The sequence below is a fragment of the Epinephelus lanceolatus genome, chromosome 19, assembly GCF_041903045.1.
Source record: "Epinephelus lanceolatus isolate andai-2023 chromosome 19, ASM4190304v1, whole genome shotgun sequence".
Lineage (NCBI taxonomy): Eukaryota > Metazoa > Chordata > Actinopteri > Perciformes > Serranidae > Epinephelus > Epinephelus lanceolatus.
Window position 1 is genome coordinate 35315309 of NC_135752.1, and position 63042 is coordinate 35378350.

Sequence of the window (63042 nt, forward strand, 5' to 3'; positions counted from 1 at the left end):
ATCTTTCACATTGGACTTTTAAGAAACTGAAGTCTGAGACTTTTCCTACTGATTTTGAACAGAGTAAGTTTCTGTGTCAAAACAACAACAACCTAAATCATAAAATAGAGAGGACCAAATGGCAAGCCATGATGATGTGACTAACATCATGTTTAAACTCCACAGACTGAGACATCATGATTCTTAAATGAAGTACAACAGTGGAGCATGAGAACATGATTCCTGCTGGGTGCTTCACTGCACTGCACTTAAATTAGACAAAGTGACAGTAGAGTCATCTGACTAAAATGTGACTGCATGAATTTACATGAAATTGGGATCAGTGTGCTCAGTAAGCGCACACACACCCGTCAGTGTGAGGAGGGGCGGGGTTTGCAGAGTATAAACACAGAGAGCCCGTCTGACTCCTCTCCATCCATCACTGTCCATCCCCGGACCTGAACACACACCTATACATGTGAAGGCTCTGCAGAGGAAACATTACACTTGTTTATTATTAATAGTGATCATTATTAGCAGCCATGGCTATCGATAAAGCCAAAGTGGCTATTGGATGTGTAGTGGCAGGGGCTGTGACGGTGCTGTCTGGAGTTATCCTGCTGTGTGTGGGACCCGCCATCATGAACGACCAAATCACAAAGGTAAGAAACCACGTGATTCAAAGAGTTTCTTTATGTTTGATCGATAAGGCAGTGTTAAAGTTCGGTTTTTGTTGCGCAAAAAGAACTGATTTTACACTGAACAGTTTCCATGAACATTCAAACAGACTCATATTTGCCTGTTTATCAGTCTGCGCGCATCTCATAATTTGAATAAACCTTTGTGCGTGCTGCAGTTTCCCTGTCTCCCAGAGTCATGTATTCCCTGCAGACATGGCGCTGACTGCTGCTGCACCTTTGACAGATATTATGGGGCCTTTAATGTCAGACTGTGCCTCTGATTTACACACACAGTGTATAAAATCTATGCAGGTGGCACAGCTGGTGGGTTTCAGGCACAGACCAAATGCAACTCGGAGTTCACTGCAAACTTTGATCTAGCTTATGAAGCTGGAACAGTGACGGTAAGTTTTAGCATTAGAAATAAAATTTGGCTTTGAAGGAAAGACTGGCGCTGAAAGAAGGTGTACTGAAATAAAATACAGGTGTTTATTTTTTTTTAATTAATTTTTAATGTTTCTTTTGCATTCTGATTTTTTTTTCAATAAGGCCTATAGTCCGATTTAAAAACAACAACAAAAAATACATGTCACCCCTGACGAACTAACTGGAGGTCTCGAGGAGATGTATTCTCTCTGTATGCAGATTATATGTAAATTAAACTGGCCTTGCTCCTCCCCTTAGACGCCTCCTATCCCTGCAAAAACGGCGACAGTATGTCAAATAAAAAAATAAAAAATAAAATTAAAATAAATTAAATAAAGTGTGGAAAAATGTACTCTGAGAAAATAATGACATGAAGAAAACATGAAAAAAAACTAAAAAAAAATCCAAACAAAGTAAAATAATTTTTATGCCTCTGTTTTATTTTTCAGTGTAACTGTTTTTCACTGCCAATCATTCATTTCAATGCCAAATTTTATTTTCAGTATGAAAACCTACTGTCTTCGGAAGCATATTGCATTCACTTGACACACAAAAAAAATCTGTTTTATTGAGTATTTTTTTCTGTTTTTCTGTGTAATTTTTTTATTTTTCTGTTTTTCTGTGTAATTTTTTTATTGTTCTGTTTTTGGAGTATTTTTTTATTTTTCTGTGTCTCTGAGTATTTTTTTTATTTTTCTGTTTTTCTGTGTAATTTTTTTATTGTTCTGTTTTTGGAGGTTTTTTTTATTGTTCTGTTTTTCCTGGTAATTTTGTTTCTGTTTTTCATGGTTTTTCTTTTTTTTCGGGGTAATTTTCTCTGTTTTTCTGAGTATTTTTTTCTGAGTTAAGAGAGCAATAAAACAACAGATGCTTTCATTCCTTTCTTGAGAGCTCGATATGATGGAAGCAAACATGATTGTTTAGTTTAATCCAGTTTTACTTTGTTTTGGGTTTGAGACACTGGGAGATACTCTTGTCTTTAAGTCATATAGATGGTGTTATCATTAGTTTGTCGACTTTACGCAGGCACCGGTCACTTGCAGGTGCCAGGTGGGAGCTTCTCGCGAGATATCTCATATCTAGTATCTCGTCTCCTCATTCAGGAAAAAAAATTACCACGAAAAACAGAAAAAAATTACCACGAAAAACAGGGAAAAAATTATACCAAAAAACAGAAAAATAAATGAATTACAGAAAAAAATTCTCAGAAAAACAGGGCTTTTTTTATTTGTCAAGTGAATGCAATACGCTTCCGTAACTGTCAGTGTTCGGCTACATCAGTGTGCAGATCATATGTAACCTATACGCTGTCCTTGCCCCTCCCCTCAAGCACCTCCTTTCCATGTGAAAGTCAGAGGATATCCTTCTGTTCATCAGCGCAATCAAAAGGAGTAAAACTTGGCAACACTTAAAAACAAAGGCAATTTATTCAGATTTATAGTCATCTATTTTGAAATTTTAAACAAAATAAGGCTACTGTGACTTCAGACTCAATGCTCTCAGTATTTTCCTGCAATAACTGTTATAATTTACAGTCTTGTGCTGAAAGACTTCAAATTGGAACCATTCACAGGCTGTTTTATGTCCAAAAAACCTTCCACTCCACTACATTTTTGAGGGAAATATTATTATTTCTTTCTCCACTATATTTCTTTGACAGCTAAAGTGTATTGGCAGATAAAGATTTTATATTATAAACACGTGCTTGTGGAATAAAACACAGTGTTAAACATTAAACCAGTGATTCACACCCCATTGGCCTGTGATCCGTTACATCACAACAGTGTCTGGTTTGGGTCCTTTGCCCTGTTTCAGATGTCTAGAGAGACGTTTTGTTTGTCCTTTTAATGATATTTGCTAGAATAAGTCTGTGGCTGAACGAAAGCAACCAATCAGAGCAGAGCGGTCTCTAACACAGCTGTCAATCATTGCTTGTGAACTGCAGTCAAACTAAGTAATCAGATCAAGTATGCATTCACACCTACGGGTAATTTAGAGTCACTAAGTGATCTAACCTGCATGTCTCTGGACTCTATACATTATGTTATAGTCCACATATAAGCTTTCTACTGAAATTAATATATTCAGATGTAACCCTTTGGTAATCATCAACATGTTGATTAGTTACTGTTATTTGATTACATTTGTTTGTCAGTAACTCTAACTGATTACAGTTACATTTATTTTGTAATTTTATTTACACAACTCCATTACATGTAACTAGTTACTCTCCAACACTGTATATGAAGTAGTGCACACTAGCTCCACCTGGAGCAGCTACATCAGCAACATGCTGCACTAACACTGACGCTTTAGATTAACACAGAATAGAATAGAAAGCCTTTATTGTCACTGTACAAAGACTAAACAACGAGATTAGGAGTGCAACACCTGATCAAGTGCATAGTCATTAAAGGGATAGTGCACCCAAAAATGAAAATTCAGCCATTATCTACTCACCTATATGCCAATGGAGGCTCAGGTGAAGTTTTAGAGTCCTCACAACACTTGCGGAGATCCAAGGGGAGAGGGGGTAGCAACACAACTCCACCTAATGGAGGCTGACGGTGCCCCAGATTCAAACGTCCAAAAACACATAATTGAAACAATAGAATATCTCCATACTGCTTGTCCGTAGTGATCCAAGGCTCAATCCCAATTCCACCCCTTAGCCCTACCCCTTAGTTTTGCGCGTTCACGTGAGGGGAAGGGGTATCCAAATTCTCCTGTGGATCGAGAGCGAGTGCCAAGGGCTAGGGCCAAATAGCCCTTAAAACGAAGATTTTCCCGGACCACACTAGCAACAAAGGGGTACATGGAATTTTCCCACAGTTAAGTGCGAACACTGGCAAAATGGCGCAACGAGCAGCCAAAGCGAGCTATAAATGTATACACGAATGTTTACACATGTTTAGGTAAGCTCGTTAGCTAACGTTAGCGTTGATTAGCTCGGTTAACGTTAAATACAACAAAACATCTATTTACAGCCAATCCATACATACCAAAAACTGGTCCATCAGCACTTGTATGTTGAAGATATCTTCTCCTCCTTTGATTTCTGTGACTTGTGGACAGCCGCAGAAATAACACTAAAACCCAAGCAATGGACATTACAACGTTTGCAGACGGCATTTTGAATGTTTGTGATAAACACTTGTCGCCTCTGCTGACGTAGCAGCCAGCTAGCGATAGCGTTTGATGACGTAGCGGTAATCGAGTGCTGTCCCATTTCTTAGGGGAATATCTTCACCCCTAGCCCTTGGCACTCCATTTTGAGGGGCAAGGGCTAGACGAAGGGGTAGGGGTAAAAATGAGAATTAGGATTGAGCCAATGTGTCCTGAAGCCCCGACATAAAAAGTTGTTTGGAAAAACGTCATTTGAACTCTGTTTTTAGCCTCGTTGTAATCTGTAGCTCTAATTGCCTCTCTGTGCACTGTGCTGACATGTGTTCACGTGCTTTCGCTGGTCTCTGTTTTTCCAAACAACTTTTTATGTCGGGGCTTCAGGACACTTGGATCAATACAGACGAGCAGTATGGAAATATTTTGTGGTTTCAATTACGTGTTTTTGGATGTTTGAATCTGGGGCGCCGTCAGCCTCCATTAGGTGGAGTTGTGTTGCTACCTCCTCTCCCCTTGGATCTCCGCAAGGGATGTGAGGACTCTAAAACTTCACCTGAGCCTCCATTGGCATATGGGTGAGTAGATAATGGCTGAATTTTCATTTTTGGGTGCACTATCCCTTTAAAACAAACAAGTAAGAAAAACAGACAACATAATTGTTCATAAAACAGGAAGTAAACAGTGTATAAAAAAGGCTGTATCAAGATGAATAGCAGGTTGCAATAGAGCAGTGGTTCCCAAATGGTGCAGCCACAAGGTCCAGATTTCTGCTTCGTCATTAGCTTTTGGTCCCACAGTTTCACATTCAGTGTCATACTTGCATTTGGTCATGTCGTTGAGCTGGATTGCTGGTCAGTCACTCAGTCTACAGCAGAAAACGCCACTTCAAAATAAAAGCTCTGTGCTGGAACTGTGCTACCTACTTTTGGATAGTCTGGGGCCGTTAGTGGCTGTTTTGGTAAGGAAACGGAACCAGGGCGAGTGAGACAGGATCCAGAATTCAATGGATGCGCCTTTCCGTAAAAATAAAAGCACCAAGCTAATAAAAATGCGGTGAAACTTTTAATTTAAAGAATATAATTTACAAGAAAAGCCCCAAGCCATTAAGTTAATCGATTTTCTTGCACCCCTCATCACCCCAAATTGATGGTGCGCCAGAATTTAAAGTTTTACTATGGTGAACACTTTTAGTTTGGTGAATTTGGTGAATACCGCATCCACTCCCTAGACCGGAACCAGAATCCAGACAAATTCAGAGTGACTAGACACCAGGCTCTTCGCTTTAAGAGCCTGGTGACGCGAGGCTAACTTTTGGACTACGACCCACCAGTTGGGAACCACTGCACCAATTAGTAGTGGATTGCACTTGAAGAGCAAGATTATTTTATATTTGATGTATTTGATGGCACACGGGTAAAAACTGTAGTATATTTAGGGTGTAACAGAATCAGATATCAGTCACAGGAGACAGTATATTATGTTCATATTTCTGTTACTTGTGTTTCAGTAGGATTTAACGCATGTTTTTATACTTGTAACTTTTTATTTTTCAGGATTGTGTCGCTGCTTTCACTTATATAAACAGCCTTCTTTCACCTCTGTGATATAATGGGGTAAAGTCTGTGTGTTAAAGTGTGTAATGACCTGGAACTACACCTCCCAGAATGCTCGGCTCGCGGCGGGGGGCGTGACCAACAGACTATAAATACAGCGACAATAGGAGCAGGTCAACTACATCGATCAGAGAGATTAAAAAGCCGGCTGGAGCGGAGGCTGACATTTATAAACGACACAGCTGAGTGTTTAATGTTCACACGCTGCTGTACTCATTCACAGTTTGCTTACTTTGTGTAGCCGTTTGGCAGTTTGGCTCGTCAACAACGTAAACAAGCTCCAAACACTTGGCTGTCAGCTATCAATAACCAGCCATGGCTATCGATAAATCCAAAGTGGCTATCGGGTTCATAGTGGCGGGGGTCCTCACGGTGTTCTTTGGGACGCTGCTGACTTTTGTGGGACCCATAATCATCGATGATCAGATAGTGAAGGTAAGCAGCGAGCTGACACAGATGTTTGTCTTGTGTTTTAATTTGCTGAGTCAAGTTTATTTTAATCACAGCCGAAAGTCTCAAAGGGCTTCACACTGCCACGTGAGGACAACACGACATGATAAAAGGCGCGCGCACGCAAACAAACCTATAATAAGCAATAATGTCAATGGACTTCTGTTGCTGTCAATTAAAGATGTAGAATTAAAAGGGGTTTGTTGCATTCACAGAGCAGTATGTGCAGTGAAATGTAATGATGGAGTGCTCCCATAAGGCTGTGCTAAAGTAAAGCATGAATATGTGTGTATGTATCAGAGCTGGAATATAATTTCTTATACCCACATACTGCTTTGCCCCACTTGTACTTTGAGTACTTCCATTTTATGCACACTAATACTTCACTTTATCCCAGAGAAAAATATATCTTTTATTCCAATACATTTATTTGACACTTGTACGTATTTTAAAAAAAATATAAAATGTTTGATTTGCTTCTTTAATATGATGCAGAACTATAATATATCCAGTAGTATAGGCTGCAAAGTGTCTAAAATTGGCTCCAAACTGACCAACTACAACATTAAAATGATCTTAAAAACAGAAAAAAAATAGATAAAATAAAATGAAAAATATGATTAATAATAATCAAAACTAAATATCTAAAATAAATGTATATAAAACATCTTTATACAATTTTATAATGCAATATGTATACATGTTTTTTTATACATTTTTTTCTGCAAATACTTATGTACTTTTTCTCGAGTAGCATTTTGAATTCAGGACTTTATAGACCACTTTACTTATTTTATGTAATTATATACTGCTTTGTATTTTTTCCACTAAAGATTCCTGCTTAAAATATGTCTACTATAACCTACCCAGTAGTATAGGCTACAAAGTATATAAAAGTTGGCTCCAAACTGACTAACTTCAACATTAAAATGCTCCTAAAAACAGAAAAAAAAGAAAAACAATAAATAAAATTAGATAAAAAAATAAATTAAATAACATAATAAATAAAACAATAAAATATAATAATACAAAACGAAAATTATAAATATATAAAAACATATAAATATAGAAAATATACAAAAAATGTATAATGCAATATGTTTACCTGGTTTTTTAATACATTTCTTCTCTTTAAAACAGAAAAAAATATGATTTTATTTTATTTTCATAATGAGTACCTTTGCTTTTACTTCAAGTACATTTTAACTGGAAATACTTTAGTAGTTTTTCCTCAAGTCACATTTTAAAATCAGGACTTTAGACCATGGTATACTGTACAATATCTGTACTTCTATCTGTCAGTAATGTGAAATCAGACATCCAGTCTGTCTCTTTATTATATTCTGCTTCCTTATTATATTGCTTTGTGTCTTTATACTGTTTGCTTATTATATGGCTCTTTGTTTTTGTATAGGTAACTTATTTTATGTACTAAAGTATTGCGTTGTATTTTTTTTCTACTAAAGCTTCTTGTTTGCACTCTGTCCCTCTGCTGCTGTAATGTTGCACATTTCCCCACTGTGGAACCAATTAAGGATTATCTTATCTTATCTTATCTTATCTTCTATTTTAAGTTAAGCAGAGAATCTCAGTACTTCTTCCACCTCTGATATGCATGCATGCAGTATATGTGGGGCGTGTCATATACTTGTTGTGTATCCTAACGTCAGATATTCCTGCTTTCACTCAGCTTAATATATTTTAGTTACGCTGTAGCTTTTAACTAGTTTTTAGATTTTTTAAAAGGGCAGAAATAACACTGCTGTTATGGCCCAACAAAATTTTCATACATTAAAATCTTGAGTAGCATCACTCAATTGAAAAAGGATTACTTTAATGGCGTGTATTCATATTGAAATGTTTAATATTATGTCACATTAACACCTTTTACAGAGGCAATTTGTGACTAGCTTGTAAAAAAAGAGCTACTTTTGTACTCAAGTACTTGAGTAACTAAGTCAGCCTGCTATCTATAGTTATATAGATTTGCTGCTTTTCTCTGTTTTATATAATTTAATATTTGATATTTTCAAGTTTTAGACTGTTGGTTAGACAATAAAAGTGGAGCTGCATGTAGGACGATAATGGTATTCATCTTATCTTACCGCAGTGAAAAGGCAATGTATCCCTGTGAAGGGATGTAGTGGTGTACTGTGAAACTGGGGTGTAAAAATTGACATTGATCATACCATGTACATTTGCTTATCCCCAGTGTTTTTGGTTGGTTAACTTACGTCATTTCTTCCTCTGCCACCTTATGTTTGACACACCGCTGCTCTGTCACTGGAGCAGCGCTAGTCTCCGTTTTTTGGCGCAGCTGCCTTCAGTGTTCATAGGGTACTACTAGTGAGTAGGTCCCCAATACTTGTTACTAACATCATGTAACATCACGTGACATACATCATTAGCGTAGTGTGCTACACATACGTTACATACTAAAAAAAACTCGACTGACTTTAGGTTTCACATGAGACACAAACAGCGGTCTCCTGAGTGAAAGTCCTAGGTTTGGTTGACCCACCTCCCCTCCTGCCCATCCTATGTGAACCCTCTAGCTGTTTATACTACGGAAGATGCACTGAACATCAAAAAATACCAACTCCAGATGCGTGTCATACCCCTGCTAAGGGGTGCCTTGGTGCGTCAGTATCTGACGCTGACAGGCTACTGACAAAGCGTCTCAATTTGACGAGTTGGGATTGAGACCAGGTTGAATTAAACCACGTGAAGGGAGATTAACTCGAATATTAAAGCAAAGGTCATGGACACAGTGTTTGTAATAAATCTCAAGGACTTGTCTGGCATGATCATGTAATCCAGGTGTGCATGTTAACTACAGTACAGAATATATGTGACATTGTTTGGGACAGGATAAGATAAACTTGACTAATCCCCAAAGGGGAAACTGGTTTCCCAACTGGGACAAACAATGTACACAATACGTGATCTACACAATAGGTAACACCAGGCGGAGTCACTGAAGGTCTCTAAGTGGGGAAACACCTGAAATGATGTTTAAAAAATCATGTTAATGTCAGTCTGCTCAGGTGGATAAGTCATTCAAAAACAATTAATCATTTCATTTTTTTAACCAAAGGCACCAAACACCTGCTGGTTCTTAAATGTGAAGATTTCATGCTTTTCTTTGACATGCATGATAGTAAACTTAATTTAATTGTGGGCTGTGGACCGCTGGTGGTAGAGCTGTCAGTTGTGGTCCAGTCCAAAGACATGCAGGTTAACTGGTGACTCTAAATTGCCCATAAGTGTGAATGGTTGTCTGTCTCCATGCGTCAGTCCTGTGATAGTTTGGGGACCTGTCCAGGGTGTACCCCTCCCCTCGCCCCATGTCAGCTGGGATAGACTCCAGCAATAAGTAAAGTAATAAAAAAAGTACCCCAGGAATGAGTCCTAAAACCTGAAAATGAGCTAGCATTTTACCACTCCTGGTTTTCTCATCTCAAAGTCGATGGGTTTTTGATTAGATCCCTGAAATAAGGTCTAAGATTAACATGCTCATGAGACTTTCACGTTTTGTTCTATGACATAAAATACACCCAGTAAATACCCCACTCGTGAACTTTGAAGCTTTTTATGTGTCTTACAAAAGGCAGTTGCCAAGAAGTTGCTAAATAAGACTACAGAATGTCATCATGCCAAACACAGCTTTACAGTCTTGTTATGGAGGTGATGTTGAAGTCAGGCGACCGTGGTGTAGTTTGTTTATAGCCTAGCGTTAGCTTTTTACTTCTGGCGATTGCATTGAGGTCTTAATAATTATAAAAGTTGTGTTCATTTGTGAAGATTATCTTGCTGGACAAAACGTGTAAGTATCATTAAGGTTTGTTTGCCACAGAGCTTATTTTCGGCAATAATCCAAAATCCAATGGAAAAATCCCATAGGCTTGTTGCCGAGGAAACTAGTGTGATGCTAACGTCTGCAACGGCATACAGAAAAACCTCATCAATGGAAATATCTGCACGGGAAAGTCCCACCAGTAAAAAGTCAACATGTACAGTATGCAAGGCTTTAGTTTCGATAATTTGTTAATTTCATATTTTCTTTGGTATTTTTTGTTATGTACAGATATGCAATGTTGATTGCAGTGTAATAAGTATATTGATGTTATCCAATGTCTGGTCTCTGACCATGTGACGAGACGATATGGGCATGATAGCGTGCTCTGGGGGCCCGTTGTAACTACCTTACACCACTGACCTGAACCATGCCATACAACATATAGTGCTATCATTTAACATCCATATAGGGTTGGTAGGAGAGAGTTGTTAAGAAATATTCAATGCAGTGGTATTGGATTGGTACTCAGTGTCAGCTGAAATGCAAGTTCGGGTATCGGGAAGGGATAAATGGTATTGGAACATCTTGAGTTGTTGGGACAGAACAATCAATTTGAAGACGAAGATTTAAATTTTTCTATATCTTCTGGCATTTTGTGAGAAAACGTACCCATAAAACAACAAATGCCACATCAACCGATAATGAAAATAATATATTTCCTTTTCCCCTCTCTGTCTCATGTCAGAACACAGTGATTGACCCGAAGAACAAGATGTCCTACACCATGTGGAAGGACGTCCCTGTGCCATTCTACATGTCTGTCTATTTCTTCAACGTCCTCAACCCTAAAGAGATACTGAAGGGAGAGAAGCCCATGGTGGAACAGAAAGGACCCTACGTGTACAGGTACACACTCTAAATCAACATGTTATTCCCCCCTGAGAGCACATGCTGACCCATAATCCATGCGTACATGTCTGCTGGCTTGCATTTGCCCATCAGGACACCTTGACCTGCAACATGTTGCAAGATTCAGTCCCAGGTCACTGTCTCTGCTTTGGTGACATAATTTGTCGAATAGGACTAATTGTCTTCAATTTTTAAATTATCTTGATGTAATCTGAGGCTATCTGTCTCCAGTTTTGTTGCATAATATAAAATTGCTGCCAGACAGACTGACACTACTGATTTAATAACGTGCAGCTGTGTCTTTACATCCAACTGGCTCACTTTTGGGAACACTATGTACACTACATACAAGATGTAGGTCATTCTGCAAGTGTGTGTAATTGAACTTTTCCAGCAAAATGGAGGGATGCAGTCCAAACACTGTTATGTAACTATTCCATGTGTACAACTTCAGGGGGAGTGCAGGGGGTTGAACCTAAAAAGGACATGCCAGCATGCATGCATTGACCTAGTTTTTGGTGTAATAACAGAGTGATGTAAAGAAGTCCTAGCAGGGGCACAGCGATTTCATAATGCCAGTGATTCTTGCTTACTTGTCACTTTCTGCACCCATGCTCACCTCTGAGTAATTTAGAGCTGAGATTATTTCCTGTGATCAAAGGAACAAAGCCGCAAATAAGTGTGTTGTTTATGGCTCCTGTCTGTGGCTCTCAGCTCTGAGTCTAGCGGTTCATGCTGGAGATGTAAACCTTTAAAAACACCTCACAACAGCAGGAAATAGTACAGTTGTTGGGGACTATTTTCAGCAGCGTACTAATCCACATTGTTTCTGGGATTAAGTCAAAATCAAGTACAGTTTTTGGACAACAGTGGTGCTCTATGGCGCAGAGGAAGACAATACACACAAAGCGCTTGTTAGTGGTTACATTCACAGTTGTTTTTGCCGTCTAATTGACAATTACAGATAAGTAGAATATCTTATCTTTTAGAAAATTGGTAAATCAGAAAAAATGTTAAGAGTTCAGAGGTCAAATAAATGTCTTCACATTTTGTGTTCAGAACACTTATCTAATCTTTTAAGGTCAGTGGTGTCTTTCGTAATGTGTGCTGTAATAGCCTCTTAATAAGGTCAGAGACGTCCGTCATGTTTATGTGATGAAGACTCTTTTTGAAATTTATTGTTTTTCATTCAAACCTTTATTTAAGACTCAGGAAATTAATTAAGGGAGACCCTCATTTTCAATGATGCAGAGTTTGAACAAAGACATTTTAAACAATCAGTAAGCAAACAAACAACCATCATAAGATCTTAAGATATAAAAATTTAAATAAGAACCAAATAAAATTTATATCGTCACTGTGCTGAGGCTTAAAACCACTGGTGGGTGAAGTGAATAACATTGATCATCTTAGAATGTAATGTTCTGTTGGGTAACCTTGGGTCCTGGCATTCATGCGGATAGTACTTGATGTGCACCACGCACCCCAACACAGTTGCAGACCAAGTAAACCCCCTCATGGCAACGGGACAGGTCGATAGCCGTGGCTCCCCCAGCAGGACAATGCACCATGCCACACCACAAGAACTGCTCAGGAATGACCCCAGGAATGGGACAAAGAGCTCAAGGTGTTGACTTGGCCTCCAAATACCCCAGATCCCATTCTGATTGAACATCTGAGGGATGTGCTGGTACCCCACAGGTACCCTTGATCCATGGTGGGTCCTTCTTGGACCGGACTTGGCTCTGAGTAGTCATGGCATGGACACAGGACCTCTGGAGGGTGTCCCTTGGTGTCTGGCTGCAGGGTGTTACTTTCAGATCTTTTGAGTCCCGTGGGTTGTGAGGTGGGGTACCAGCACATCTTACAGATGTTTGATCAGATCGGGATCCAAGGAATTTGGAGGCCAGGTTGACGCCTTGAGCTTTTGGTCTCGTTCCTCGGACCATTCCTAAGCCGTTTTTGTGGTGTGGCATGGCGTATTGTTCTGTTGGCGTGGTAGTACCTGCACTGGTGTTTAAGTGGGTGGAGCGTGTCAGGTGGCATCCACACGAATTCCAGGACCCAAGGTTTTCCAACAGAATGTTGCAATGTAACAAGAAGATCAATGTTTGTCACTTCACCTGTCGGTGGTTTTCATGTTTTGGATAATCGGTGTATAGTATAAAAGTCCAAATGCCAGTCTGCTGACTCAGAGCGGCTGACACACCGAGGAAGGAGTTGTACAATTTGATGGCCACAGGCAGGAATGACTTCCTGTGACGCTCTGTGGTGCATCTTGGGGGAATGAGTCTATCACTGAATGTGCTCCTGTGTCCGACCAGCACATCGTAGAGTAGGTGGGAGACATTATCCAAGGTGACGCGTATCTTAGACAGCATCCTCCTCTCTGACACTGCCACCAGAGAGTTCAGCTCCACCCCCCATGACGTTACTGACCTTGCGAATCAGTTTATAGAGTCTGTTGGCGTCTGCTACCCCTCAACCTGCCGCCCCAGCACACAACAGCAAACAGGATAGCGCTGGCCACCGCAGACTCGTAAAAAATCCTCAGCATTGTCCGGCAGATGTTAAAGGACCTCAGCCTCCTGAGAAAATGGAGGGGGCTCTTGTTTATTGCCTGTATGCACTCCCAGGTACCTGTAGTCCTCCACAATGACCACACTGACCCCATGGATGGAAACAGGGGTCACTGGTGCCTTTGCCCTCCTCAGATCCACCACCAGCTCCTTTGTCTTGAATATTCCATGTATAAGGAGCACTGTAAGAGAATGACAGTCTCCCTAGCTCAGTTCTGATAAAGGGAGTATGAAGCAACAACCTATTCTGTGACTGAGTACCAAGATTACGTGAGGTCAGAGTCAAAAGGGATGAAATAAAGGGTGGTAAAGCTGCATGTGTATCCTGATTCTCAGATCAATGCAATGAGGTGCAATGAAAGGAGTGTTTCCCCCAGTGCTATATCGAAATCTCCCTGTTTGCAATAACCTGCTATCTCTACTTTGGAACCAAAGACCTATGAGAACGGTCTAGCACCAGGGCATTAGTTATTTCATCGCCCAGCGCCTCATTAAAGAACGAAGCCATCGTTGCCACAGGTTTGCCATTTTCCTCGCCCTCAGGGATCCTGATAATCCTCAAATTCTGACGGCGGCTTCTGTTCTCTGAGTCGTCATTCCGGTCTTTCAGTTTATCGACTGCCTGCTTGATGTCTGAAACGGCGCTCTGCATCTCACTGATGTTGGAAACATGGCGATTGAGTGTGCTCTCCATCTCCCGTATAGTGGTAGACGTTTCAGTCTGCGTTGAGCGGAAAGACGCCACCTCGGCTGTAAACTCCGTTCTTAGAGCAGCGATGTCAGCCTTGGTGTCCTCGCGGAGAGCCTCCAGATCATGTTTGATTTCAGCATGGAAAGTAGCCATCTCTTGTTTGATTGCGTTGCCCAGTAGTTGATGAGAGGTGGCCATCTCTGCCTTAATTAGTTGAAGAAGATCGTGTCCTCTGTTTGCTCTGTAGGTGATGGAGGGTCCGCGTCCGGGTGGTGGAGGCTAGCGCTAGCATTAGCCATTAGCGTCTGCTTGAACGCAGGGCTCGTTAAACTTTGCTCCACGACTTCAGCTGACTTCTTCTGTGTCCTACTTGCCATGACACACCCTAATATGCCAAATGATACGGAGCAAGTTGAACCTGCGACTACTCCATGTCTGACTTGCTATCCCTACTTTGAGGAGCTAGTTATCTTTCTGCTGAAAAACACTGTGGCTTGTTTTTGTTTTTTAAACCAATCACAGTCGTCTTGGGAGGCACAAAGCCCAGGATTCAGCGACAATACTTTTGCATAATAGTGTCCAGGGTTAACAGGTTTCAGTGGAACCTTTGCACGTGGGGAAGCAAACACTGTCATTAAAATGGCCCTGTTAAAGAAAATGCCCCAAAAAACATTAACAGTCATATGTTGCCGGTCAAGTTTTTAAAGCCTTACATGGTATGGCACCCAAATACATCACTGAGCTCCTCTGCACCCTCTCCAACACTAGATCTCTCAGATCGTCAAACCAATTGCTCCTGGCAGTCCCGCGATCCAGACTAAGGGGGAAGGGCGATCGTGCGTTCGGAGGAGTCGCCCCAAAGCTTTGGAACAGCTTACCCTTTCAATTAAGTGCTCCCCCTCTGTAGACATGTCAAGGCTGAAGACCCACATGTTGTCTAAGGCCTTTGTTTGTCCTTAAGGTTTCTGTTCTATCTTTTATATTTTATTTTTATTTCCTAAAACAGACACGACTGGTTGCTCTGTTTATACCATCGTGGATCAAAATCTTGTGTCGGTTGCTTGTGGAGAACGGGAAACAACAGGATCAACATGAAGGCGTTGCAGGTGCTCCAAAAATATAGAAAACAAGGAAGGAAATATTAAAAAGCCTCTATTGTAGTGGCTAAATCGTAAAATCATTTTAAGGAAATATAAGAGGAGGAAGGAAATATTAAAAAATGATATTAAAAAGCCTTTACTGTGGTGGCTAAATCCTCACAATGATTTAATGATTTAGCCACCACAGTAAAGGCTTTTTAATATTTCCTTCCTCGTTTTCTATATTTTTCGGAGCGTCTGGATCGCCTTCCTGCCGATGGTTTGATAATTGGTGCCATTGAGGTGACACCACAGATGATTTACTGGCTGTACGTGCCTCCAGCAGGACACTATTGCAACGATATCACAGATGCTCGTGTGAAGTGTAACAGATCCTTACATTAGGGTAGACAGTGTCACTGCTGCATGCCGCTGCCAGGGTAAAAAGATGTGGCAAGTCAACTCTGATCGGCTGGCTCAGGAAATGGATCAGCATCAGGGGCGTGAGAGTCCTGTGAGACGGAGTCTGGGCTTTGCTGAGGTGTGTTGCAGATCTTCACAACAATTAACAACAGCTTCACTTGTCTGACGGGAATCAAGAATAGTTTGATCAAAGAATTGATTCAGCAAGTACGGTAACTTCTACGGACACATTTTGATCAGTGCTGAAGAAGTTCTGAAGTTCTGATGCACAGCTCTTCTGAGAATTTATCATTCACTGTGTGTGTGGGATGGTTTATTCCTTCTCCTTTTATCTATCTTATCTCTCTTCCTCTTTATCATTTCATCACATTAGTAGTATTCTGTGTACCTTGGGCCAAAGGGCATTGGCTTGGGTTCAGAAGTGTGGGGACACACAGTGAATTCAACAAACTAACAAACAATTATAGCTGCTGCGCAGTGGTGGGTCGGGTCCGGGCATTTTTAGGCAATTCTGAGCAACAAGCAGAAGAACTGGAAGACATTTAGGAATTTAGCAACACAATCTGCCTTTTGCATCAGCTGAGGCTTGAACTCACAACCTCTGAGACTAAGAATCAATTTCTATCTCACTGAGCTAATTAGTCAGTGACAATTCATGTGTAGCTTCACAAATTGACTAAGCCAGACGTGCAGGTTTAGCAGCCATCCGTGCATGGAAAAGCAGATTTCAAACCACTGTAAAAAATTCAGTTATCGAAACAAAAATCTGAAAATACACATATTGCATCTAGACAGCATGGAGATGTTGGTAATTTGTTTGTAACAATGATTGATTTGCTCCATAAGTGAAAAACTGATGTTTAAAATTGCCATTTTTACATTGACTCCAATTGTTCACATTAGAGCAAAATTCAAAATGCTGTCAAAAATTCAGTTTTTGAGATAAAATTCTGAAATTTGCCACACATCATCTACCATGACTCTAGAATTTTGTCTTTTTTTCATGAACACTGAAGATTTATTTAGCAAGAATTTGCATGTATATGTTTACAGTACCGTTTACAGTCAAACATTTTGATGCACTGTAGGCTCAATTTTTGATAAATCAAAAATCTGAGAAACGTAGTTTTTGTAGGACAGTCTGAAGATGCTCTGTAGCAAGTTTGGTGTCAATTGAGCAAAAATTGTGGGAGGAGATAGGTTTAAGAAGTTTTACAGTTTTTGGACTTCATAATTTTTAACAGGTTTAAATGTACAAAAGTTTCTTCAGTATTGGGGCTACAGTTTGAAGAAAGTTGTGAAGTTGTAGCACGTATGGTTGATTTGGGGGTCGTCCGACATCCCACTGATTTGACCATATTGAACCCATTGTTCCGAAGTCCGTTCCGAAATCATCATGATGCCCTGTGGTTAAGGTCTGGTTAGGTTTAGGCACAAAAACCACTTGGTTAGGGTCAGGAAAAGGTCATGGTGTTGGTTAAAATGAAAAAGAAAGTGGCAAACACATAAGCCGTGAGCCTGCTTCGCCTCAAGCCTTTCCCAGCTGACCCAGAGCCGGTCGCGGCGCACCATCAAGGTAGAAATACACCTGCCGTGAGCCGTTCAGCACCGCGGAGAGCTCCCCACACAACCCAGACCCCAGAGTTAATAACAGGAGGTTATGGTGTTTCATTCTCTCCTCTCTATGACACTTGTATCTCGACCAGTAGCCTACTTTTGTTGCGTTGCTGAATCTCTATGGTACACAAATACAGTATAGCCTAGTATAATCACATATCGGAACAACGGGACTAATGAGAGGTCGGAACAATGAGAGGTCGGAACAATGCTACAGCACCGTTGATTTGTTATGAATTTTCAAAGTTTTGAACTTTAGACGCTTGCTGTAGCGCCACCATCAGGACTATTGGCTTGAGTTTACAGCTGAGGATATCTGGCATGAGACTGGACCTTTGTGCAAAGTTTGGTGAGTTTTCACCCATGGGAAGTATGATTTCCTCAGAAGAAGAAAGAAGAAGAAGAAGAATACCTAGCTTAGCTGCCCGGACCCTAATAATGCTTTCCACAATGAAGTTATAAATACAAAAAATGAAATGGTAAAACAGTAAAGAGCAATGTTTTATAAACATTGTATTGGTAATAACCCATCCCCCAAGATCATCCTTAGTTTCCTTTACACACATTTACTTATTTCACAGGTTCTGAGCTTTATAGCCGGCATATTATGTTTGACTGGTGTTCAGTTTCTAGCGTCTTTTCAATAAACTATTTGGCAAGGCAGCTCTATTTTTAAGCCACATTTCAAACACATGAGCAATTCAAAGTGCTTTACACAAACAACAGAAAGCAATGGAAAGACTTTTAAAATCAGTAAGCAATAAAAAGAAAAGAAAATAAATTAAGAGAGAGTCAGATTGGATTCGTGTTAAAACAGCTGAACCAATTTTATATATTTTGTTGACTTGTGTACCTACATTATCCCAAACATTACAGCACAATGTTCAAACCTTTCAGTGGCGTCATATCCTCTTTGCGCATGCGTTAGGGTTGTGGTTGTTTATCAGAAGCTGTCATAAATTGACATTTTATCCAGTTTTAAGCTACATTTCTGCGATACACTTCTTAGATCTTTATTGTTTTTATCTTTGTATTTTAATCGGATAAAGGATTTTAAGTAATTGGACATGGGACCTTAAGTTTTCCCCTTAAGTATGACACTTAAGGCTTAACTTCTGCTTAGCTAAACTACCTACACAGTTGCTCAGAATCCCTTAAAAGGTTTCTTTAGTTAAGGCAAAACATTAACTTGCTTACTGCCTTGAAAGAGATTTTACAGTGATAAAAGTTTCCATGGAGATTGTTTGTGTGCTTGGACTCACTCTTGTGACGCCTGTTATTGTCTCACAAAGTTGGCTTATAGTTAGAAAGTGGAAAAAATGGCAGAAGCAAATAAGACAAGAAAACCATACTGGTCAGAGGAGGAAAAGATTATACTTCTGGAGGAATACAGTCATAGAAAGCACAAACTACTAAAGTAAATTTGATCCCCAAATACCAGAATGATTGTAATGAAAATGAATTCAGTCAAATCTTAAGTGTAAAATCAAAAGTGTATCCATCAGGATTTTCCTGGCCACAGAACATTAAACTTGGGATGTGTTAGTGTTTTCCATTTATCACCTTAAACTTGGTCATGTTGCAGTCAGAGGTACCTTAAGTTTTGTTCATACCTTGCTTTGGTTGCTAAGGTCTTTTGTGCAACAGTCCTGGGAATCCTTAAGTGTAACATTAGGACAAGGAAAAAAAACATAAATACTCAAGTAAAGATTTTAAGGACACCATAAAGAGAAGACTTAAGGGTGTTTTGTGCAACCAATTTTATTTCGAGGAAACTTTAATTAGGACTTTAAGGAAATTCTTAACTTAAGGTGTTTTGTGCAACCAGCCACTGGATCTTAAGTTATCAGAGAAAAAAGCTAAGCAAACGTGAGCAGTAACTGGGCTCCAGCTCCTGCTGTGCTGAACAGCATTGGAAAAACACTGATTTTTAAAGTTGAAGTGTTTTATTCAGTGTTTTTACTGGTTTAAATCACTTTGTCTGTTTGTTTTGGAAATAAAGAGACCTCTGTAGATAATTCAGCTCCCAGTAAAAACCTTCTGAATGTCTGGATCTTAAGTTATCAGAGAAAAAAGATGAGGACATATTAACAGGGGCCGGGCTAGCAGCCCCTCCGTGATGAGCTGAACAGCTTTGGAAAAACACTAATTGTTAACGTGACACTGCTTTATTTAGTGTTTTTATTGGTTTTAATCACCAGGTCTGATTGTTTTGGCGAGGAGGAGGCCTCTGTGGACAATTCAGCTCCTAATCAAAAACTCCTGAACAATGAACACTGAATCCTAACGAGGAGAACCTGACGCAATGACGGCATTGCTCCCTCTTTTGTTATTGTTTTGCGATCGAAGGTTATACTGAGGGCCGCTCAGATGAGTGTATCAATATTTTTATTGACTCAGATCTTCTTTTATCTGGACGTCGGTGGCTGGACAGCAAGAAGACAATGATCAGAGACCCTTTAGTATGAAAATCTAGCCACTTGAAACTGAAGAGTGAGGGGACTAAAGATTTAATTTTGAATATTTTCTATTCCTTTCCAGAAAACGCATTCAGAAAGACAACATCACGTTTCATTCCAACGGCACAGTGTCCTACAGGGAGTACAGAAGATACTTCTTCGAGCCGACCATGTCTTCAGGGAACGAGTCCGATGTTGTCACGATTCCAAACATGCTGGTGCTGGTAAGACATTATTTTACCTGCATCTCAACACACACACACACACACACACACACACACACACACACACATTCTCCGGTTAATTCACTCACTATATTTTCTTTGCTCCAATCCCTTTTTTAGGGTGCAGCAGTGATGATGGAAAACATGCCCTTTGCAGTGCGTTTAATGATCAGTGCAACATTCAAGACTTTCAAAGAGGGGCCCTTCCTGACCAAGACAGTAGGGGAGCTGATGTGGGGTTACGACAGTGGTCTGGTTGATTTCCTCAATAAATACCTGCCCGGCATGCTGCCCTCATCGGGGAAGTTTGGCCTGTTTGCTGAGGTGAGTGTTTCAAATGTTTGTAAACTCCAGCTTTATGGCCCCAGTGTCTAAGAGACTAAAAAAAAAATATGTGAAGACCGATGAGAACAGCAGTGTTTGAAGGATGTAGTGTACTCACACTGAAAAAAATACAACAAATTAAAGTATTTAAAATGCGGACGTGCATGCTAGAATCACCTAGTTTTGAGTGAATGTTCATTTTATTTGTGATATTTTAAAATAAATCACACTATACACAAACTATGTCATCAGGCATCAATCAAGATGCAGCATCAGTGTTCAGGGCTGGGTGTTGGCACTTGATACCATCAAAGTATCAACTGAAATAACACACAGTAGTAGGGCTGCTCGATAATAGCAAAAATCATAATCATGATTATTTTGGTTGACATTGAGATCACGATTATTGGACATAACTATCCACTGACATTGGAAACATTATGCATTTATTAAACTAAAAAAGTTGTCTTAAACAGTGGGTTTTCTTGAACTTTAATTCAACTGAAAAACAAATTCAAAAAATTGTGTGAATAATTACAGTATAATAAATGAATTACAATCATTGGAAGCCAAAATTGTTAATGAAAATAAAGTTTGATTAATTACCTAACCCTCGCAAGTAGTATGGAAACTTCTCCAGTTGAACGGTACCTGCAATTGATTCTTTTTGTTCTGTAGTGTAATGTAACTGTTTAGTCTTATGCTTTAGTATCAGTTGACCTTTAAAAATACATGTCCAGGCAGTATACTCTACTTGATCATAACCAGTCACACCATGGTTTATTGTTTCATGTATCCACACGATGTGCACACACACACACACACACACACACACACACTCATTGGTGTATTGTATTGGATGTAGGATCTCATAGGATCTGATGTGCATGTATGACACCATTATGTTCGGGCTTATGTGGGAAGGATTAAAGAGAAGAGCATAAGAGAGAGCACACAGACAGCAAAACTTCAGTCCTGCTCCGGCGCTTGACTCATTGAGTTGTATGTGTTGTTGCCTGTGAACACATTAAACTCAGTTGCACTCGATTCTACGTGTCTCCGGTGATTCCTTGATTGCTGAGTATTTGGTTTTAAAGATACTTATTTTGGACAAGAGCAAAAGTAGTCTAAAAGTTGAAGACGAGGTCGGGACCCACCAGGCCCAATTCGGGGCCCCGAATTCTGCTTCATCAGTTCCCAGAACTAGAAAAGAAAAGACAATTTGAATGGTGTTGACTGCAGCCAATCACAGCAAGCATTTTTCTACTTAATGCAGCTTGTGATTGGCCCATTATCACAGCAGCTAGAACCCATACAGTCTGTGGTGTGATGTACAGCGCCTTGCAAAAGTATTCACCCCCGTTTGCTTTTTAACTATTTTGTTAGATTCCAACCTGTAATTTAAATGTTTTTCATCTGAAAATTTCATGTGATGGATCTGCACAAAGTTATCTAAGTTGGTGAAGTGAAATGAGAAAAGTATATATAAAAGAATAATTTAAAGAAATAAAAAAGTGAAAATTGGCATGTGCATATGTATTCACCCCCTTTGCTATGAAGCCCCTTACAAAGCGCTTGTGCAATCTATTACCTTCACAAGTCACAGAATTAGTTAAATGAAGTCCACCTGTGTTCAATCTAAGTGTCACATGATGTGTCAGTATAAACACACCTTTTCTGAGAGGCCCCAATGGGCTGCAACTCCACTTAGCAAGAAGCATCACATCATGAAGACCAAGGAGCTCTCCAAACAAGTCAGGGACAAAGTTATAGAGAGATACAAGTCAGGACTGGGTTATAAAAAAATATCTACATCTTTGATGATCCCCCGGAGCACCATCAAATCCATAATCACCAAATGGAAACAACACGGGACCACAACAAACCTGCCAAGACAGGGCCGACCACCAAAACTCACAGACCGGGCAAAGAGGGCATTGATTAGAGAGGCAACAGAGAGACCAAAGGTAACCCTGAAGGAGCTGCAGAGTTCCACAGCAAACACTGGTGTGTCTGTCCATAGAACCACAATAAGCCGTACACTCCATAGAGCTGGGCTTTATGGAAGAGTGGCCAGAAAAAAGCCTTTACTTAGTGTTAAAAACAAGAAAGCACGTTTTTAGTTTGCCAAAAAGCATGTGGCCGACCCCCTAAATGTATGGTGGAAGGTGATCTGGTCAGATGAGATTAAAATTGAACTTTTTGGCCACAAAGGGAAATGCTATGTCTGGCAGCAACCCAACACATCCCATCACCCCAAGAACACCGTCCCCACAGTGAAACATGGTGGTGGCAGCATCATGCTGTGGGGATGTTTTGCAGCAGCAGGGACTGGGAAACTGGTCCGCATAGAGGGAAAGATGGATGGTGCTAAATACAGGGACATTCTGGAGCAAAACCTGTTTCAGTCTGCCTGTGATTTGCGACTGGGACGGAGGTTCACCTTCCAGTAGGACAATGACCCGAAGCATACTGCTAAAGCTACGCTTGAATGGTTTAAGGAGAAGAAGTTAAATGTGTTAGAATGGCCTAGTCAAAGCCTGGACCTCAATCCAATTGAAAATCTCTGGTTTGACTTGAAGACTGCCGTTCACAAGCGGAAACCATCCAATTTGGGGGAGCTGGAGAAGTTTTGCCATGAAGAATGGGCAAAAATCCCAGTTGCAAGATGTGGCAAGCTCATAGAGACTTATGAAAAGAGACTTGCAGCTGTAATTGCTGCAAAAGGTGGCTCTACAAAGTACTGACTTCAGGGGGGTGAATAATTATGCACACTGAAGTTCTTTGTTTTTGGGCCTTTTTGTTGTTTGCTTCACAATAAAAATTTTTTTTCACATCTTCAAAGTTGTTGGCATGTTCTGTACATGAAATGATGCAAATGCTCAAACAATACATTTTAATTCCAGGTTGTGAGGTTTTAAAACGTGAAAAATTCCTAGGGGGGTGAATACTTTTGCAAGGCGCTGTATTTGATGGAGTTGACAGCTCTTGTTCTGCAATGCCACCAAAATTTTAGTATCGGTATCACTTTAAGGGTGGCGGTATCATAATATTTTAACCTATAAACAGCCCTGGTGTCCTGTCCTGTCCCGTAGTATATACAGTACATACAGTTTGGGACATCCTCTCAGCACCACAGACTGAATGAAAGAAGTGGATGGCGTAGCCTCGCGTCACCAGGCTCTTCACGTACAGCGAAGAGCCTGGTTTCCATTCACTCTGAATTTTGTCTGGATTCTGGTTCCGGTCTAGAGAGCGGATCCAGAATTCACCAAACTCACCAAAGTAAAAGTGTTCACCAAAGTAAAACTTTAAATTCTGGTGCACCATCGATTACCGTCTCCGGTTTCTCCACGTTGGAAAGTTGAATCGGAAAAGAAAGAAGAGTGAAGACTGTCGCCACGATCGATACATTTTAATCATTTAAACATGGATGTACAGCAGTCTGTTTTAGAAGAGGTTCTTCAAGAAACTTGGTTGATAGAGCATGCTGCATGGCGAGCATCACACAGTTTTCCTCTCTCGTCCGCCCCCACTGCCCCAAACTCTATCGAAAAAATGCATTTACAAACTACAGGTATAATGAACAAAACTAGGATCAAGTGCCTATTAAATAAAAAACTGAAATAGACAATAACGTGTAATACAATAAAAGAAAAAGGTTAACTTAATGGCTTGGGACTTTTCTTGTAAATTATATTCTTTAAATTAAAAAGTTTCACCGCATTTTTATCAGCTTGGTGCTTTTATTTTGATGGAAAGGCGCATCCATCGAATTCCGGATCCTGTCTCTCTCGCCCTGGTTCCGGTTGCTTACCAAAACGGCCACTAAACGGCCCCAGACTAGAATGGAGCCTTTAGCTCCAAGAAGTGAAGCCTTAAACCTGCAGTCTTTCTAATGGCCAGCAGGGGGCGAGGCTTTTGATGAAAGTCAGATTCAATAGAAGCCTCTAAGAAAATGAGCCAACTTCTCACTTGATTTATTACCTCAGTTAACACTTTCCTAATGAGTTAATGGTCTCAATCACTAGTTTCAAGTCTTCTTCAACACAGCATGATGTTTATTCTTTAAATTACAGTCCTATTTAGAGGTAAATAGACATGAAGCAGGGGATGCTTTAGAGCGTGGCTACCTTGTGATGTACAAGTCGCTACCACAGCAGTGTTCTCAGGTTCTCAGTCACATCCACCCATCATTCCTCCACAGCTCCACCCCCGTGTCCAAATATGGTCACTTCTGGCTCCAAAAAGCCAAGATGTCAAACTCAAGGCTTTATAATGGGAATCCACAAACCAGAGGGTGACATCACGGTGCCATATTCACTCCTTTTATATAAATCTATGGTCAGCAACAGAGTTTATCGGCACGCACGTTTACCTTTACTCACTTTTTTGACATTGAAAGATGGCACCCTGGATGGCAGCCTCAGTGCTGTGCTCTGTCACACGTTCTCTTCTTTTATTTGTCTAGTTTTCCGCTCTCCGTCTTTGACATTCACCACCCTTCGACTTGCTTGTCAAACTTTTTCACCGACTTTCATGAACTGGCGAGCTTTGAGTCGAGGAAGAAGCAGCTCTATATGGACAGGAGAATATTAGCAGGAGAAGCCGGAGCAGAAAACCAGCCAGAGTGCTTGTTGAACTCTGACAGCAGTGATTTTAATGCACTCCCTTCCATACATCGAGGGAACATCTGCTCTCTGGCTCTCTGTTGCTTCTCATCAGAGCCAGCATTGACTTTTGCATGTCTGCTGCACTGTGCTTCACTGACACCTGGACACAGATGCTTCACTCCATCTGCTCCCCCTCTGAGCCAACCGTGCAACAGGGCTATCAAGAAAAATGAGTGTACAGATGTCAGAGAGTTCGAGAGATCATGCAGTCCCAACACGGAGTCTCTTTTAATTGACTGTAAGCGTTGTGTTCACCGCAGGAGTTTTCCTTGTTTATTTACATTCTCCCCCAGGCAGAGGCGTTTCAAACACCAGATTACTATCTTGGAGGAAAAAATATCCAGACTCCCTGCTCATTGTTTTTAGGGACTTTGGCAGAACAAACCTCCAGACTCCAGACTCCTGTACAACCAACCAGACCAGAAACACACAGGAGATCAGGGTAGCATAGACGGGCTTTTCTGAAAAGCTGAAGTTTCTCACCCAGCGACCTGATGTCAGTGTTGACGAACCTGCAGGACATCAGCAGCTACAGGGAACAGTCCCTCGCTCTGTGGAGACACGTCCAAGGATGACCTAAAGGTGTTTTACTGCAGGTTTGATAATTCCACTTTCATACCTCTCGCCTGCTCCGACTCAGACATCAAACATCCAACTACACTCCCTGACCTGCAGGCAGTTGCTTCCATCAAATTTTGTCCCGCCTCCAGCTCTAGACAAATCTTACGGGTGTCTTAATGGAAGAACCTTTTTTTTGTGCTGTACTTCCTGCATTACATCGATGTAACGGCACTGCGTCTAATCAACACAATGCACTGGGAAAGACGTTGCCAAATCTGCCAAAGAGGAACAAAAAGTATGGCTAGATTGTCTAAATTATGCTAGTCTAATTAGATTTGGTTGCTCAATATGAATATTTGATCGCTCGTTCCTTTTTTCCATATAGAGTTTGAAAGTTTGAAGGGGGTTCAGCGGGATGTTCAGTGTCACACTGACATTCATGTAATATCGTAAACCAGCTAACTGTGGTAACGACGGAACGGAAATGTGCAGCGACAGCTAGATAGATATCAAACAAAAGCCAGAGACTATATGGTATTAAGTAAATTCACTACTTCTCCGGGTAGCTGCCTCTTTGTCCCCAGCTACCTGTACTGAAGAGCAGCACATAAGTGAGGAGCGCTCACTCTCCAGTTAAATCTGAGGACCAAAACGTCCCCAGAAGTAGCCTACATGGCACTCTAACTAAATTGAAAAACAAAACAAAAAAAAATCTGTTCTGGCATGTCCTTTGGATGTCCGCTTTGATGAGGATATAGGGAATTTGGAGGCTGCGTCAATGTCTTGAGTTCTTTCTCACGTTTCAACAGGTGTGTGATTAATTTTAAACCACTGACAGGTGAAGTGAACATTGATCACCACCCACGCCCCCCAGCAGGACAATGAGCCATGCTGCACCCCAACAACTGCTCAGGAATGGTCTGAGGAATGTGGAAAAGAGCTCATCCTGGCCATCAAATTTCCCAGATTCCAGTCCGATAGAGCATCCACGGGATCTGCTTGTACACATGGTGGGGCCTCCTTGAATCGAACTCAGCTCTGGCCTGTCTAAGCATGGACACAGGATCTCTGAGTGTGTCCTGCGGTGTTGAGTGCTGAGGCGTTGGCAGTGGATCCTTTGAGTCCTGTGAGTTGCGAGGCCTCCATGGACTAGACTTGTTCCAGCATGTCCCACGGACGTTTAATGTGATTGGGATCTTGAGAATTTGGAGGCCAGGTTGAAGCCTTGAGGTCTTTCTCACGTTTTAAGTGTGTGGAAACAAACATTGATCAGCAAAAACAATGAAACCACTGACTAGTTAAGTGAGTAATTTTGATGATTTCATTACAATGCAATGTTCTGCTGGGAAACCTTGGGTCCTGGCTTTCATGTGGATGCCACCCGACACGTTCCCCACACCTACACTCCGTTGCAGACAAAGTACTTCTCCTCACAGCAATGACGTGTGAGTTGATTTTGGTGACAGTAAACTGCACGAGAGTGAAGTTAATATCTATTCCTTTTATGTGCATTGTGCAAACATACTCATAAAAAAATAAAACTCTGAACTCTGTGTTAACGTTATGTTGTAATCAAGCAGAAATGTGCGCTTACATGGATCTGATATAATATTGCCAGATAACATTAGGAAATTAACTTTTTTGTGCAGCAAGGATTCCAAAAGCTACCAGCCACCCTATAGAATACCACTGTTTTTTGTTTCTTGGCTGCTGAGTAAAGCAAATGTAGCAGCCAACTGTATATATTACTAACATCTGGCTGCAGGCTGGATCTCCAGTCCTGAATGAGTTGCAGCAGAAGTTGAGCCAGGTTCAACTTTTTTCCTGAAGCACTTTGCAGCTCACTCTGAGCAGTATTGCTGAAAACATGATTTAATTAATCAGTGAGTGATTTCCAAAGCAACATTGCTGAAGTGTTCGCTTATTCAGCTCTCTGAAATGTGATGATTTGTTGCTTTATTCCTGTTTACTTGATTGTAAATTGACTATCTTTGGGATTTGGACTCTTTGTCAGACAAAGCATTAACAAGCTCACGCTGATAACAGCTTTATCTCTGATTTAGTTCAACAACTCCAACACCGGCCTGTTCACCATCCACACCGGACAAGACGACATCAGGAAAGTCCACAAAGTTGACTCCTGGAACGGCCTGACGGAGGTGAGACGTCAACATGACATCTTCAGTTTTTATGTGTCTTTCGCACCCACCTGACTGTCCTCTCTGTTGATAGCTGCCCTACTGGAGGACTCCTCAGTGTAACATGATCAATGGAACAGCTGGACAGATGTGGCCTCCCTTCATGACCAGAGAGAGCACTTTACCCTTCTACAGCCCCGACGCCTGCAGGTAAAAGTCTTTTCACTCTTTCTCAGTTTATTTTCCAACAATTCTTTTTGCATACTTATGACTCACATGTTTTTTTTTCAGATCTATGGAGCTTGTTTACCAGCGTGATGGAGTGATGAAGGGTATCCCTCTGTATCGATACGTTGCACCCAAGACCTTGTTCGCCAACGGGACAGATTACCAACCTAATGAAGGCTTCTGCCCCTGTAGACAGTCCGGTCTGCTCAACGTCAGCAGCTGCAGACACAGTGAGTGAACATGGACACGTCTGTATTAATTCTCAAGGTCACACTTTGTAGCAGATGATGTGATGTCAGGCAGACTCTGCTTTGCATAAAAGAAACTCAAAAATGAAAATGGTGTCACTGAAGGTGACATAAATATTCACTCCATCTGAATTCTGTAGGCCTTTGGTTCCAAACTTGTTTAGTTTTTCTTTTACTTGATTATTTATTTTTTAGAGACATTAAGAAGTTGAATAATCTGTTAATTTACAAGCAAGGATAAAGTAAAAGCCTAAAAACCATAATTTAATGTAGCAGAAATTTATTTACACCCTCCGATTTAGACAGAGATTTTGAGAAAAGTACCAACAAAAAATAAAGTGAACTAGAAAAGTGCACTAAGTGGAGTGCAGATCTCCCCCAGATGCACGATTCAGAAGTGTCTCAGAAGCAAATAAAAATATATGCTTTTTTGACAGAGCCACGGTATTTTTAATAACTATAACACAGCCACAAATCTTTGATCATGTCGTTCGTAGCTGGACTTTTAATGGGATTATTATAACCGTAGTAATTACCTTGATATTTGTGCTTATTTACTGATAATAGAAGCACACAAATATCAAGGTAAAATAACCAAATCAACAAAATCTGCAAGTCTACAAAATCCCGCAGGTGAAACACTCGTCTTTGAAGCCAATTTTAGTAGTAGCCAAACAGTGGTACTATTTCCGGGATCCATCATGTCATGCCCTGTGGCCCAAAAAGACTTTTTCTATTGACTTACATGGCAAAACAAACGTCTATAATTCAGTGGATAACATTTTTTTGAGTGTCAGTAACTCGTTTCACTCTCAGGATTTGATCCATTAATGGTCCGATTACATTTCGAAAGTCTAGAAGAGCAGCGCTATTAAATATTTTATCCTCATTCAAGATAGCAGAGTGCTAAACTGGAAATTATCAGGACGCTAGGCTGCTGTGAGTCTCTAGTGGGCCTGCTCTATGGGCAACACAGTGTGGAAGTAGTGTTGATCAACCCTGGATCCCCCAGCTAATTTTAAACTCTGCATTTGAAATATTTTGGCTTCATGCACCGCTGAGCAACTCTCACAGGAATGAACAGGGTCCTCAGTTCAAAGCTGTATCTCCTCTCTTAATTCATCCATGGGACTAGCTCATCTTATATCCTCCCTAACTTCAGTGGATCATGACATATCGGATATGGAATATGGAATATGCAGATTTACTGGTTCAAAATGAGACCAAACTTTTCTTGAACGTCAGTTTTGAAGCCACAATAAAGGTCAAAATGTGGCCTGTCAGCAGATGGTGAGGCTTGTTGTTTTTAGCCAAGACAATTTCCAGAAAGCCTCACTTCACTCACACGAGTCAGCAGTCATTGACTGAATAAAACAGTCAATACAACAGGTTTTCAACAGTTGTAAATCATTGCAACCACAAAAAGTCCTTGAGCATACAGTCATAAATGTGCCCAAAAGTATTAGGCTGATTGGTCCAGTAGTTTGTGAGATTCGCCTTGGCAGAGATAATTAATTCTTCCATACTATATTGACGAACACTTGGTGCTTCATTTGAACTCTTTCACTGTGGAAAGAATTGTGGTTGAGCTGAATAATTGCAACATGTCTTTTTCACTTTGCAGACTCTCCAGTCTTCATCTCTCATCCTCACTTCTTTAACGCTGATCCGGTGCTGCTGGACTTCGTGCAGGGCCTCCGTCCATCAGAGGAAGAGCACGGCCTCTTTATAGACATCCACCCAGTGAGTGCACACACACACACACACACACACACACTGTTGACTCCCTGCACACCTCAGTGGTTACATCTGGGATTTACAAACAAACTTAACTAAAATATTTTTGGTGACGCCAAGTCAGATGTTTATTTTTCATAATGAAACCAACCAGTTCGTCTTTCAAGTTCCCTCTTAATTTAAGCTGTGGATGCATGGTCATGATTTCTGTTAAGAATAGTTGGGATATTTTTAAGTAGGGTTGTGTGAGGTGCTTATCCATAGTCAGTTTGTTACATAAAGTAGATGACAGTCGACACGCCCCTAGTTTGGAGAAGCAGGCTGGAGTAACACCACAAGCTAAGCAACGTACTGCTGTGGAGCGGGGCAGCAAATTGTATTTCAGCCACCTACAAAAAAATCAATCAGTTTAACTCCTTAAAACATGAACACAAGAGGCTGCACTGCCATCGCCCACTATCCAAGTGCTGCCGCTAACGCTAATTTGTAAAACATCCTATTTGTGCCGGTTCATCAGTCACATGCGCAAATCAATCAGCCTCTAATCATAACAATGAAAACAATTTCTTGGTGTTTAGGCGACAAGACATAACTCAACAGTTAACGCTTAGAAAATGTGCTTTTTGTTTCACTTGTGTGAAATAATCAGTGGTGGATGAAGTACCTGAAAGCCAAACTTGGGTTAAAGTATAGATTTCTCACCAGAAAATGACTCTGGTAGACGTTAAAGTCACCTAGTAGAGTATTACTTTAGTAGAAGTCTTAAAGTATCTGATATTTACTGTACCTAAGTATCAAAAGTGATGTTATTATATTAAATGTAATGCAGTATTGAAAGTGAAAGTAGTGAAATAATACTGCAAACAACCAAACTAAAAATACCACAGGTGACAGTGGATTGTTTGCACAGGGCTGTCGTCAGTGTCCTTGAGTTCCGATGTGCTTATTTCGAGCAGAGGTGGGCTGATTACGTATCACGGACGTGTTCTTATCGAGTGCACACTTTTATCTATTTTAAAACACAGACCGAAGAATCTCCCACTGGAGGTGGGTGAAAGGTGGCTGAGTTTACCTCCAACTGATACAGCTGTGTTAATGCATTATTCATGTATTTAGATACGCGTATGAGGTCTTTGTAACGTGCCTCAATACTGCGCCCCTTAACTGATGCTGCTTTGTGGTTTATAAAAAGGAAATTCCACTTCTCTCTGATTGATGGATAGACTGTTGAGAATGGTTTAAAGGAAATCACTCAGCTACAGTCAGACTCTTTGTTTATCATCATGTAATCGAGCAGTTATCACTAAGTGAAGCTGGTAATCATTATCATCATGTATTTGATGTTGTTGACCTACTGCTGGTTACATGGGTAAACCGTCCCTGAGTCTCTGAGAAGTACCTAAATGACCTCAGCGATATCTGACTTAATTGCTGTACAATAACAATAAAATTGGAGGACTGATAAGTTTGATGTCACACACTACACGCCTTACACAACTCAGCTTGTGTAAACCTCTCCTCCACGGTGTAGTTGGCTGCAGCCTGCACTGTGATAAGGTAATTAGAAATTGGACTATTTCCTGATAACTGCAGTTGTTTGAGAATTAAGGATTATTAGCAATCTTTCTATGGCTCCAATAAAAGACTCAAGATTGTCGCCATGCAGATAAAAGCTTGTGTAAGATGACCTCAAGTGGACAAAGGGACGAATCCAGGAAATGTAATTAGATAATGAGTTAATATTTAAGGGAAATCACTTGGCATGGTCTAATTCGAGGAAAAACTCGGAGAGATGTTGGGTATGACATCTTTATGCTGCAACTGAGATTACGTCAGCGATTTATAAAGTTAATTCTTTGTCAAATAAATGAAGCATTGAACTTGTAGCTGCGACCGGCAGCTCTATAGCTCTCTCTGTCTAGAGCTGCCCGACTAAGAATTTTCCTAGTTGACCAATAGTCGTCATTTAGGGCCATTAGTCGATCAGTCGCCCGCATGTTTCTGATATTAGTTTAACTATTAAATGATATATATTCTGGTGGTTTGAGTTGAAGGTGTGAGAAAGAATAGTATCAGTAACATTGTTAACACTGTGCTACATTACAGAGAAATACAAAACCGTACTAATGAACCTTCATTAATATAGGCCTATATTTTATCTACAAGTGCACGTCACACACTGAGCGAGCCGCCTGTTAATGACGCTGTGGGCTAATGGGCATGTAGCTACTTCCATGTTTCAGATGACACGTCATGTTTGTAGTCGACCAATGAAGATGAGTTTACATATCACCTTGGGTTCGTCCTTCACCTTCTCAAAATGATCCCACACTTTGGATTTCCTGCCCGACATGTTATTAACTAGCCTGTGGAATAACCGCAGGTACCAGCCCTGGAAATTAGGAGCCGTACACGTGCTGCGTCTTTAACCACTTGGAAAAAGCAAGGTCGAGCAAGCAACCTTATCAAGCACCTGGGTAGCCCTACACTAACATGATCAAACTTTCCGTATTTATCAGACTGAATATTTACAGAAGAAGGGAAAGATATCTGTTGGCTGTGATTGGTTTGTAACATGACTCCTGTCTGACTGCTGAGCGTGGCCACTTCCTGTGTCTGTCCTTTGAAATTTCAGTTTTGATTTATTTTGACAAGGCGCAACTTCTAATAGAGTTCAAGACCAACAAACAACAAAACCAGTTGTATTTTCATTGCTGAATTTCCCGCAGCTTTTTTGGCACCACACATGAATGTTTTTTGGCAACCTGTTGCTGTTTTTCTAGCAGGGATTCTGCCCCCAAAACCAGGCATTTTAAGCCAAAACATGATCTTTCTCTAATTATAACCAAGTGGTTTTTGTGCCTAAACATAACCACACGTTAAAGGGAAATTTCGGTTATTTCAATCTGTCTCCTATCGTCCTAAATTTGTTTCAAGTGACTAGTGACATAAAAATAATAGTTAGCATGTTAGCCGTTAGCCTAGATACAGCCGGGGCGCATAGTAGCGTCAGACCTGTTAAAACATAAGTGAACGGGCAACCTTCAAGTGCAAAGTTAGTCCACTAAACAAGCTTTTTTTCCACAAAGACCGCCTCATATCGTTAGGATAAATGTCAGAGAACATATAGAAAACGACATGTAAACGTGTTGTCTTACCTTACCGCTGTGCAACCATGTTTGTTTACCATTTAGCTCTGCTTTCCAAAGCGCAGCCGAAATATCATGAGAACAAGCAGCGATCTCATACCGTGCCTGAAATCTCGTGAGCTCTAGATAAAGCCCAGCTGGATACTACTCCAGGTGGAGGTGTCTCGTCCTCGGTCACATCCAGACCTTGAAAATAAGGCTGCAACCACCAATCTCCAGAGCTACACAGCCTTGCAGCAGCCATTCCTCCTCTCTCGTCCTCTACCTGTTGCGCCTCTCTCTCTCTCCTCCTCCGTTCTTCAATTTCACGAAGCTCTTCGTCAGTGTATTCTGGCTCAAATAAATAAGGGCGGCCATCAAACTCTGCAAAATCAAATTCCTCCTCCACAAAGTGGAAGTCTGGCAAAAAGTCAGCCATTATTCTATAAATCTTTCATAAAATAAATGAATGAACTTTTCAGGCTACTGTCTGGTTCTGCCTTCCAGCTGTTGCTGCTTGTTCTCGCGAGATTTCAGGCACGGTATGAGATCGCTGCTTGTTCGGCGATATTTCGGGCACGGTATGAGATCGCTGCTTGTTCTGCGATATTTCGGGCACGGTATGAGATCGCTGCTTGTTCTGCGATATTTCAGGCACGGTATGAGATCACTGCTTGTTCTGCGATATTTCGGCCGCGCTTTGGAAAGCAGAGCTAAATGGTAAACAAACATGGCACCACACCGGTAAGGTAAGACAACACGTTTCCATGTCATTTTCTATATGTTCTCTGACATTTATCCTAACGATATGAGGCGGTCTTTGTGGAAAAAAGCTTGTTTAGTGGACTAACTTTGCACTTGAAGGTTGCCCGTTCACTTACGTTTTAACAGGTCTGACGCTACTATGTGCCCCGGCTGTATCTAGGCTAACGGCTAACATGCTAACTATTATTTTTATGTCACTAGTCACTTGAAACAAATTTAGGACGATAGGAGACAGGTTGAAATAAACCGAAATTTCCCTTTAATCACTCTGCAATGGTGCAGAGTGCAAAGGATGCTGGAGTAAATATGGAAAGATAAAAGTCACAGATTGCTTTATATACATGAGGCAGGTAGATATGACAGTATACACTGTGTGCATAGATTTCTATTTTATTGTGAATGCACTTACATGGTAAACAAACTGTACAGTGCAGGTACAGGTGGATGCTTATTGCACATGGATTGTTCCTGACACTATGATATGAATAACAAAGCAAGTTATTCCAACTAATATAATAAACGTTATTTATTTTCTCAGACTGAATTATCAAACTTTGAAGCTGATGTTGCTCCCACACTGTTTCTCTTCATTGATCTGTTCTCTGCTGGAACATCCTGTTTCCCTCTCTGCAGTTTCTGTGGTTGTCGCTGACACACAGTGGGCCGTGGTGGCAAGCTAAAAACATTAGTCATAAACTGTGAATGCAGCAGCAACAAGCTGTGTCCGCCCTCTAATCACAGTAAACACAACCACTCGCTGCCTGAGAGCACCTCAGCTGTCACTGGCGAGCTGTTCGGCTAAAGTTACGTAATTCTTAAGATTTGTTCACTTTTGGGGGGTATTGTGTGTACCTCAGAGGAGACCAGAGGATTAAGACCATAGAACAGAACAAGTTGTACCGTAAAGAACCAATCAGCTCTGTTATTTCAGAGCTTCATTTTTTGCCACAAGCTGCATTCCTATGGTCTGCTCTTTGTCTTTATCCCGCTAACTTCAGCTCATATGAACATTTTATCAGAGCCACATGTTAAAACCGGAATTCTGACATCTTTCTCGTTGAGCAGAACGCCTTCAAAGAAAATAAAGTGTGCGCAAGATGATAATCGTATGTGTATTTGCATTACAAATTTCTGTGCCGAGTGATGATTTCAAGACCCAAATGTTCTACACTTTGTACTTCAGAAATGTAAATGTGAAACCAGTGTGCCAGTGTTACAGCGACCCCTTAGTCGTGTTAAATCTGTAAAGTAGAGACCAATGTCTTCTCAGCTTGGGACAGGGACAGTGTCAGATTTTTCTTGTTAAAACATAACTGTTACCTGGAATGAGTTACATAAACACAAAGGTCAGGTGTTTCATGAGGGAACATACGTGTTTGGCAGCTGTGGCTGTCTGCACATTGATAAGAAGGAGGAACGCTTTGAAGCTGTGATATGAATTAATGACATTAAATCAGTTCATGTCAGTGTCTGTGGTTTGAAACTCATCAGTCACTTTGTTGAGTTACGAATATTGATGGCATTTGGGATGAAGGACTTCTTGAATACATTTGTAGTTGCGAGGGACCCTATAGCGTCTCTTTGCTTTCTTCCTCGTCCTTTATGGTTGGTCAAGTGATTTTGTGGTTTGCCAACTTTTTTGCCAGCCATTGGCACAATCCTAGAAACTTTGTTCTTCGATATTCAGTTCAGGTGACCGTACCAGGCAGGAAGGTGAAAAATATTGTTTGTACACTAGTTCTGAAATCTGCCAACTAACACCGAGGTCCCTAAGTTTCCTAAGAAGATGGGGTGGCTGTGAGCATCACTTGAAAACATACTCAAGCTCACCTGGGAGTCCACAAACATACCGAGGTATTTAAAGTTTTCTATAGTTTTAACGTGTTGGCCATTAACTAAAACTGGCTCTGTCTTCAGATCTTGTTCTATGCAAAAATTTTACTCTTTATGCCCAGTTCAGAGCAAAGAATGGCGACAAAACGAGTTGAAACGTAATGTCCTAAAAACCTGCTGTTTCACACCAATGCAACTAGATGAGACGGTGTATCATCCCTAGGCAACAACTCTCTGTACTTCTGTTCTGATTTTCAGCTTTTCAGGCTTATTTTGTGGCTGAATATAATTTGTAGCTTCTTAAAATATGAATGAGGATAGTGATAGTGAGATACTGGCTACAGTTGTGTTTGTAGTAGTGATGAAACGGCGAAAAACAAATAAGACGAGCATCAGATGGACTGTATTCATGATAAATATGCCACAATAATATAAATAACCAGCGCTAATTAATCAGTCAATGAGAACATTTGTGTGTGTCGGGGGTATAAGCTTATACAGCAAGCAGCAGCAATAGCGGAGGGGCTCAGCAGGGACAGAGCACCTGCCTCAGCAATTGAACACACCGTCTATGGTCATTTTGACTTGACCAGCTGACTTCACTACAAGCTGATTGGCTGTTGAAACAGGTGACGTGCTTTATGTTCTAAAACCAGCCCCAGCGATTTGACCAGCTGAGTTGCAGGTGACACCTGAGTCGAGCTCAGACAGCCAGTTCACACAGCTGCAACTTTTCTCTGCAACGTTCTAAAAACGGTTTTGTCTTGTTGCAAATCATTGGTCTGAACCGGGCTTTAGTCTTGGCCACATTAATATCCAACTTGCTGATGCGACACCTTGTTTGAAGGACCTTAGTGTGGGCCAGATAGACAGCTTCCCCTAATGGGTCTGTTTTTTTTGTAGAACACCAACTAAGGCCACATCGTTGGCATACTTGAGCAGTTTAAATAAATAGCTTTAGCTAAGGTTAGCTTTGTTTTACAAAGCTGGCTCAGCTCCAGACCCCAGAGGACTCTGTGGCTCTTCAGTTGCAGTAGCTTACCAGACACATTTTTCCACCTTTTTTTTGCCTATTGAGCACAAACGTTGCTGCATATAAACCGAGCAAGCTGCTGGTTGGCATCCATGTTTGTTTTGCTATATGTGACAATTGGTGTTCTTGTTGGATTGTCGTCTCTCCAACCCAGTCAATAGAATAAATGTTGGCATTGTACGTGTCTGCAAACCACAGATTAGACATTACATTTGTGTGTTATCATGTAACAGATACATTGAAAATTAACCACAGTGATGTTGAAATGTTAACGTGTGGTTAGGTTTAAACAACACAAAGATACAGTTTGGGCTTAAAACACCTGGTTTTGGGAACACAAAAGCAGGGATGTGCTACAAAACACCCACATTTGGTGGCTTAGAAGCTGCTGGAACCACAGCAATGACCCGCTACATTACATCTAGTCTAACTCATTGGATGTAGACTGTGGCTATGAACCTAGCTTTGAGCGGTTAATTTCAGCTGGCATTCTCCCTTCTTTATGCATGTTACAGTTTCCAATTCCCCTTCACTATGGGAAACAACACCCACAGCCTCCAAGCTATCAACTTACACACTGAAAATGGCCACTGTTGGTGCCGCTATCACACTTATGTTTGGTGGCCAAAAAGCCACTGGAAAAATGACCCGTTAATCACAAAGTTTTGGCTGTTTGCTGGTCTCAAACAGTGGCCTGTAGCTTGGCAGGCATTTCACCATCCACTGTCCCCTCCACCTTCCAGTGACAAAGTCAGATTATATACTTCATTATACGAAACACTGATATGATGCGTCTTAAAAGTACAAAAGTAACATATTCGTGGTTTGCAGAAACGTACAATGCTAACATTTTCCTCTGGCGACTGGGCTCGTCTGTCTCCAGAGCTCCAGTGTTTACAGCCCAGTGCTTCAGTGTGTTGTCTGGTGTATGGACTCCGTCATCAGGTTTATGCTCCTTCCTGACTGTTGGAAAAAAAACAAAAAATCTGTGCAAGTTTGTGGAAACAATCTTTATGTGTCCTGTCTTTGTAGGTTTCAGCTATTCTTCAGGTTTGTCCCAAGATTAAGATGTACGACAATTATGGGGACGTTAAGGAAAGGGAAAAGGCATCCAGACATTCACTGGAGGGCTCTGAAAAGCTGCCAGATCTCGTGAGAAAGTCGCAAAGCACAGCCTGCATTGTGCCACATTTAAATGGTTACTTACTTTTAACAATACACATAGGTTATGTCCATCTCAGATGAATGCTTGCCAACTTGGCGGATCAAAAATAACATCAGTGTTCATTGTTTTTGCCACGATACATCATACATAAAGTGACCTTTTTTTTTTTTACAGTATAAAGTGTTGTCTGGGACTCAAGGACATTTCATTTCCTGCAGCTTCAAGCGGTGAATGTTTGATTTCCGCCTCACACTCACCAGATGTTGCCAAACATGAACGTCCTGTATTTGTGTTGTGTGTGTGTGAAGATGTCTGAGGAAGCATTGTGGCATGAAAGGGCTGCAAGAGAGCAGCTAGGATAGAGTCTGTGTTTTTCATATTGGGTTAATGTGTTGCAACGAACATACGATAAGAGGTGTCAAGTGAAATGGATAATGACTGCCTATGGCGCCACTGCCAGCTACAGATCGTACAGTACAGTCAGTGACCTCATGCTGCTGCCTGGTCTGAGCTGAGGGTCTGGATTGGGTTTCATCACAATTTGTTCTGCCAGAAAAACACTCACTTCAGTCAGGTTGCCAGTGTAGGTGGGCGTGTATAGTGTCTTCGGGCTCCTCCACAGCTCCGCCCTCTCGTCCAAATATTTACATGTCTGGCTCCAGAAATCCAAGATGGCGACAGTCAAAATGCCAAACTCAAGGCTTCAGAACGATAGTCCACAAACCAGTGGGCGACGGCACGGTGGCTACGACCATTATTTTCAGTCTATGGTTTGCACAGAGCCCTGGCCTCAACCCTGTCCAACAGTTTCAGGTTCATTTTAATTAAATAAAGTTTACTGGCGTGACATTTCATATGTGTTGCCAAAGCACAATTACAATTTTTTTGTTTGTTTTTTTGTTCTAAGCATTGCAAAAATTCTGGAGTTATTTATTTGTCACCACTCTCTCTCCCTGTGTCCTCCGTTTGGCACTGCAGCTGCATGATGGGGCAGAGCTGTCCTCCGTCTCTGTCTCTCCTCTCTGTCTGTGTGCAGTCCACATCCTCCTCCTCTTCATCGTCATCCACTTGAATACAAATATCTGACCTGTTGAATGTGAGCTGAGTTATGACAGGATAATGTGCACCCCGTTCCTCTGTCTTGTCACAGATTCGTCCTGCTGCCACACGTCCTTCACAGATTCTTGGATAAACAGCTTTCTCAAGCTCTGGTCCAGCCACGGGGTCCAGATTTCTCCTTGCTAACGTTTTTTTCAACCTGGGCCCTATTTTCCGATCTGCTTTTGTCTAAATGAGTGATAGGATGTTCAGTATTTGACATTTCTCCTGTACGAAGCTAGGGCTGACCTGCCTGCAGCCCGTGAGTGCACGCTATATTAAATAATAGGGCACTCAGACAGCGCCAAACAACGTCAAAATACGTCCACTACAAGTGCATTTTTTCACACAGATAGGCTCATATTGTTAGTGTAATTATCCAACAACATAACGGAAAGGAGAAATGAACGTCTGTGTTTCGGACATGTTCCTCTGCCTGTTGCTGCTCCCTCTCTCTCCTCGTCCGCTCTTCAGTTTCAATGAGCTCTGCGTCCGTGTACATCTGTGTACTCCGTGTTCAAATAAATACGGGCGCTCATCAAATTCAAATGGCTCATCCAGATCCAGTTGGTCAAAATCGGGTAAAAATTCAGCCATGACTACGCCAAACAGAGTAACTCCTCGCGTTTGTAAGGTCACTCCAGCGGTAACTTCCTGCAACAACTCAAATCTCGCGAGACGTGAGATTTCAGAGCCAGACTTTCACTCTCTGAGTGGGTGTTTTGACTTGCCACAACAAACATGTCCAAATTTTTACCCGATTTTGACCAACTGGATCTGGATGAGCCATTTGAATTTGATGACCGCCCGTATTTATTTGAACACGGAGTACACGCAGTACACGCAGTACACAGACGCAGAGCTCATTGAAACTGAAGAGCGGACGAGGAGAGAGAGGGAGCAGCAACAGGCAGAGGAACATGTCTGAATCCAGCTAAAGGTAAACACAGACGTTCATTTCTCCTTTCCGTTATGTTGTTGGATAATTATACTAACAATCCGAGCCTATCTGTGTGAAAAAAATGCACTTTTAGTGGACGTATTTTGACGTTGTTTGGCGCTGTCTGAGTGCCCTATTATTTAATATAGCGCGCGCTCACGGGCTGCAGGCAGGTCAGCCCTAGCTTCGTACTGGAGAAATGTCACATATTGAACATCCTATCACTCATTTAGACAAAAGTAGATCAGAAAATAGGGCCCAGGGTGAAAAAAACATTAGTTCCCCTTTAAGTAGCTGTCTGTTAGCCACTCACTCTACAGCAGTAAACAGCACTTCAAAATGAAAGCCCTGTGCCAAGTATTCACTGTACTTAAAACTAAACTAAAACTGACACCTTTTGTGAGTCACCGGCGGTCCATTAAAAATGTACCCAGGACCCCCTTTTGGACCTTTTGACCCTTTTGAACATGATTTACACAACGTGAGGTTGTGTTTATTTTTAGACGAAAAACAGGCTGTGACATGCACTGACATGTTTTGCTGCATCTATGGCGCTGACACTATTTTCTCTCCGAGTAGATGTTGCATTTAGTCTTTAGCCTTTTAGTCATTTTAGTTGACACCTAATTTTTGTGAAGAACTTTGTTGTGATGTCTGTTTGCAAGTTTCAGTGGTTGATTAACACGTGTTTTTAACATGCATGCATCTTTTGGTGTTATTTTAAATCCCCTGAAGCTATTCCACTTGTTTCAGACTTTAGTTTGGGCATTTTTGACTTAATTCTCTCAAGCTTTCTAGATATTTTTCGGTGCTTTTTGCCTTTATTTGACAGGACAGCTATAGTGTTAAAGGGGGAGAGAGAGGGGTGGCACACAAGTGGCAGAAAGGATAAGAGTAGCAAAGCTGTGTACCTTATATAACTAGTAACTAGCGTGCACTGGGGCCCGTCGCAACCCCTGCACATGGGGCGCCCGCTCCGCCAGATGTGGGTGCCCCACTTCTGTCAACCTTTCTACCTCTTATGCTTCAGTTTCTGTTTGTGCACATGGCCCTGAAGTCCCAAGCCAGCTGTTTAGCTTATGGGGGGACAATGGGATTCATCATTATGAGAGCAAAGGTGTGAACAGTTCTGCAGTAAAGGACCACCTGACATAGACCTTCCTTAAGAAAAAATCTAAGATGTCAGTGAATGAAGCCTGTTGCTCTGAAATAGCTTTTTATGTTTAAATATTTTAAATAAAATCTTCACCCTCTTTAATAAATCAAGTCATAAGCAGATCGCTGTCAGGGATCTGTGCTAACCACAGCATGGAAGTAGAAACATTTGCTCAACCCAACTTAAATGATCTCCTGTGAGGTCCGGGCATGTCTTGACAGCTGTTGGAAGGACTGCCATGAAATGTGGTTCAGACTTTCATGTTCCCCTCAGGATGAATTGTAATAACTTTACTGATCCTCTGACTCTTCATCTCGCACCATCGTAAAGTTTATGTTTTATTTATCCATTGCTGATGTTTGCATTCAGCTCAAAGCACCACTGTTCTGAGTCAGCTTCACTTCACTGCAAACTCTTATTTTATGTTATTGTATTTTATTTTTATTTATTGATGATATGATTTTTCAGGGTTTTTAACTTGCACTTTGTACTGTTGTCTAATGCTTATTCTGCTGCTTCTTCATCTTCTGCTTCTTCATCTTCTGCTTCTTCTTCTGCTTGTTCTTCTGCTGGTTCTTCCTCTACTGCTGCTTCTGCTGCTTCTGCCTCTTCTTCTCCTTCTGCTTCTTCTTCTGTTGCTGTTTCTTCTTCTTCTTCTTCTTCTTCTTCTTCTTCTTCTTCTTCTTCTTCTTCTTCTTCTTCTTCTTCTTCTTCTCCTTCTTCTTCTTCTTCTTCTCCTTCTTCTTCTTCTTCTTCTCCTTCTTCTTCTTCTTCTTCTTCTCCTTCTTCTTCTTCTCCTCCTTCTTCTTCTTCTCCTTCTTCTTCTTCTTCTTCTTCTTCTTCTTCTTCTTCTCCTTCTTCTCCTTCTGCCTCTTCTTCTTCTTCTCCTTCTTCTCCTTCTGCCTCTTCTTCTTCTTCTTCTCCTTCTGCCTCTTCTGCCTCTTCTTCTTCTTCTCCTACTGCTTCTACTTCTTCTTCTACTGCTTCTACTTCTTCTTCTCCTTCTATTTCTTCTTCTTCTCCTTCTACTTCTTCTTCTCCTTCTACTTCTTCTTCTCCTACTGCTTCTACTTCTTCTTCTACTGCTTCTACTTCTTCTTCTACTGCCTCTTCTTCTCCTACTGCTCCTACTTCTTCTCCTACTGTTTCTTCTTCTCCTTCTTCTTTTGCTTCTTCTTCTGCTCCTACTTCTTCTCCTTCTGCTTCTTCTTCTGCTTCTACTTCTTCTTCTCCTACTGCCTCTTCTTCTCCTACTGTTTCTTCTTCTGCTTCTACTTCTTCTTCTCCTACTGTTTCTTCTTCTCCTTCTTCTTCTGCTTCTTCTTCTGCTTCTACTTCTTCTCCTACTGCCTCTTCTTCTGCTTCCACTTCTTCTCCTACTACCTCTTCTTCTCCTTCTGCTTCTACTTCTTCTTCTTCTGCTTCTACTTCTCCTACTTCTTCTTCTTCTGCTTCTACTTCTCCTACTGCTTCTTCTTCTGCTTCTTCTTCTTGTTCTGCTGCTTCCTCTTCTTCTACCTCTACTTCTACTTCTTCTTCTCCTGCTGCTTCTTCTAGTGGTGCTCTGTACAGGATTCATTGGCAGCTGTTACCTGAGGATAAAAGAGTGCAACAGTTCGACTGTTACATCTCGCATGTTGGAGTCCTTGAGTGAACTAGTGGAAGTTTAAACCAGGTTGTAGTCCTCTAAAATCATCAAGAGACAGTCCCTGAAAGAATACGTCACATATGAGGATATCCTTCTTTTGTTAAGTGGGTATGCTTACATGGGAAATCTTTTTGACAGCCGTAAGGAAATGTAAATGTCCCAGTTTAATCCTTAATGAGGGGTCGTTTAAGGCTTGTTTATCCCCCTGGACCTATCAAGTCTGAATGTGTGTTTCTGTCTCCCCCCAGCTCACGGGCGTCCCTCTAAATGTGTCCATCCGCCTGCAGCTCAACCTCTACATGAAGAAAGTGTCAGCGATTACGTAAGGAAGCTATTCCCTGATGTATAATCATGCCAACAACATTTGTCGTGCATTGTGCTCGTATTTATGTGACAGGTTTAAGGACACTTCCTGCTTTTCTTACGCTCACCATGTAGCCTTGGTGTTTGAAGCTCAGTGTTTTTTCCTTGCAGAGAAACTGGCAAGATTTCTGAGGTGGTGATGCCAATGATCTGGTTTGAGGAGGTAAGTGGTCTGCTAATCAAATATAACTCTGTAGGTGCCCTTGAAACAGGAAAGAGTTCCCACGTCTGCTTTCCCAGCGTTTCCAGTGTTTCATAACTGGTTTTCTTCTTTGTGTGTAATTGTTGTTCAGATCATATTGTGCCTTTTCTGTATCACTGTAATTCACACTTGCTTTGATTCAGTTTTCACAAGCGTTTCCAGAGTTTGTAAAACACAGAATGTTTAAATTTTGGTCTCAGACAGACAGAAAATGACAATGGCGTACATCACACAGCAAGTTAGAGCATCACAACATGTTAATTATTCAGCTTAAATCATTGTTATATTTAAAGTAAAAAGGTTGATATTAAACTATACTGTGAAATGTAACTATTTCTCTTTAAACTGGCTGTTTTCTCGATATTCTACAAACAGCAACCAGAAGAAAAGTTATTTACATTCATAATTCAGCATTTGAAACAACGTAGAATAAATTGACTTTGGAAGACTTAAATTTAAATAAAGATAATGATGTGTCGAGTCAGACTTCACAGTAAATCTACATCTGTATAACACAAACTATTGATTGAGTTAAATCATAAAAAAATAAAAATAAGAGGATCTGGAAAAAATAAGATCTAATAAATAAAACTAGAGCGCTCGGAGGGCGCAGACCTCCGCCAAGCTGCTCGGATTTCCCGCCATTTTATTATTTTATCCACTTTGCTTCAACCAGTCACCACCAAAATGTTTTCATCTGTTCTTGTCCCATTATCGACCTTTCCTGAAAATTTAATCAAAATACGTTCAGAACTTTTCGAGTTATTTTGCAGACAAACAGACCAACGCCGGCGAAAAGGTAATTAGTGGTGGTACTCGGATGATAATAATATTAATAATAATTATGCGTTTTATTTATAGGCACCTTTCAAAGCACTCAAGGATACCTAATGTTGTTGTCTTGGCCATGTCTCCCTTGTAAAAGCGATTGTTGATCTCAACAGGACTAAATTTGGGTTAAATGAATAAATAAATAAATAAAAACAAGACAGAGGTAAAAAGAAAAAAGAAGCAGCAATGTATCCATCAATCATAGAATCAATCAATTACGTAATATACAATAAAAACTGATAAAATGACTAGACAAAAATCATAATCATTTTGACATTTGAATGGTATCTGTAGCTGAAGGTACGTAGAAGTAGTAAGTAATCAAAAAATGTACAGGAGAAGTAGCAGTTGGAGTAGTTCATACTTTAAAAAGCATAAAAAGTGATTAAAGTAACGTATGAATGTCCTGAAAGAGCTGAATGTTTTGACATTGACAAGATGTACGGGAGACGTAGTTGTAATAAATGTATTAGTACATGGTTACATTTACTGTATGTACTACCTACTACAAGTGCTGCATACCACAGGTACTGAGCAGTATGTGTGTATAATATTTTATGCTTTTATAGTATGTTACAATATGTATTTAACATTCAGAATCCTAAAAGTATCAACAGTTGTTTTAGTAGTGAAGGCTGTAGTAGTATAATATACACTGGAAACACTGATATATAATGTGTACATGCTGTTTAAAATGGAGATTCTGCTGCTGTCATCTCTGAGACATGTAGCAGTAGCAGTAGCTAAAGGTATGTTCTAATGCTGCTCACCTGGTGATGTAAGTAAAATAAAGAGAAGTGCTGTTTGTTTGGTAGAAAGCCTTGAAACATATACTATTACTACAAGGTCAGCATCTTGTGGTTTAAAGATAACAAGATAAACACATCAATTTGTCTCTTTCCATGACCTATGTTGTGAAAACTGAAGCAAAGATACTGTAATCCTGTAACACCAAAACAAGAAGTCAATTCCCGCGCTCACTTTATAATCTCTGCATTGATTTATTTCTTTTAAAAATTGGCCACACGGCATAGATATAGACAAGACAAAGGTCCTTGTGACTGAAACAGCAGCTATTTATAAATAACTCAGAGGCGATAAGTGTGCACAGGAACTGACTTTTCTTCAGAACTGGAAAAACCAAGTGTTGCCTTCTGTTCATAATCCTGTTGTAAACCACACTGCATTCTTATTTTTTGCCTTTACTTCCTCCTCAGAGAGGCTACATAGACGGCCCCATCCTCACCACGTTCCACACAAACCTGGTAGTCCTACCTGCTGTGATGGAGTACATGCAGTACGGCTTCATCACCCTCGGCCTGGCCACGATAGTAATCGCCGCCCTGATGCATCACAGACTGAAGGTAAAGCTGACACACAGCATGCAGGCGCATGCTCTGTGTTATGCTTTTTTAACTGCATGTAGCATGTTGCTACGCATGTTCTCCCACAGACGTGGGGAAAGGAGCAGGAGAGACTTCGCAGAGGGTGCTCTGATAATTATTGGTTAATGTTTACCTTGGTTCAGCATTAAATTAATTTCCGTACCTCATTTTAATAGCTGGTGCTCAAACATTTTCAGCGGCAGATTAATACACATTTACAGCTCCAGTGAGTATTTGTGGCAGCAGGATGGTGTATGTAGGAGTGAGCCTAAACAAACTACTGTGTGTGTGTTCATGGTGATGAAGGATCATGTCACACAGTGCAACAAGTTGCAGTACGTTCCAGATTACATTTAATGTATCATGCTCACACAGGCATAAGAGGTTGGCAACCTGCTATTATGAAGGCACGACATCTGGCTTCTTTCTTTTGACTACTCCTGAGACTGTTTGCAGGAAGAAAAGGTGAGAATATATTAGTCAGTCCTCCCACAGACTGGCATTAAAACCAGAAAAACAACCAGATCAGACAACCCGACTCCAGCCCTGCAGTCATAATGAGTGTGCTGGGCGTCACACGCAGCGGGATGAGCAAATTATTTTTCATTATCGACTGATTTAATTATTTGCAGCCGGTTTTAGAATCAAACACCTTGTTAAGATCAGGCATTATATTTGTGTATCATCTCTTAGTGTCATTTAAACACTCAGATACAGAGAGGTGTAACAACAAAAACATGTTACGTTGGATTTGTGAAAAAAAATGTTCTCACATGGGTCCACAGTGAACAAAAAATCCCCCAAAAAGGTGAATATTCTTTAATAAAAGATAAGATTAAAAAATAAAGAATAAAATAAATAAAAATTTAAAAATATAAAAAACAGAAAAATTAAAAGAATCAAAATATAAAAAATAAAGTTAAAGGGGGTCCACATTTAACAACCGTAAAACTACATCACAGTGCATGTTGAAGTATCCTCGGGCAAGATACTGAACTCCAAATTGCTCTTGATGTCTGGTCCATCCGTGTGTTAGAGCGTGTGGATGCTTACTGAGTAGCAGGTGGCACCTTATATGGTAGCCTGAGCCACCAGTGTGCTAATGGTTGAATGTGACATGTAGTGTAAAAAACGCTTTGAGTGGTGGGAAGACAGTCTAGATTTTTATTATCATTATCGCTAGTCCATCTCTTAATACTGTCTGACTGTCAGCCCCAAGCCTGTTGGGTCCTACTGAAGACGTAAATCTCTAACACATATAGTTTCATTTTTTTAAAATCAGGCTCAGCTGGATGAACACCCAGTGCAACAGCATGGCTCATTCATAACGTCTACATGCACAGTGAAGTCGAGCTACGGTTACAGCTCGACCAGGCCATTTGATTGGACTACTGTCCTTGTCCCGGTATACAAGCACGGGAGGGGAATTGATTAACTGACCGAAGTATGTCTGACTGTGCTATGATGGTTGGTTGTGCCCCTTTTAGCTTGTTAGTATTGGACGTATTGCATCACAGACCAAACAATTGACCAACTGGTTAGCTACAGTTAGGTAGTAGCAAACTGGTGCCATGGTGGACAGCTTAACAGCTCTGTACATTTTGTCCATCCAAAAATGTACCACTCTGGTTGTAGATTCCGCCATGTTGAGACCGGCTTCTTCTTCTGTTACGCATTTAATGCTTTCAACTTCCGGGTCAAAGCTCAGGGTTGACACTGTGGAGCATGTGCCGAATGCCATGGCCATCCAGGAGTCTTTCGACTCCCAGTCACATTATCTGGGTGTGTTAGTCCAATTTAGTCTGATTTCAGTCCGACTAACATGTTTACATGTATCTTAAAAGTCTGGTTTTAATTGGACTAACACAATAAATCAATTTTCTCTGATGTCATGTAAACATACTGATACACACACAATAGGCTACGTGTTAGGGGATATCCTTTAAGATTCACAGTCAAACAACTTGTAGATTATTTGTGGTTTTAAAACCTTGAGCACCTTCACACAGTCACTCCTGCTCCTCTGCTGACATGTATTTATATAGCACTCCAACAACAAACTTTATCTCTCTAAACTCTCACCTGCTGCTGACTGACTGGACAAAGAGAGTAAAAGTTATTATCTGTCAGGTGTAGCTCCTCCAGCTGCTCCTTGGAGATCTTCCCTCCTGTTTACCTTCACACTGAAATATTATCAGCCATGGCATATTTGGCCGTGGCACAATACACAGTAATAAGGCTAAGGTAACAGGTCTTGTGTTGTGTCATCATGAAGTACATATTTGCACTGGTTTAGGGACGTTATGGTTGTTTTATGTAAGGCAGGAAAAGTTTGTTAATAAGTCAACATCTGGACTCTTAGGTACAGATTCAGCCTTTAGAGTATGTTTTTATTGTGCTGTCAAATGCATACAAACAAACTCTGAGAACGCTCTTTAACACACTTCAAAGATAAGATGACATCTTAATATCTCTTTGGTAAATAGGAAGGAATTTAATATTTTCATAAAACATGTCATCTGATGTCAAAAGTATTTTAAAGGAATAGTTTGACATTAAGTGCACATTTTGCACTATCTTGCTGAGAGTAAAATGAAAAGATCAACACCAATCTCATGTCTGTATGCTGAAGGTGAAGCTACATCCAGGAGAAGGTTATCTTAGCTTAGCAAAAAGACTGGAAATGGAGGGAAAAGCTAGCCTAGCTCGTTTAATAGATACATCAAACCTTGTTTGCTTAATCAGTACAAGGGTTAGGGTTAGAGCTAGGCTAACTGTTTTCCATTACATCAAGTCTAAATGCTAAGATAAGCTAACTGCCTTCCTGGTCTAGCTTGATATTTAGCGTTCAGACATGAGAGTGGTCACAAGCTTCTTTTCTCTCTCATGTTTGTATGCTAAATATGAAGCTACAGCCAGGAGATGGTTAGCTTAGCTTAGCGTAAAGACTGAAAGCAGGGAAACAGCTATCCTAGCTCTTTTTGAATATACAAAATTCTGCCTCTGAAACTTGATACATTAAACCCTGTTTGCTTAATTAGTGCAAAGGTAAGGGTTAGAGCTAGGCTAACTGTTTCCATTAGATGAAGTCTTTATGCTAAGCTAAGCTAACTGCCTTCTTGTTCTAGCTTCATGTTTAGTGTTCAGATGTGAGAGTGGTATCGAGCTCTCAGCAAGAATTAAACGATACCACTCTCATGTTCATGTGCTAAATATGAACCTACAGCCAGGAGATGGTTAGCTTAGCTTAGCATAAAGTCTGTACAGTGGACCAGTGGACCAGCTCTTCACCGTTGCAGGGCTGCTGTAGGGGTTGTTGGAGTTTGTCCATGCAGTCAACATATGTTTTGTGGACGTGGGAAACACTTACGACCACGTTCCACAGGGAGTCTTGTTGGGGGTACTGCAGGAATAGGGGGTACTGGGGTTGTTGCTACGAGCCATCCGGTCCTTAAATAGCCAAAGTGAGAGCGGTGTCCATATAGGCTATTTGGCACAAAGTCAAACACGTATGCAGTGGGTGTTGGCCTCCACCAGCATTGCCCTTTGTCCTTTGTTTATGTTACTCATGGACAGGATCTCAAGGTGCAGCCGGTGGGAGGAAGGGGTACGGTTTGGGGACCTCAAAGTTAGATGTTTGCTTTTTGCAGATGTGGTTCTGTTGGCTTCATCACACCATGACCCCCACCATGCACTGGGGCAGTTTGCAGCCAAGTGTGAAGCAGTCAGGATGCAGTACCACCAATTATGAGACAATGGTTCTCTGCTGCAAGATGGTGGATTGTCCCTCTGGTTAGGAGGAACGTTGCTGCCCCCAGCCAAGGAGTTCAAGTATCTCTGGGTCTTGTTCACAAGTGAGGGTAAAATGCAGTGTGAGATGGATAGGCAGTTTGGCCAACCCTCACCTGTGGTCATGAGCTCTGGGTAGTGACCTAAAGAATGAGATCATGGATGCAAGTGGCTGAAATGAGTTTCTTGTGTAGGGTGGCTGATGTCAGCCTTAGAGATAGGGTAAGGAGCTCGTAGTAGAGCTGCTGCTCCTTCACATTGAAAGGGCCCAATTGAGGTGGTGCGGGCGTCTGATCAGGATCCTCCTGGGTGTCTCACGTTGGAGGTTTTCTGGGCATGTTCAACTGGTAGGAGGCCCTTTATTATATATCTCATCTGGTCTGGGAACACCTCAAGGTCTTCTAGGAGGAGCTGGAAAGCGTCTCTAATGAGAGGGACGTCTGGAGGACTTTAGCTCAGCCTGCTGCCCCCCTGACCCGGCCATGGATAATCACATGAAAATTGATGGATGGAGCCAGGCCAGCTGTTTCCTCCTGTTTCCAGTCTTTATGCTAAGCTAAGCTAAATGCTTCCTGGCTTAACCTTCATATGTAGCGCACAGACATGAGAGTGGTATCAATCGGTCATTTCTGAGAGTTGGATGATGAGACAGATACCACTCTCGTGTCTGTGTGCTAAATATAAAGGTGCAGCCAGTTAGCTTAGCTAAGCATTAAGGCTTGATGCAAGGCTAGCAGAGCTTTAACCTTTGTACTTATTAAACAAATGTAAAGTGTTAATTGGTGAGCTTTAGAAATGCTGTTAGGTGAGTTTTGTTACCTTTGGACAGAGCCAGCATGCTGCTTCCCCTGTTTCCAGTCTTTATAAGCAAGGCCAGGCTACCCTGTGCTTCTAGCTTCACATTGAGCCTACAGACACAGTATTATCAATCCTCTCATCTAACTTTTGTCAAGAGACCTAATAAGCATATTTCTCAGAATGTCAAACTATTACTTGAAATGAACGTCAAGTACTGGCATGTCCGTCAAGTCAACATCATAAGTTAATTTGCGTTACGTGATGTGTTATGAAACACATTACACTTGATGTTGTATAAGTCCATAAACCAGCCAATAACTTGAGTTAATGAGTAGCCTGCATGTGTATTTTCAGCCAGTGTTGACATCTCACTATCACAACACTGCTGTTTATATGGTCTGATATATCAGCGGCAGTTAGGTTAACTGTTTGGTAAGACGTTTAGAATTCAATGAAAGTCGTCTAGATATAAACAGTGGCAGATTTTTAACATCATGAGTAAAAGTGGGTTTCAATGTTTTATGTTTGCAGAGGTCTCGTACAAATGTGGAAATGATTTCCACAGGAGTGGAGAACCCTGGGGTTTGTAAAGCTTTTTAAAGCCCCTGTGTATGGAGGACGAAAAATGACTTAAGTATCAGTAAATAAATTCTGAAATGAATAAATGTATGAAAGCATACAGGGATAAATAAAGAATTAAATAAATGTATGAATAAATACCTGGATAAATAGATACAGAATTAATTAAATAAATGTATGAATAAATACAGGGATAAATGAATAAATAAAAGATTAATTAATGCTGAAATACACACATAAATAAATAAATGCAAGAAGAAATGAATGTTTAAATACATATGGAAATATAGAAAATAGATAAATACATGAATAAATAAGTAAAAGTTGATTATCAAACAGGACATGCATTAATAAATATTTTAAATTAATTAATTAATCTACATTTTTGTGCAAGTACATTTATTTATTTATTTTTTATTTATGTGTCTATAAATTGATGATGTAAGAGGTCTTAATCTCTTTATTTATGCATTTATTATTTATTTCCATATTTATTTCAGCATTTATTTATTCCTTTATTTATCAGTTTTAATGTTTATATATTTATTCCTGTATTTATTTATGTATTTATTCATTTATTTATTGATACTCATTATTACATCCTCCTTACCTACACAATCTGGTTTCAATCATCCGAATGCAAAGTACTCCAAATTTTGATTTGATTTTTTTTTAACTGTGGTTCAAAAATTTTGATTTTGGATTTTTTTTCTTCAAGTCTAATCAGTGCATTAAGATCATTTGATTTCATTTTTGTAAATTGAAGGAGTTACCGTTCATTTTTACTTCCTGATTTTGGCCACAGCATAAAAAAGAAGTGTTTTTAGAAACGGTTTTAGATTATCCGCCCCATTCTCACGGACGTGATATCTCAAGGACACCTCGAGTGAATTTCTTCAAATTTGGCACCCACTTTGGTGGTCAAAGGTCATTTCATCTCATTTTCCCCTTATGCCTGGCCTTAATACTCCTCTGTATTATAATGGCTGATTAAAGGTGGTCTAGCCCTGTGTTTTGTGGAAGAATAGAAAGGAGAATATACCTTCATGATGTAGCATTTGTTGATCCATATCATAAGTCTGTCATTTCAGGCACTTTTTTCTGTACTACAGATTTTAAATTTCAGCTTCTCTTATCCTTCTACATCTTATTAATTTCCATTGCATGATGATGAGTCGCTTAAAAAGCTGTGGAGGCAAACAAACTGAATGCTTTCACATTTAATTGTGTATGATCATGTGAAAAAAGACACTGAACTAACCAATCGCACGTTGTCTCAATAAACCACATGGCTGAATCAATTTCCACCAGAAATGGCTCCTTGCATGAACTCTAATGTCTCTGCACATCCACAATCTAAAATAAAACCTGGTGCTGCTTATTTTAACCTGCGCACCCGCTTCAATCAAGCCGCTAGCTATGTGTGATCAGTTGTATTTTCTGATTGGCTGATGTGTGAGACAATTTGGTCGTCTTTTAGGCCTCCGCTAAAGAACGAGTAAAAGGCGCACATTACCACGAAACAAAGGAGAAATGTATCAAATAACTCAGGTGGGTGCACACACAAAGGCAAACACATGTATGTAAATGTATTCATGTATTTTGTGTAGTTGTGTTTAAGCTGCAGAGCTGAAAACAGGAAAATTGGTTTTCTCTTTAACAGCATAAGCTTGTATGTTTAGCAGCCCCAAACACACTGATAAGACATTGCAAGCTGTTGAAACTGTTTGATTATGTCCACCAGCTCAGTGGCCTAGTGGTAGAGTGTCCGCCCTGAGACTGGGAGGTCGCGGGTTCGATCCCCGGCCGGGTCATACCAAAGACTATAAAAATGGGACCCATTGCCTCCCTGCTTGGCAGGGGTTGGAACTGGGGGGTTAGACACATGATTCCTGAGCGCGGCACCGCTGCTGCTCACCGCTCCCTCAGGGGATGGGTCAAATGCGGAGAACAAATTTCACACACTCAGGTGTGTGACAATCAGTGGAACTTTACCTTTACCTTTACCTTTCATGGCCTACAGGTCGAGGCATGAAAATGTGGATGATGCATCATTACCAGCTTTCATGTTTGTGGTTTCACATTCACACCTCAGTTTTCACTTACTCACGTTAATTTAATTACTGTTTGTGACCTCACATGACTCATGTGTGTCATACCAAAAACTTAACAGTGTTTTGTGCACTGATGTTTATTGAATGAATAATTATGTCCAGATCTTTTGACAGTAAGACTTTAAAAGACATTTGTATAATTGCAGTTAGGTCACACACCAATAAAGCTGCGGTGTGCTCCACGTTTAATTGAATTTACCATGCTCTCACAGGCATAATATCAGGTTTGCAACCTGCTGTTACGCACGCACCCCACCTGGCTTCTGCCTCTTGACTCACCATGGGATTATTTGCAGGGAAAATGTGTGAGAATATATCAGTCCACCCACAGAGTGATACTAAAACCAGAAAAACACCAAGTTGTGTTTTGTCCAAACAGACCCTGTGTCATGATGAGTATACTGGGGTTCACTCACAGCAGTCTCAGATAGATCTGATTAAATGTCTGGATATGTATGGAAGAGAACAGTGTCAATAGGACAGTGATTGCAGCGATGGGAAATGAAAACACAGGTAAGAATATGACAGAAATGTTTTATGTCAGGGTACAAACAGCCTCATGCCTGATGTTTGATTGAAAAAGGTTGAAAGTCTTATGAGCAAATTCACAACAGGATTGAGCTGCTTTTATGTCCGCTGGAACTGCACAAACGAGACAAAAAGGAACCATGTAACCCTCAAATGTACCTGCAAAGAAAAAAATGCAACCCTAACTGTGCTGCCAAGCAAATAGGTAGTGTGTATACATATGGTGCAAAATCAGCCCCTTTCTATGCAAATGAGCCTCTTTGCAGAGATAGATAGAGATGGTTAGGTAGGTAGGTAGATACATAGATAGAGAGATAGAGATGGTTAGGTAGGTAGGTAGATACATAGATAGAGAGATAGAGATGGTTAGGTAGGTAGGTAGATACATAGATAGAGAGATAGAGATGGTTTGGTAGTTAGGTAGATACATAGATAGAGAGATAGAGATGGTTAGGTAGGTAGGTAGATACATAGATAGAGAGATAGAGATGGTTAGGTAGGTAGGTAGATACATAGATAGAGAGATAGAGATGGTTTGGTAGTTAGGTAGATACATAGATGGAGAAATAGAGATGGTTAGGTAGGTAGGTAGATACATAGATAGAGAGATAGAGATGGTTAGGTAGGTAGGTAGATACATAGATAGAGAGATAGAGATGGTTTGGTAGTTAGGTAGATACATAGATAGAGAGATAGAGATGGTTAGGTAGGTAGGTAGATACATAGATAGAGAGATAGAGATGGTTTGGTAGTTAGGTAGATACATAGATAGAGAGATAGAGATGGTTAGGTAGGTAGGTAGATACATAGATAGAGAGATAGAGATGGTTAGGTAGTTAGGTAGATACATAGATAGAGAGATAGAGATGGTTAGGTAGGTAGGTAGGTAGATACATAGATGGAGAAATAGAGATGTTAGGTAGGTAGGTAGATACATAGATGGAGAGATAGAGATGGTTAGGTAGGTAGGTAGATACATAGATGGAGAGATAGAGATGGTTAGGTAGTTAGGTAGATACATAGATGGAGAGATAGAGATGGTTAGGTAGTTAGGTAGATACATAGATGGAGAGATAGAGATGGTTAGGTAGTTAGGTAGATACATAGATGGAGAGATAGAGATGGTTAGGTAGGTAGGTAGATACATAGATAGAGAGATAGAGATGGTTAGGTAGTTAGGTAGATACATAGATAGAGAGATAGAGATGGTTAGGTAGGTAGGTAGGTAGATACATAGATGGAGAAATAGAGATGTTAGGTAGGTAGGTAGATACATAGATGGAGAGATAGAGATGGTTAGGTAGGTAGGTAGATACATAGATGGAGAGATAGAGATGGTTAGGTAGTTAGGTAGATACATAGATGGAGAGATAGAGATGGTTAGGTAGGTAGGTAGATACATAGATAGAGAGATAGAGATGGTTAGGTAGGTAGGTAGATACATAGATAGAGAGATAGAGATGGTTAGGTAGTTAGGTAGATACATAGATGGAGAGATAGAGATACATAGATGGAGAGATAGAGATGGTTAGGTAGTTAGGTAGATAGAATTAATTGCCATTCAAATCCACACAACATTGACTCTGAATAAAACATAGATAAAACTATACATCAGCAGCAAAAGTGCTAGTGCTAAAAATATCTAAAAAAGAAAAAAAAAATACATTGCATAGACTAATACAAGTCCATCAAGCTCAGACCAGAGATCAGTGAGAGTGTGAGAAGGGGATTATTGACTGACATTCAGTGTAAGTGGATGGTGTGTAAGAGGTTCATCATCTCATGGAGTTCAATCAGTTAAATGTAATGTATTGCAATCATCTGCAGAAGACACTGTCGCCCCACTGGAATGACTCTGCAGCTATTTCTGATGATTTGTAAAAAGCCTAGAACTGGCCGTCGATTCATGATAGTGTAGGCTGAAAGTGTACAAAAGGGCAGGTGCATTCCATGTCAAGCCTCTTCTGCCCGCTTTCTCTGTGCCACATATGCCGCTGTGTAACACCAGAGGCAGAGGGTAAGTGCATGAGGGGAAGTGGAACTTCTAAGAAAACAGCCACGGTTTCTCTCTGTCACATCTAAGGCCAGGACACACCAAACCAATATCAGAGAACTAGTGGCAACCAAAGACGACTGTGGCATTGTCTCACATTTCCTGTGTGTCTGCCAAAAAGTAGCACTGAACACACTACAAAGACTACAGCCAACAGTCATCTGGCATTTATGTTGGGCACATGTGTGAGAAAAAATAACTCTCCATACTAGCATGGGGTGGTAGTCTGTGTTCATCATTGAAAAATGGATACAGAAAGACCGACAGGATGGATTCAAGGCGCTAATTAGCCAGTTAGCACATAAACAACTCAACCTGATGTTGAAAGAACAAAGGATATTTACTGTGCACCAGAGAACAATAACACAAACAGGAACAAATTGTTTCTGTTTAAGAGCTCAAGGGCCGGAAAAATAAACTTACCTAATACAACAAATTTGTGTCGATCTCACGCCCTCTTGATTTTAGTTGTTTGTTTGCTTTCCTCACTTCCATTTCTCTTCTTGTCCTATGAGTTGAACCTCCAAACAGAGTAATTTCTCTCACTAACAGGCTCCATCATTCCCGACTCTGATTCAGCATGCTGATCCTGCCAGAAAAAGCTGACAGGGCCCCCAGCGTTGGGGGACATAATGCAAAAACTATGGTGACAGATGCTCATGAACAGCCTGACATTGACCAATGGCCAGCTCTTGGCTTAGTGTGTTAGGGCCTTTAAATTCCTTTCCATTTTCAGGAATGCCTCTGCACCTCGTCAATCAGGACCCGTAGCTTGTGGTCTGAAATTTTTCATTTTCTTTTTCTCTCTCTGCCATTGTTCTGCGTTTTTGGTGCATTTATACTCAATCTGACGCAAAACAGGAAATTTTAAGTGCTATGTCGTAGTCAACTGGACTTGCTTGAGTTTCTTGAAGATGTGCCACCTCTCATCCAAGAGTCTTTCCCAGTTTTAACGGACTGGTGCTGAGTCGCAGTAGCCTGGAAATCCAGACCCAAATCTAGAAAGATTTAGGGTCTGGCTATGAGTAATGAAAATGGCCCAACTCAAGGGGCGGCACCAAGCATGCATTTGAAAATATCACTGCGCGCAATTGGATAACACTACGACCAATCAGAACAATACACGGGGTGATGTATCCAGAGCGCTACCAGCGGAGCTAACTGGTAGATTAGACTCTTTCCGTATCCGGTCGGCAAAACAGCAAAAACGTCCTTCTTGCAAAGGAAAGATTTGAGCGCTGTCTTCTGTTCCTCTTTTAGAGAAAAAGCCAAGTCTAACTCGTTCATTGTAGCGGCCAAAGCCGTTTCAAACAACTGGTGTTCATCCGTAGCCATCTTGCAGTGTTTACTGACTGATTCCGGACTTCATCATCGCAGCGCTGTCGTCATCTGTTTAGCTCGCCTCTGGCCCGCCTATATCAGATACACCAATGTGACTGGTGCAGCTCGGCTCCAACGGCATGGGTAATGAGCATCATTACTGATTGCCAGAGTGACTCGCTGAGCAAATTCAAATTGTGCTCTCGTGAGAACTCTGGATTTCCAGGGTAGAGTCGCAGGCTTTAAACTCTGTTAGTGTGAACCCTGACAGAGTCATTGGGGTCACATGTGAGTCGTTGACCCACCCAGCCGTTATGTGTTTCGTAAGGGTTAGATGGTCCAGGTGTGAATGCGTGTTGGACGGAGGGATCCCAAGACGGCATTGTAGATGGGTGATAAGTGGTATCGTAGGCCACTTCCTCTGTTTAACAATGGTCATTCCGGTTTGATGTAGATGGCCTCTTTCACGCGTCTTTCAAACCATCTGTCTTCCCTGGTCAAGATGTGAACATTGCTGTCCTCGAAAGAATATCCCTTTTTTCTTTAGATGTAAATGAAGAGCCGAGTCTTGACCTGAGGACCTGGCTCTCCTGTGCTGTGCCATGCACTTGTGGAGTGGTTGTTTACAGTTCGTTAGAACTTTTTCTTCAAGAAACTCGAGCAAGTCCAGTTGCCTATGACATAGCACTTATGATAACCATGACCTGGATGACTGAGAATCTTCACCGACATAATGGGAAATTGCACTTGCAAAACTTCTATCAGGTGTGTTTGCACTGTACTATCAATGGTGCATTATCAACCTCGGAATCCAGTGACTGTCATCTGAGGACGATACAGCCTCCGGGGGCGAGAGCCAATATTTTGGGCTGATCTGGTGACTTCCCCTTATGTGCGAGGCTCATTTTAGTTAACATCTATAAACAGATATTTGCATATGAATGAAGATACATTTTAAAAAATATTATAAAGCTAACGTGTCATGAGACTATCGAGATTGTACCTCGGCCAATGCGTTCCACCTCTCCACACAGACTTTATGTCTGCTGTTCAAACAGAATTGGTCAGTACTACTTGGACTACAAACAAAAATGAGAACTGATACCAAAATTTTGTCCTGTCGACAACACATTCTGCACACATATGCAGATTTCAGGTGATAGAGATCGGTGCATATCTTTTGTGAATTGGACCTTGAGACGAGGCAGATGGTGGTTGCAAGTGAGTTGCAATTCACGTTGCTATCAGTGGCAACAATCCATTTGTTGTGAATTTGCCTACGAGTGTTCAGCTGCTTTGTTTTGAATGATCTTTACCAGAAAGTGCCTCTTATCTTCTGAACACTTCCTAACGCTCTCCTTCTTTGTTCTGGTCCTGACACAGAGAGGTAAATGTGAAGGTGGCACCTCAACAGATGGAAACAAGAGCACTTCAACCGAAGAGAGAGAACCTCTACTATGACATGACATGGACTGACAAACGCACACACACACACGCACACACAGAGCTGGCATTGTGCATTCACTGATTTGCCAACTTTATTCCACTATCTTGAACTGGAACACTGATACATGGTGCTCTGCTCGGTATATTTCAAAGAGACTTGCACACAAGTGAAGTGATGCCATATTTTAGTATTCTGTAAAGTTGATGACACTCAAAGACTCTCTCCCACTTCTTTAAGTGTGTTTGCATTGAGGCTGTTTGGGTTGAGACTGTTCTGTCTCCTTAAGGCAGGACATGTGAAGATGCTCTGTCACTTAAAAACACTTTTTTTTTTTTTACTAAGTTCTACCAAAAACAGACATTTCCAGCGTGTTAATTTTGCTCTGCTCAGTGTTCGCTGATCATCAGCATTGATCTGAAACATTTTATAGTTTTATCACTTCATCAAGGGCAGTAGACAGTTACTGTGGTGGCTTTTTGTTTTGTTTTGTTTTTTTTACTGTGATTTTAAAGAAATGTTTCTGCATCAACAACAAGGGAACTTAATGGGCAGAAAAGCTGACTGTAAGGTGTACTGTATTTTACTACCAGTGTGCCTTCCTCAAGGTGGAAACCTCTTTATCCAACTTACCTCTGGGTCCTTGTATTTCATGTGCACTGTAGGAGTTGAAACTGAAGAATCAAACACTCCTCTGTCATATAGTGAGTCGAGCAGAGCGGACGCATTCCTGTTTGTATACTACTGTCTTCTGTAAAGGTGTGAATGTATTTTTTGATGCAGTTTGGTGTCAAATGCCTCCTTTATTATAAATAAGTGAATGAATGAAGATTAACTTGGAGATAATAAATGTTCCATTGTTTAAAATACTGTTTATGAACGTGTGATTTCGCTTTCCTGTGAGTGTCTCAACTGTTCCATCTGCAAATAAAATAAAAAGTGTTTTTGACAAACATTGCCAGCCGACTCATGTGGGCCGACAGGTAGGGAAACCACCGGCAGGCATCTATTATAGTTATTACACTGTTAGTCACGGTGTTCCTGAAGATTAAAGCGAGGTATTTAAAATCAAAACGTGCAAGTTTTGTTTTTTATTTTTAAGATTTCTTGGCACTAAAATAGAAAATAATACTATAGTATGATGGGACATTTCAGAGAGAAGGCGTTCCCATTGGCTGTTGTACAAATGCAGATGTGCGTGTACGTCTCTTCAGATGGTGAAAGCCTGATTCAGTGGTGGAGAACACTGCGAGAAAGTTGCTATTACTGCAAAGCAACCCGAATCAGGAAGACGGACTGATCAAGAACAGAGTCTAAAAGAAAGTTTGACAGTATATTAAATAAAACGTGTCAGTATCAGAAGTGTTTCAGAGATGGAGAGAAAAATGTTGCTAATAGTTTAGCCTTCTGCTAATGAAAGCTAAAGGCTCACAGTTGCGGTTTCAAGTTCACATTTAACCCTCTCTAAAGGCTCGAATCACAGTGTGTCCTCCGCCTCACTCCCCGCTGCTACAGACCACCTCGCCGGGAGGAAAGCGGGCAGCAGCTCTTGAGACGGACTCCTAGCCAGTGGCTGCAACAATCCGAATCCCGGCTCCGAGGGACTCACAGCCCAAATTCACGGCCGGATCAGCAAACTTTATGTTGCTGTTGTTACGCAGGTTAGACCCTTTGCTGCCACTGGCCCCAGTGTGCTGTGACACCCGGCAATGAAATTAGATTAAATAAATCAGTCTACTTAAAACTGGGTTACTGTATGAAGCTTGTGCATATACCCGTGGTTGTCTGGTGGGAGGGCTTTTGTTTTCTTTTGTTTTGTCATTTGTCTGTTGAGTGGATGTCACCATCTTGCTGCAAAACAAATCTACCTACGGGTATAAATAAAGTAACCTGAACCTGAACCTTAGGACAGAGAGGGGAGAGCTGCAGGAGGAGGGTGTATTTTCAAATTCTGCTGTTATTTATTTGTTTAAAGCTGCTCTGATGTTTCATTGTTATATTAACAATAGATCAAATAACTGTGTAATGTGAACAGTGGTCACTCATAGTGACAAACCTACAGAGATTTATTATCAGCTTTGCAGTTCTAGTAACCGTTTTAGCCTCTTTCAGCTCAATGTTTTGACTTTACAAGCCGCACCTGTGTTGTTTTGGTTTAGTCTCAGTGTTCTCATCAAGGGTGTCAGCAGCTGTTTTCAGGAAACAAGCTTATTAATAAAGTGGAACATTTCATTTTGTCATGAGCATGTTAGCATGCTGATGCTAGCAGAATTGCTAATATGGCTGTTGACTCTTACTCAGATTATACAGGAAAAAAACAATGAAACCTTAAAGCTCACAGTGACACAGAGAGCCTCGATCAGGTTCACTGGGAAGTCTGCGTGACATAACCAGCTGTCTCTGGAGATTATGCTCCACTAAAGTTGCCAGAGGAAGGTGAGGGGGCGTCTGGGGGTAATGCGTAAAGAAACAGCTCCTATGTGGAGTGGCCTTTAGTCTACTTCAGTCTTGCGTGGTCCCCTGGCACAAAGGGGCCCAGTGAAAACCACTTGCAGGGGCTCCTGATGGTTTGCATTACAGGGTTGTGTTTATATTGTTCCAATGGTCTGAAGACTTACATAATGCAGGCGAGGAGTGGAAGATGATCGGATACAGCAGCATGTGGTTTTTCCTCCTGCTCTGCTCTTGGTAAATGAGACATGCAAGCAATATACAATCAGGGGTCCAAGTACATTTACTCAAGTACTGTCTGAAGTATAAATTTGAGAGTTTTATGTGTCAAGAAAGGTCTCCTCCTTCTTAAGCTAAAGAATCTCTTTAAAAACTCTCTTGTATCAGCTGGAAAATGCATCGTCACAAAGCTGAAAGCAGGGCTGTTTTTCTGATACCGTGAAAAGTTGACTTAAGAGATTCTTCGTTCTCACAGGACAGCCATGCTACAAACATATGTTTTTTTTTTTAGAATATGATGCATCGCTGCAGATTAAACTGACCAACAGTATATAAAGGGGTAAAACTCAGCACAACCTTTTACATCTACAGCAATAAAATCTCCATACATTGGTGCGTTATTATGTAGCAGATTTGTTGAAACTTTACGTTTCTCTACATTTCAGCAAGGCTGTGATAATGTGTGGTTATGTTTAGGCACAAAACCCACCTGGTAATGGTTAGGAAAAGATCATGTTTTTGTTTAAAATACCCGTTGTTTGTTGCACTATGCTGGCTGGAAACACAGCGAAAAACAGTCGCTTTTTTGAACTATCCTAGTGGAAAATGCAGCGCCGTCTCTGTAAAAAAAAAAATGGCTCTGTGTGGCACAACTCTGGTTGGAAACGCATCTGTCTTCCGTCTAAAACACGGCTGCTTCTCGTGGCATTATTCTGGCAAGAAACTGTGCTCTGTCTCGATAGAAAACAACCCATTTTTGTGGCAGAATCCCTGCAGGAAATGCAGCAATGTCTTGGTAAAAAAAAAAAGAAAGAAATGCTTTTTGTGACACTGTCCCAACAGGAAACACAGATGTCTCCATAAAAAACAACCACTGTTTGTGGCAGTATCCTGGCAGGATGTCCAGCAATTTCTTGGTTTCTTGTGGCACAATCCCAGGTGTAAATGCATCTACAGTATGTCCTTGTAAATTCTTGCAGGAAATACAGCAATGTCTCAGTAAAAAACAAAGGCTTTTTGGGGCACAATTCTGGCCGAAGCTGCATCTATCTCTCGGTAAAAGACAACTGTTTGTCTTGCTGCTATTCCAGCAGGAAATGCAACAGTGTAAATAAAACAATCTATCTAATCTATAAAAAACAATCCCTTTTTTTTGGGGCAGTATTCCTGCAGGAGATGCAACTATCGGTAAATTTGTCATGGCACTATTCTGGCAGGAAAACAGGAAAAAAAACTTTTTCTGGCACTATCCCTGCAAGCAATTCAGCAATTTTGTGGTTTAAAAAAAAAACAAAAACAAAAAAACAAACGAAAAATGCGTGACCCTATCCGGGCAGGAACCTCTACAATTTCTCACTATAAAACAATGGCTTTTCATGACACTATCCTGGCAGATAACGTAGCGATATCTTGGTAAAAACAACCATTTTTCATGGCAATAGTTTTGCGGGAAAAACAGGAACGTGTCGGTAAAAAAACTGCTTGTCATGAAACTGTCGTGGCAGGATATGCAGTGATGTCTTTGTAAAAACCATCACTTTCCATGCCAGTATCCCAGCAGGAAACACAGTGATGACTGGGTAAAAGAACAGCTGCTCTTCATGTGCTATCCCAGTTAAAAATGCGGTGATGTCTTGGTTAAGAAATAACTGCTTTTTGTGGCAGTTTCCCTGCTGGAAACAGAGATGAATCGCTGAAACACAACCAGTTTTGTGTGTTAGTCTTGAACAGTGGTCTGCGGCTTGGCAGGCATCTCGTCTAGGTGTCTCTCCAAAAACTCTTATGTAATGGTACAACACTGACAGGAAACATTTAACTGCTCAATCAATACTTTTCTTTTTCTTCATAGTGTATTTTGCGGATAATGCTTACACACTTTTACTAAAGTAGGGTTTTGAATGCAGGACTGTACTACTTGTAGTTTACTTGAGTATTTTTTACTGTGTGGTATCAGCACTTTGAGTTGAGAGAAGGATGTGAATACTTTGACAACATGTGGGCAGGGAAGATGTCACGGAGATTCTGCAGCTATACTGTGAAGTCATACATTGTGGATGTTACCACAGTCGGTCCACATTATGACAGATTAACTCATTCCATATGTTCGCCCTCCCGCTGGCCGTACACGTCTGATTACATCAATGTCTATAAGGTCTGCTTTCACACTGAGCTCATTGTACAGATTACATTAAACAGTGGGAGCTTTGGGAGGGACGATAAAATTCTTCTGCATTTTAGAC

The 63042-nt window shown here is 40.9% G+C and overlaps 1 protein-coding gene across 4 annotated transcripts; it reads left to right on the top strand.

Annotated features, from left to right (window-relative positions):
• The first annotated feature begins 413 nt into the window (after window positions 1-413).
• Window positions 414-59001, top strand: scarb1 (scavenger receptor class B, member 1). 4 transcript variants are annotated; one of them, XM_033646891.2, is made up of 14 exons: window positions 414-641; window positions 10816-10976; window positions 19910-20051; window positions 20172-20375; window positions 27673-27768; window positions 27842-27957; window positions 28039-28205; window positions 29848-29966; window positions 42975-43048; window positions 43201-43252; window positions 45340-45486; window positions 50626-50676; window positions 52154-52224; window positions 58072-59001. In XM_033646891.2, exons 1-13 carry the CDS (start codon window positions 522-524, stop codon window positions 52217-52219), a joined length of 1515 nt encoding a protein of 504 aa, XP_033502782.1. In that variant the 5' UTR covers window positions 414-521; the 3' UTR covers window positions 52220-52224; window positions 58072-59001. The 4 variants fall into 4 exon arrangements, with proteins under 4 accessions (XP_033502782.1, XP_033502781.1, XP_033502784.1 ...); XM_033646890.2 differs by lacking the exon at window positions 414-641 and adding an exon at window positions 5889-6256; XM_033646893.2 differs by lacking the exons at window positions 414-641; window positions 50626-50676 and adding an exon at window positions 5889-6256.
• The last annotated feature ends 4041 nt before the right edge of the window (window positions 59002-63042 follow it).

Coding starts and splice junctions, on each gene's coding strand:
- scarb1 (XM_033646891.2), top strand. CDS start 522: ATGGCTATCGATAAAGCCAAAGTGGCTATTGGATGTGTAGTGGCAGGG. Junction 28,206..29,847: donor CGTCAGCAGCTGCAGACACA/GTGAGTGAACAT, acceptor TTCACTTTGCAG/ACTCTCCAGTCTTCATCTCT. Junction 29,967..42,974: donor TCTTTATAGACATCCACCCA/GTGAGTGCACAC, acceptor GTCTCCCCCCAG/CTCACGGGCGTCCCTCTAAA.